We start from the raw sequence: 72,089 nt of genomic DNA, 5'->3' as shown, positions 1-72,089 counted from the left end.
AAGCAACTGACATATGTGGAGAGCTAGTGTTACAATTGATATGTTTGTCCTGCACACCGCCCCCCATCCAGTGGGCAGCGGTGGATATGTTACAATCACTTAGTTACTACCTACAGTTAGCAAATTGGGGATATTTGGCTAAAATTTCTGGTAGCAGATCATTTTGAATGAAATATTTACATATCGTTGGTACATTGGTTATAGAATTGTCTCTGAATTCACTATCACATAGTGACGGAGGGTGTGCGAATAATTTTGTTGACACAGTTAACATTTGGTCAGATCTACATCAGCAGATAATGAGGATTCCCAGAAATACTTGTAACCGAGTCTAAGCCGAGCAGTAGTAACATCTAGAAGTCTACTGATTTTTTTGGATGAACCATAGATGTGTGGCTTCTCTTGCATGATAGTACTGAACGAAAGTTAATCGCCCCAAACACTTTCGCGTTTTGGGCAAGTTACCCCTCCACACTCTCCAGTTTTTTTTAGACATTCCCTGGTAGTGTGCGGAAATACTGAAAAGTGTATACTCTTTTCAACTTTGTCACCTTAATTCTCGTCCTATATCTTTCATTTTGGTATCAATGCGTTCACAATAGAATTCCCAACAGAACTATGTGCATATAATGTCAAAGACAGCAGCGCGCTCCACCCGCCGACAAGATGAATGTAGGCCAAGGGTACCAGAAAAAGAAAGCTGAGCCACCCTCAGGCAACTCTCATTACATTAGAGAGCGTGGAAATACTGAAAAGTGTATACCCTTTTCAACTTTGTTACCTCAATTCTCATCCTAGGTTTTTCAATTTGGTATCAATGTGTTCGCAATAAAATTCTCTATAGGACTAAAGGCATATAAACTCCAAAAGTCCGGCTTACCATCCGCAACAAACAGAGTAAGCGAGAGTGTGTTACCCGGGAGCGCACAAGAGCGGTAAAATGTATACACTCTTTCATTTTGGTCACCCCAATTGTCATCCTAGGTCTTTCATTTTGGTATCAATGTGTTAGCAATAGAATTATCTACAGGTTTAAATGCATATAAACTCCAAAAGCAAGGTGTACCATCCGCACAAAACAGAGAAAGTGAGAGAAAGTAACCCGGGAGCACTCTAGTGCAATGTAATGTGAACACTCTTTTCACTTTGGTTACCTCAATTCTCGTCATATGTCTTTCTTTTTGGTATCAATGTGTTCGCAATTGTGTCTGCTGGCATTTTACCCTTTGCTTGGAGCTGAAGGGTTTTAGGCTCACCACGATGCAATCTGATAGTACCACAGGTGTATATACCTATCTTCAAGCAGCAATTCACTCATTCAAACCGACTTATAATAGTTATCCATATATAAATGGTAATCTTTGTTCTACCTGTCCTATTCTACCTGTTAACCTGTCATATGAAGAAAGATTGTCAAAGCTTATATTACATTCTCTAGAAAAGCGAAGAATTAGGAGTGACATATAGTAGAGGTGCACAATGGGACGAATGGAAATAACAAAGGGGACATTAATGGGGTATTAAAAGTAGCAACACAAGACAGAACTCGAAACAAAGTGTAAAAATTGGAAAAATTTAGATTTAGGAAAGAACTGCATGGGTAAATACACTGGGTTTGTACCTTAAGGTTCATGTATGCAATATTACAGAGTTCCAGTTAACTCCCATGCATGCAATCAATTTATGTTATGTTTATGTTTTTTATGTTAAAATGTTTTTGTTGATTTGTTTGTATATTTTCATAAGTAAAGCATGCTTACCGTCTTATTCCAAGTTTTATGATAACTTTGCAAGGTTTAAAACATAAAGTTCAACATATATTCTGGTTTTCATACAGGAATTATATGTTAATATAACATCATAATAATGTAATGATGTCGTGTAAATAACGTTATACTGACGTCATATAAATGTTATATTTATGTTATAAGAACGTAAATTGGATAGGTTTACATAAAGTAAACAAAAAAAACTAAATGTTGACTGAAAACTATTTATTCTTAAATATAAAGCATGAAAACATTATAATACCATAGCATTCACTATTATTTTTAAATTTTTACATAAATCTTAAAAAACTGTGTCTCAAGAATATATGTTTTTAGTTATATCCTTTGGTTTTAAGAACGTCAGATATACGTATTTATGTCAAAAGTTACAGTACTACCTTTGTGGCACCATTTAAAAACGTCCACAAACGTTCTGTGTTTGCTGGGAGGGTCAATGCCAGTGCCAGGCTATATAAACATATTCATCAGAGACTGATAAGTGTGTAAGAGTGCATTACGTATCAGAGTGACTTTGGAAATCACCGGGCAGGTACCATAGGTGGCACGCTTGTTGCCAGGTACACACCCCAGCGTTGCCAAGTGTATCTGCAGCTTATTCACACCTCTCTACCTGATATATATACTACGATACGGTTAGTGTTATATATAATTTTTCAGTGGTTAGTTTTATTACACTGTATGGAGAAGGTGTTTGTGCACACTAAGGAGCTACACATGTGACAAAATGATACATTTGGCAAGAATCTTAGCTCGGACTGAGTGACCTTGAAAACAAGGGCGCTTATGTGGAGCAGAGAGGCCTAACTCCTCGTGTCCCGCCTCTTAGCAGTGCTTCTGCATGCATAAACAGTGTGTGAATCTTTCCTACTGATCCTGCGATATGATTGGAGTACCTTTGCTGTGTGGTTGATGTGTAACTCTGTGGTTCGTGCTGTGTGCAGCTGTGAACCTGCCCAGGCGACACTCGAGGCATGGCGACTGCTGCCTCTAAGGCAGGTGCTGCCTCAGTGGCCTCACACCAGAGTGCTAGTACATCAAGTGGTCTACACGAGGAAGATACAAGCATGGTATCTTTCACAGTGGACTCAAATGCTGGACAGGAGGAGCCTGATAGTGACGAAACTCCTTGGACAACTGTATCGTCCCGGAGGAAGACACAAGAAGTCAAAAATATCATAAATCGTAACCATGAGAAGAAAAGAACCAACCTGCAGTTTCCCCCGGGCACGGGAACTACAACAAAATATGCATGGTTGGCTGAGGCAGCCAAAAAACACCCTGGTGGTGGGTATTGGTTGGCGAATAGACATGCAAACAATGTTCGTATGAACATTACTGATGAGAGGGTGCAATATTTCTGTACTCAAGAGCTTGCTGGTATAACAATGAGGAAACCACCACCGCCTGCTCATACCCACAGGACACCTGTCATCATTTTTGGTCTGGACCTCTACCAGGATCACACACTGGTAGAGCAGCATGGATATATTTTCGATGCGAAAAAAACAAAGGGCAGAGAGACTATTCTCGCCAACTGGACCAGCAAAGAGACTCCGCCGGAAAGATTTACTGTTCCAAGTGCTTATCGGCAACTAACAATGAAGATTTACAACCCTCCCAGGCGCAGGTGTTACAAGTGCCAACGGTGGAATCATGTTGCAAGGAACTGTTGGAATGACGAGCGGTGTGGCCACTGTGCCGAAAAGCATGCAACGTCTGTGTGTGATGCTAAAAAGGGTGGTGCACTAAAACTGAGGTGTGCAAACTGTCACATGGAGGGAGTTCCCGCCTGGCATGAGGACTGTGCCTCACTTCCGCCGAGACGGGCTGCCCGGGGTACAACAGCTGGGGGCGCCAGTAACCACCCTGGCTCATCTGCTGTGCCCCCCACCGGTCACTCCGTCACACTCCCCTCCCTTACCCAACCACTCCAACGCCACGGCTAGTAGCTCGAGTGACACAGTTGTAGGCCCTACCAATTCATGTTGGTCGGGGGGCCTGGATCAGGCACAGAAAATTAGTGAGCTCATGCATACAGTAGAAAAACAAAACAAAATTGTGGAAAACCTGACCAAGCAGATAACCGAACAAAATAAGGAAATCATGCACCAAAAGACGATGATAACCACTCTTCAGGACACTGTGAGAGTATTAACTGAGTGCAGGCCACACCAACCTGGGGTACCACCATGTGCTCCCATGCGGCCAGCACCACAGGGGAGACCCCAGCAGGGGGTGGCCCAGCCCTCACACCAGCTGGGCTCTCTCACCACGGCTCCCCACACCCCAGCCTCATCAACACAGTGCGCTATGAACAGAGGTAAACTATTCCACGTAGAAACGCATAGTGCTGTCGATGAGTATTATGGCGCAACTGATCCTGATAATGAACGTAGTGACACTGAGGGTGAGAACTTTAATGATGATGACGATGAAGATGTTGATACCGCGTCTAATAAACTCTGTTTGAAGGATAATAGTAGTGGAAATGATGAAAGTGATTGTGATAAAGAACAAAGTGAAACCAGTGACGCTTGTACCCACCAAACACACACCGAAACTACAACGTTGGTACAACGTTGGAACAAGTTTTAACACCTCCTAACCAGTTATAACAACCAATATAGCAAGTTGTAACAACGTTCTAATACGTCATAAACATGTTAAGCCAAGATGTAACAACTTTATTACAAGTTGTAACAAGCGGAAAATAGAGAGTTTCGATTTGTGTTTCCAGGGTAGTGATAATGACGATGCTCAACTGGACGTGGATGTCCGCCTCGGGCCGCGCACGCCACATCCCAGATGGTTCCGCCGTGACACATTTAAAGAAATGGTGACAGGTGATGTGCTGACTGAAGAGGAAAAAGAAGCTGTAATAAAGCACTACAGCCGGTATGTAGACATACTTGCTTTTATGAAACTGCAGACTGATAAAGTAGAAAAGAACAATGGCGGCCTCTGAATCTCATAAAAACAAGTACAGTGTCATCAAGATACTCAGTTGGAATATTGCTTCTCTTAGAAAACGGTATTCAGACCTCCATCATAAGGTTATGACTGAAGACATAGATATTGTCTGCCTCCAGGAAACCCTAACTCCCGCAGGTAAAACCCCGCAGAATTTGCCTAGTTATCAGTGTTATAATCCCAGATCAAAAAATACGTGTCTTATGTATATTAAAAAATCCCTGCCACATGAGCCACTTCCCGCCCATCAACAATTAGAGGGGTTTCAATATCATGGTATCCGGGTACACGTTGGTAACTCTACACTTAATGTTTTGAATGCCTATGCACCTACTGGCCTCCTCCAGTATACTGACCTACCTTGTTTTGCACATACTAATTCTACAATATTAATTAGGGATTTAAATGCTAAACACAAACAATTAGGGGATCAACTCACAAACACCAACGGGAGAAGATTGTTGGCACTTCTCGATGCATATGATGATGTTCAAATTATCAGTAAGAATCAACCAACGCAAATATATGGAGGAGTCCTAGATAGGTGCATTGGCTTTAACCTGTCATACACAACTCATGAGACTGATATTATGGATGACTTAATGTCTGACCATTTAGCCATAACAGCTAACATACACGTGGCTAATGTTGACCTACCTGGCACTAAGCTGAGTAGACGCAGGCTATCAGTAAGGAAAGAGCAAGAAAAATTCTTTATAGACAGCATAGAACATTGGTATAACAATTATGAGCCTGAGAATGTACAACAGTTTTATGATGACCTCGTAAATAATACCTATGAAGCCATCAAAAATAGTGAGTCACGCCAAACAAAAAGAAGTACTGGTAAACAGGTCAGACACAACCAGTACTATGATGATGCTAAACTGAAAGAGCTTAAATCAATTGCTAGACAGACAGGTAAAGCATATAAGAGCCTTAGAACTCCTCAAATGTTAAAACTGTTTCAGGCCGCGCTTGCAGCGGCAAGGGAGAGAATGACTGAACTGAGACAAAATGAATGGGAGGGTTTTGTTAGTGGACTTAACCTGCATACTCCCCTGGGCAAAGCCTGGAAAGGCATAAACAAAATTATTGGTAAAAATAGTAGACAAGTTTTACACCCAAACCCGCTACAGAAAGCCAATCAGTTAATTGCAAAATGGGCTCAGGTTTCCAGCCTTGGAATGCTGCCAGCTAGCACTAGGGAGAAATTGCAGGAGAGATCCACAGACAGAAATTCTCTCATAAATTTCATGTTGAGCAAGCAACATGATGAATGTGATGTTCCATATACAGATTATGAATTGGATGCTGCCCTCTCCAGGGGCAGTAGCACTGCTCCTGGTGAGGACGGTATCACCTATGATATTCTAAGACTCCTACATCGTGTACCCGGTAACCCATTATTAGAATTGTTTAATGCCAGTTATGTCACTGGGCAGTTGCCTGTATCATGGACCACCAGTCTTACTGTACCTGTACCAAAGCCTGGCCAACCTGATGCTTTCCGTCCCATCTCACTGACCAGTTGCATGTGCAAAACCTTTGAGAGAATGGTGCTTAATAGATTATTGTATAGAGTTAAAGAGCACATGTCACCTGATATCAATGGTTTCACACATGGTAAAAGTGTACACAACTGTATCACAACCTTTCTTACTGTTCATGGAGATAAAAGGCACAAGTACACAACATTTCTTGATTTAAAAAATGCCTTTGATATTGCTAATAGGGAAGTGATTATATATGAATTAGCGAGAATGGATATAGGGGGACATTTATTACAATGGATACGAGGCTATCTTACCAACCGGAAGTCCTCTGCACTGTTCCAAGGCTACAAGAGTGAAACTAAAGTAATGCAACTAGGCACCCCACAAGGAGGAGTACTTAGTCCTACCTTGTTTAATGTTCTAATTAATGCTTTACTAAAATCAATCCCAACTAGTTCTGCAAACATCACTATCAGCTATGCAGATGACATCCTTGTGCATACTAAAACCCACCGCGAAATGCAAACAGTCTTAAATTGTATACATACAGCTGGTGAGAGCCTTGGTCTCGTAATCAACGCTGCTAAAACTAAGGTATTTAACTGACAAATTAGCAACCGCAAAAGTGGACCACGAAAACTTAAGATAGACAACATACCAATAGACTATGTCTCTACTTTCAAATACCTTGGTGTCTCTGTCCCTTGTACCTCAACTGCAGTCAATAAGTTACATCAACAATGTAGAGACAGACTCAAGGCTCTCAGAACTGTAGTGGGGTACAGCCCGAAATATGGTGTTAATATTAAAATAGCAAGAATGATGTATTTAGCGTATATAAGGTCTCTGATAGACTATCATGCACCAGCTTTGGTCCTGCAGAATGGCAAAAGTATTGATAGACTGGAAAAAATGCAAAATAAAGCACTCAGAATTATACTTGGCTGTCCTATAACTACCAAAGTTCTCAACATGGGGAAAGAATTAAATATACTTAGCATTAGAGATAGAATATTTGAAATTAATCTTATGATGGGACTAAAGCTTCTGCGTGATAACAAAAACAACATTGTGTTAGTTGCACTGTTAGAACACATACGAAATGGAACTAGCGAGTCTAAATGGATTCAAAGAACTGCCACTCATATTAAAATGATGGGACTGCACGATGTATATACAGATGAAAGAGTACAGCACTTCCTTCCACCCTGGCAGATAGTACCTTTTGACATCCTGACCCCTGCATACCCCACCACGAAACTAATCACAAGCAACCCTCATGCTCAGCTTGCTGCTAAATTAAGCACCATAGAACACATTCACAATATACAAACTGAAAACAACATTGCACAGACCATATACACTGACGGATCACTCAATACAGCTACAGGGAGGGCAGGAAGTGCTGTTGTTGCTCATCAGCCGATGGCAGCACAATTCAAAGAAATATCCGAATTAGTAACTGGGCGTCCACAATGCAAGCCGAGTTGGTAGCGATACTGGTAGCACTCGAAATTATTGACAACACTGAAGGAGACAGCTTAATTATTTCTGACTCCCTTTCCTCACTACGAGCAATAAACAGTTTGCAATCAAGTAATAACGTGCTTGTCTTGGAAGCTAGACGTAGATATATAAGAATACTTAGCAAGAGGGTAAATATAAAAATGTTGTGGATTCCTTCTCACATTGGCATGCAGGAACATGACAAAGTTGACGCCCTTGCTAAGGCTGCAGTAAATAAAGACAGTATTGAACGGAATCTTGAGTTATCAAATAGGTCCCTTAAAAGTGTCATTAGACGAGAACTCCTGGATGGATTTGAAGAAAGTAGAACAGTGCAAACTGGAACTAGTAGGTCCATTGTTCATCACAATGAAATGTGTGAAGTAAAACATGTGTATGGGGCAAGTAACAAAGTCAGTAGACTAACAGATGTTGTCACAGCTCGTATAAGACTTGGCTACAAGTATCTCTGGCAGTTCGGCTTGTATAGGGATCTAGATGAAGTAAAGTGTAAAGTGTGTGGACATAGACAGGGACACACACTCGAACACTATATTTTGGATTGTAGTAAAATTGAGCCTTTTAGAGATAAATCTAAGCTCACTCTGTATGATATGGCAACCTATCTTATTACCATGGATAAATTACCTGAAATCCTTGCACTGTACCCACATTTTGCTTCCAGTAGATGAACGACATATGAGATTCAGAAACAAGTAGTGTATTGTGAGGACTAATAATAATCAGAAGCTCCCCTATGACTCTGTAATATCCCCATTGGCCAAACTATTATGTATTAGCGATAAGACCTACCATTAATGTATGATGACTTACTGTAAATATGTAGCTCTTGTAATAGCACTTTCTCTGTAACTAGCTGACATTGTATCTATAAGGTGTGAAGGATTGAAGAAATTGTTTATGTAATAATCTAAGATGAGGTCTGATAAAAACCTTTTGTGCCCTCTGTAATGCTTTTGCGCTACCGCTCACAGGATGAGTATGGGGTGCACAATAAACTAACCGCCTTCGGCGGCAACAATCAACAATCAATTAAGCGAGTTCTTTCCCGCTGTAGTCGCCTTTTTTCCCCTCTTGCTCACCACCTCTTGGAATAAAGCCCCATTTTCTTCTTGGCTCTCACCTGCCTGGAGAGAGACTTGTGTACCAGCAGCAGGTGAATCAGGAACAATCTGGGCTGCTGTATGCACATCTGGCAGCAGCGGCGACTCACCTAGGACAAGGGCAGTTGCCATGATTCCTTTAGCTTGTTATTTATGCAGATTATTAATATCACAGTGGTGACAAGAAGGCATGTCAGTCGATGAAACTGCTCGCTGGGTAGTGATCTACAGATTATCATGCAGCATCACTTAAATTGAACAGCCAATAGCACGTTGTTCACTCGTTAGCATAGGAGGGGTGGGAGGAGATTTGGCACCTGTAGGGTCACGGGCGGGCACCAACCTCTTTAGTTGCTTCAGAATCCAGTACACCAGCACAGTTGCTTATGGTTCACCTACACTGCAACATTTTAAATTAAGGCCAACACACCACCCTCAAACGTCAACAACACTGCACACACAATTAACGAATGTAGAAGGTGGTCAGGTTAACGTATGTACACTGAACTGAGGCTGCATTGTTTCAAAGTCACCAGCGTCGCAGGACGAAAACAAGGCAATCACGGCGCTGAGGGTAGTAAGGCACATGGGCTATTTTCGTGCCAGGCGAAACTACACGGGTAACACCTGTCACTTAGGTCGCTGGCTCCTCCTAGTTAACAAACTAATAAACGGTAGCCGACGGATTCTCACTTCTTATTTATAGAAGTGTATTGCTGTGCAATGGACTCGAGCTTTATATACAGACTTGATATGAACATAAGCAGGCAAAGCGTTGCAGAACATGAAATGTGGGGCAGTAATATTGGAAGGTTTGACGTAAACGGCCGTTTTCTATAACATGCAATTTATTCACAAATAACTAAAACTACTACACAGTGAATTTACGTTACTTTACTGTCACTCCAGTGGCACATTCAAGAACAGCTAATCAACAGCCTGATGGACCCACGGTATCCTTATCCGTTACGTCGCTGACTGACTAATGACACTAACTGAACAAAGTGGTGCCCACTGGTGACGCAAGCTTGCAATCAATATTGTCACGGCTTCACGGTGATCAACTACTATAATCACAAAGACTTGACTGGCGCTCGCTGCCCTCAACGAGGTACCAAGTAACAAGGCGGTTAATCCATGAATGATAACCCCTTATAAAAATCTTACGTTAACACTTGTCTCTCAGGACAATCAACAACAAAAGTTACTCTAATTGAATTTAAACAATTACGTTAACACACACGCGTCTCAACGACACTTAAATGGCAGCACTAACTCGTAAGTCAATTAATTACATCAACTTGAAAGTCAAGCATTCGATGAGTAATTCCCAATTAATTACTGCATAAAACATCCTATTAATACAGACGAGTATTGATAAAGCCTTCTGTCTCTCAACTGACAGTTCACTTCCGGTCTTACGACAAGATTACCTTAACGAGGGTAGACTACTGTACCACACACAAGGTTACAACACACTCCGTGTAAACAACAACATCAACACCTGGTGAATTCACTAAGTGACGGTTACTAATTCTCTTTAATTAGCTACGAGTGCTTAATCATTCTGTCCGCAGACAGATCTGATCAGTCCAACGAATTACAGCGCAATTGACTCCGATCATAACAGACCGTCAACCCCTTACGTTAATCAATCAATCAATTAACGACAGCTCGTTAAATCGTTAACACTACGTTAGTCTTCACTTGACAATTCCTCCACTGCGTGAACTTCACTGTGACTGTTGCCTTTACACGTCTCTACGTTAATCACAACAATGTTCAACGAAACAAGTGACCTCGTTAAGTAAATCGTGACCCCCGGTGCCGTTAACTGACTTTAATTCTCCCGGAATCCTTCACAGTACACAACGCCTTCCACCAAGGACAAACTTGTCTACGGTTTACACACAGTACAACACAGTACATCACAGTACAACACAGTACATCCTTGCCACTCACGGCAAAACTTGTAAATGACTTCCCCCAGTAAATTATCTACCAATAATTCACACTTTACCACAACACAACAGTAAATAAGCGCTGGCCAATATAATAATGAAAATTATTTATAACCAAGGGAAACCTCCCTGTTACCACTTTCACTGCTGAAAAAGGGAATCAAATTATAGCGAATTACATGGCATACATGGCATTACTTGGCATACTTGGCCCTCTCCTCTTTCTCATCTACATTAATGACCTTCCAAATGCCTCCCAACACCTCAAACCAATTCTATTTGTGACGACACAACCTTCATTTACTCCAGTCCTGACCCCCTTGCTCTAAATGCCACAGTAAATACTGAGCTAAAGAAAGTCCATCTTTGGCTAACTGCCAACAAACTCACCCTTAACATTGACAAACGTTTTATATTCTGTTTGGCAATAAATCCTCTAATCAAATAAATCTCAAAATAAACAATACCCAAATTTGTAACAAATTTTGATGGCAAATTCCTTGGCGTTCTCATCGACCACAAGCTGAATTTCCAGGGACACATTCTAAATATATCAAAAAAAGTTTCAAAAACTGTTGGCATTCTTTCTAAGATCAGATATTATGTACCCCGCCCTGCCCTGGTGACTCTATTACTCCCTCATCTATCCATATCTCAACTATGGTATTTGTGCTTGGGGTTCTACTACCCAAAATCATTTACGTCCTCTAATTACTCAACACAAAGCTGCTATTAGAACAATATCCAACTCTAGCCCCAGACATCACTCGGTACCCCTACTCAAATCTCTGAATATGTTAGATATTAAGTCACTGCACATTCTCTCATGTGTATTATACATATATAAAACGCTGAACTGTACTGCCAATCCTGATCTCAAAAGATTCATTGAAGGTTGTAACAGAACCCATGAGCACCACACCAGAAATAAATACAGTTTTGATATTCCTAGAGTACGACTTAATCAAACTAGAAATGTTCTTCAAATCAAGGGACCCAGAATGTGGAATGACCTTCCCAACCATGTTAAAGACTGTACCTCTCTCAACCAGTTTAAGATAAAAACGAAGCACTACCTAATAAATTCCCTGTAACCTACCTTGCCCCTCTGTTGTCAACCCATGTATGTTTTTTTTTTTTTCAAACCAACGCTGTTTGAATGTAATTGTCTGTTATAATTTGTAATTGTACTTGTGCTGCTTTTTCAGCCATGTTCCCCCCTCTTTTACCTCTATTTTTATTTGTTCCCAACACATTTTATTCTTTATACCCATTAGTATTAAGCTTTAGTCATTATTGTTTTTCCTGCCCGAAACGCTTTGCGTAATAGTGGCTTTAGGCATTGTATGTACTAGCTCTATCTATTAATCCAACAAACTTTGTAAAATCTCTTGTATGTATGTACCTTACCTAAATAAACATTTATTTATTTATTTATTTATTATTTATTACATACACGGCACATAGAGAAAATAGAAGCAAATAACTGACTTTACTCCACCTCTGAATGTGTCACTAGGTGTCCTCACACACGTCAAAATCACAGTTGGGCCCAACCTCAACTTGGTGACGGCAAACAGGGTAAACTCACACGTCTCCAATTCCCATTCACCTCATCAGGTGGTCACAGGGACAGAGGACAGACGGAACACTGGGGGGCGAACCCAGCTTCAGAGTTTTATTACCCAAAACGGAAACAGTGTACTTACATCAATCTCGCGGGCTCGCCACACACACTCACTCATATACACGTCAACCTCACTCCTCCTGCTGCTGCTGGATGATGGCGTAGGCGTTCTCACTTCCTACACGTGGTCAGGTGGAGCACAGGGTCCTAGACCACGGGGTTAGCTCCACACACAGAGACCAGGTGGCGCGAACACGCCGGCTTAGGCAGACCAGGGTGCGCGCACAACAGCTGGGATGCGGTACCACGCCCTTCCACTTGACACGGTACCCCAGGATATGACGGAACATGGTGTTACACGGTACACGAGACGGAGTCCTTCACTGTTCCTTTCTAATTCCTCAGAAATAGAACTCTTAAGGTTTCTCTCTCATAACACTGAAATCTTCTCTAGCATGTCTCACTGCAGTACCTTCAAGCACAGATACGATAGACGGCGGATGTCACTTTCCTATCCCGATAATTAACAGCCTCACTCAGTCCAGTTGCTCTGAGATGGCATCCCACAATCACGCGGCTGGATGACAAGTTCACACTGTTCGGTACATGCACCTTTTCCGAACTACCGGATTCTTATGGACGGCACACGGAAAGATAGCAAGATGATAGGCGTGACTTTAGTAACGTTACAGGCGGTATTTCACGATGCTTGGCCTAGCCTGGAAAAGTACGTCCTCTCATAGCAACGTTCTAGGTAAGAATATTTTTTCCCGCCAAGACTGCCCCTGGGGTACCATGCGGCACCCCTCAGCGTCTTGACCAATCACGGTTCAGCATTCCTGAGGCCCAGGAGCCTTGGCCAATGGCGCAGTTGCCTCGCGACGCCAGCCCTCTCTCTCACGAGGTGGACACGTGATAGGGGGGTTGGTCTACAGCCGTTAACCCCCACACCTCCCTCTCTACACTTGACTTATACAAAAATTTCCCTGAAATCAACTCTCTCCTGTAATTTCCTTCACAGACCTGATACAGCGATCAGAATGACATCAATGGCTAGCAAATGTCACGGGCTGTCCATCGACACCCAACACGACTGTGGAAAAGCTATATTCCGAAAGTTGAATCACTGGTGCACTATGCAATTTCGTTACTTCATTTAGTGCACGAGAGAGCAGGGAAAAATATGTCTCCTGACAGTCACTATTCTGTTTCGTTTGGCCAAAGAGCAGGCAACATTCTTCATATTGAAGATTTAGCGCTGGCTTATCGGAGCTCTACTGCCTCCTATTTACGTCGATTTTTCTTATAAAATTAGTATATTTCGAAGTAAAACTATGTTTTTTTCAACTTCTTCAGCCAGCACCGAAATTGTAGTAAACAAATATGTTACATTTGTTGTTTACCTACGTAATTCTAAGAGATGCCCAAATCCTGCCCGAAACGCTTCGCGTAATAGTGGCTTTAGGCATTGTACGTACTAGCTCTATCTATAAATTCCTCAATATTTGTATCACACCTTGTATGTATGTACTTTACCTGAATAAACATTTGAATTTGAATTATGAACATTTGAGATACTATGTAGCTTTCCTTGTTGCTCGGAAGATGCGCTGACAATTATTGTATATATTTACTGAATTTGCCCAAGGGCCATTAACTAACGGCGGCTTGTTAACCGGCCCGCCAATTGTCTTAATGATGTTTTTTTGCTGGAATTTGGCATTTACGGCGTCAGCAGATAGGCGGTTCCAACGGTTTATAACCATCTTGGTGGAAAGAAAACATGTTTTCAGTCCTACTTGAGAGAAAATACTCTCCAACACTATATATGTGATTGCCCTGTTATTAATGACTTCATACCAAATGATATGAGGTACTTTGAGCTCTGTAATTACTTCATACACTCAGGAATATTGGAAGATATTCTTGTGCTGCACCCAGATTTTGCCAATGGAGGCTAAAAGATCAGACTTAAGTATTTTGTTCTCTCCTGATTCCATGTATGACTGGCCATCCAGTGAGGTGAGGATGTTGGATGAGCTTGTAGCTGGTTTTTTTATCTACACTGTGTGGTCCTTCATGCAGAATAGGGAAGCAGCACATTGCTGTGTATACCTAAACATGTTAAAAAATACATTGTTTGAGAGGAGTCTTGGATAAACTGGTAAGAGTAATTATAATATAATGTTTCCATAATTCAGTGCTTACCTCTTGTGAAAATCGTGAAGTGTTGTTTAGTCAGAGTTGATTTGTTTTTTTATTGAGGCTGGTATTTTCTACCTTGATTCCATGTATGTCTAACCATCCTGTGAGATGGGAGTATTAGATAAACTTAATGGCTTAAAAAAAGAGTGTAAGAATGTCTGCCTTTTTATGCAGACAAGTATAGACCCAGAACTAAACCTCTTATCCACTATCTATGACAATCATCACTTTAATTATATAAATTGCAGATATTTTACAGCACATGATGTAAACAATGTATTAACACATAATCACAATATCTCTGTAATTAACTTGAACGTTAGATCTCTAAGTAAACACTTCGATGATGTTAGTGCCTTGATTGAAACTATTGACAACAAATTCTCTTTTATTATACTTACTGAAACGTGGTTAAAAGAGGATACCACTCAACTCTTTAACATGCCTAACTACTCAGCAATTCACAACTGTCATCAAATTCAAAGAGGTGGTGGTACTGCTCTTTACTACCACCAAGAACTAACATGCTAAAAAGTAATTAGAACTAGAGACTACTGAGGGGAGTATATCTTCGCCAGTTTCAGAGTCAAGGGTGCTGAGTCTGTCCTGTCTGTGGGTGCAGTCTATAGAATTCCTAACACTGATGTGTCCGAATTCAACTCAAACCTTAGAAATCTAATACTAGAATACTAGATAACAGACTGAAAAAAACATCTAATTATCGCAGAGGACTTTAATATTGACCTCTGCGAGCCTGAAAACCCTACTGCTGCCAGCTTCCTCAACTTTATGAATTCCTGCTTCCTCACACCCTTAATCACTAGACCACTAATAGTACTGCCATGACTCTAGATCACATCTGGACCAACATAACCTCTCCGCTTACTTCAGGTATAATCATCGATAGCACTACAGACCATTACCCCACATTTCTCTTAACTAACATTAAAAAACCACATCTAGAGACAAGGGAGTTAAGCTTTAGGCTGCACAATGAAACTGCTATAGACAATTTTACAGCTGCTGCTGCTAATGTCAACTGGAAGTCCGAGCTAGGTAACATAGGGGACATCAACTAGCAGTGCAATCTTTTCTTGAAAAAATTCTCAGCCTTTATAACACCCACTGTTCTATGCTAACGAAACAAGTCACAACCAAAAGGCTAAACAATCCTTGGCTTACAAAGGGAATACTTAAATCCATTAATAAAAAACATTACCTTGAGAAGAAGTATAGGTTAGGAACCGTCTCCAAAGAATTTTCAAAGAATTACTCGTTATTGCTATCTAAAATAATTAGAAGAGTCAAACCAAATACTACGAAGATAAATTTACCCAAACAAAGGGCAACATTAAAAAAACATGGAGCACAATTTCACAAATATTGGGATCAAAGAAGATTTTAAACAATATACCAATACTCCTGTCCAATAACGATGGTCAGCTTGCAGCCTCTGATACTCTATTGAGTTCAATAGGTTCTTCTCTTCCATTGGGTCATCCCTTGCAAATGATATTCCATCTTCCAGAACTGATGTTCAGGACTATCTTACAGGTAACTATCCAGTCTCTGTACCTAAAGCTTACAAATTCCACTGATGTTAATGAGATAATCCTTTCCCTTAAAACCAAGTCTAGTGCCCTTGAGGAGATACCAACTTTAATTTACAAAAAAGCCTCCAGGTCTTTAGCCCCTGCTATTGCATTGCTCTTCAACAAGTCACTTGAACTCCAAACCTTTCCAGATATTCTAAAAAAAGTGAGAGTAACCCCTATCCACAAATGTGGTGATCTCACTGATGTAAAACAACTACAGACCTATATCAATCCTGCCTAACTTGTCAAAATTAATTTAAAAACTAGTCTACAAGCAGCTTTACTCTTACCTAGCGTAACACAATATACTTAGCTCTTGTCAATATGGCTTCAGACCCAAAAAAAGCACTAACGATGCACTTATTAGTATGATTAACTTGATTCATGCAGCTCCTGATAAAAATGAGTTCCCTGTTGGGTTATTTGTGGATCTGCGTAAGGCTTTTGACAGTCAACCACCAAAAAATTCTTAAATTACGTCATTATGGAGTCAGAGGTCACTCCCTGAAATACCTCAAGTCTTACCTTACTGACAGGCTCCAGTATGTTTCTGCGAATAATTCAATTTCTCCCACCCTACCCATCAACATTGGTGTTCCTCAGGGCAGCATTTTTGGCCCTTTCCTCTTTCTCATATACATTAACAACCTTCCAAATGCCTCCCAACACCTCAAACCAATTCTATTTTCTGACGACACAACCTTCATTTACTCCAGTCCTGACCCCCTTGCTCTAAATGCCACAGTGAATACTGAGCTAAATAAAGTCCATCTCTGGCTAACTGCCAACAACTTACCCCTCAACATTGACAAAACTTTCTATATTCTGTTTGGCAATAAATCCTTTAATCAAATAAATCTCAGGATAAACAATACCCAAATTTGTAACAAAATAGATGGCAAATTCCTTGGTGTTCTCATTGACCCCAAGCTGAATTTCCAGGGACACATTCTAAATATATAAAAAAAAGTTTCAAAAACTGTCGGCATTCTTTCTAAGATTAGATAGTATGTACCCCGCCCTGCCCTGGTGACGCTCTTTTACTCCCTCATCTATTCATATCTCAATTATGGTCTTGTGTTGGGGTTCTACTACCCAAAATCATTTACGTCCTCTAATGACTCAACACAAAGCTGCTATTAGGACAATATCCAACTCTGGCCCCAGACATCACTCCGTACCCTGACTCAAATCTCTGAATATAATAGATATTAAGTCACAGCACATCCTCTCATGTGTATTATATATATATATATATATATATATATATATATATATATATATATATATATATATATATATATATATATATATATATATATATATGTCGTACCTAGTAGCCAGAACGCACTTCTGAGCCTACTATGCAAGGCTCGATTTGCCTATATATATATATATATATATATTGTTGGGGTTTCCACCTCTCTATTATTCTCTACCCTTACTCTGGGGTAAGCAATAGTTATGCTCAAGGTAACTCACCGTAGCCCTGCGGGTCTTCCCTCGATCCTCACGGCGCCACTGCACGCCAGGAGAGTCTCCCAGTCAATCTTAACGGCCTCTTATTAAGAAAGAGTGAGAACACGACTCGTTCACATCGACTGTCGTGTGCCCTCCCCAACAATAGGGCTCTACGGTAAACCACAAGGTCGCCAACTGGTGTTTTTTTTAGGTGGCCAGTAACACCCTCAGTGGACTGGTGTATTCAGTGGTAGCCTTGGCAAGGTCACACTCAAAGATCAGGAATCAGGCAGGTACTTATTGTTATCACTCTATGCTGACAGGTATAGTATAGCCACAAGATCAATGGAGGGGATGATAAAAACACAAAGAGAGTTTTGTATTTTACTTAAAATGTATGAAAGATGTCACAAAGCCAAACAACAACAAATAAATCAGCAAATCCTGACGCGGCCGGAAGTTCCCACGAATAGTCCGCGATCATTAGGTGGCAACACCTCCCCCTCCTCATCAAGTGTCAAGAACAGCTGATCGCAATGGACTCTCCGCGCGAAATTTGCTTGTTTGCTAGATTCACGCGCGCGGTTTCTTTAAATTCTCCAATATTACTAGAAACTCGCACACTCGATATTGGCACAAATAAACCGAATTACTTAGTTACACTGTACTCAGGCTCAAACAGTCTTTTCTACAATCAATTCTACAATGATTCACTGTAATGGTCTTACACTGTTATTTATCCAACAATATATTATGAAATATTAACACGGGAGTTTTCAGTACTTTCTCTCGTGGGCGATAACGCAATAATTCACTGTACTCACAAATGATTATTCACTGAATGAACATAGACATATATATGGTATATAAATCAATCATCAATACATGGAAAATAAATAGTTTCTGGGCACATAGCCTAACCTCCAAATACTGGCATAATCTTATATATATTTTACCACTATATGTTCATATCAAAAATCTATAGAAAGATATACACAACACAGTAAATTTATCACTGGTTCCTGGTGCCTGTACACACCAATAATCAACATGAATATTACAAGTACTCTTGATAGTACTGTCTAGCACACTGGTGCTTTATCGTGACATGGGTGAGACTTGCTCACGACATATAAAATCCTCAGGCTAGAAAATATAGCCAAATAACATAGCTAACTAAAGGGGAATGGGGAGGGAACTAGAAACACCTACTTCACCCTATCCTCCGATGAGAGTCGAGATGTAGCTCCTGGTCCTCGTGTCGGGAACGCCCCCACACTACACGTCGTCGTGTCCTACCAGAGCCTCTCGTCGTCCCACCGTTTAGCGCGTCGTCTCCGTGCCTCCTCACTGCAGGTCCGTCCTCCTCCTTGACTTCTTGAAGGTTGGAGTCGGTCTCCTGGCCGTCGTCTTCTCCCAGCAACGGCTGTCGCCTACGTCTCAGCTACAGTCGTTCGGTTTCCCCAAATAGTCCTCTCTTCCTCAGCTACCCAGTGGCTCTGTCAGCCACTACGCTGTCACGAACTGGTGAATTGCCACAGACGTCAACATACGTCACTGCACGGCTTCACTGCTACTGGCACAGTACCTGACTGGAGCACTTGTTGCTCAAATAACCGTCAATTCCCTCTTCTGGTTCAACACATGAACTAGGGAAGACTTCTCAGAGTACTGGCGGACTTCCGGTGACGCGTAAATCCACGGAAGCTGGAATAACTGTCCGACTGACAGGACCACTCGTCGCACGTCCGACCTCTATGACGTGTCGTGTCTGACTGCTGGCGCCAGCCCGGCGCGCTGGCCAGACCCCCTTCCTTCGTGATGTCACTTTCGCCACGGGAGGTTTTCATTGGCTCCCGGTGCCACACTGCTGTCGGTGACCAATCCGGTGCCACTGACGTCACATGGTTTTGGCGGGAGATCAGAGAGGTAAGCGCCATCTTGGCTCCCTAAAGGGCCTAAACCACAGGCCAAAATATTACTATTTCACAAATTTCTCGGCTCTCCGAGAACACTTCACTCTCTCCCATATATCAAATTGTAGCCTGCAACGTAGAAAACGCTTGGGAAAAGTAGACATGACTCTTACTGCAGGCGTGGGAGAATTATAAGGGGGGGAACTCCGTCACATAATATATATATATATATCATACCTAGTAGCCAGAATGCACTTCTCAGCCTACTATGCAAGGCCCGATTTGCCTAATATGCCAAGTTTTCATGAATTAATGTTTTTTCGACTACCTAACCTAACTTTTTTGGGTACCTAACCTAACCTAATCTATAAAGATAGGTTAGGTTAGGTTAGGTAGGGTTGGTTAGGTTCGGTCATATATTTACGTTAATTTTAACTCCAATAAAAAAAAAATTACCTCATACATAATGAAATGGTTAGCTTTATCATTTCATAAGAAAAAAAGTAGGGAAATATATTAATTCAGGAAAACTTGGCTTATTAGGCAAATCGAGCCTTGCATAGTAGGCTGAGAAGTGCGTTCTGGCTACTAGGTACGACATATATATATACACACATATATATATATATATATATATATATATATATATATATATATATATATATATATATATATATATATATATATATATATATATATATTTATATATATTGTGACGGGAACGTGTTGGAGTGTAGATGTTCGGCAGTCCTCCAATGGCAGGTGTCAATGCCTGGTCACACATAAAACAAAAAGATAGACTGCTTGCCTGTTGTCTGTGGTAAGTGAGAGGGAGGAACACGTAAAACACAAAGTATGAATAATGAAACTTTAATGATATAATGAAACTTTTCACTTTAAACATAAATGAAAATAAAGACAAATCTCGGGGGAATTAAAACTACAATTAAATAACAAAGATAAATGCAAAGACAATGTGAGACACAATAGTATAATGGTGCTGAGAATATCGGCTATGGCTGAGACCTCCCTTCGTATACAAGCCAGTGAGCTTAGTATGCCAGAGAGAGATGTCAACTCTAAGAGCACAAAGAATATTCTGAAGTTGATAGCTGGTCAGGGCTCCGACGTCGATTCAGGTAGATGGCGGGGAGGTGCAGTGTGCAGGTGCGCGGTCGGCGAGTCACCAATCAGGAGCAGGCATGCTGGAATGTGTAGTTTGGCTGGTTGATGACAAGTTGGCATGGAGGGTGTGTGGAGTAGGGGGAATCTTGGGTACGTTTTGCCTCCTGGTCAAAACGTTTTGTGCTACCGGTGACTTATCTTGAATGTAGCATCTTATACTTGTTAACTGGGCGTAACTTGAGGTAGGGAAGAACAGGCTCAATCTCTCTAGAAAGAGATTATCGTCACAATATATATATATATATATATATATATATATATATATATATATATATATATATATATATATATATATATATATATATATATATATATATATATATATATATATATATATATATATGTTTCATTGAATATGACCGCATATTCTGTATTTATTATTTTCTGGTTTAGGGCTTCTATCCCTCTAACTATTTTCCTAGCATCAGGGCTTAATTGAAATAGGAGTTCTCCAAAACTCATTTTCGTACTTTTCAGTTGCATATTGTCCTGGGGACCATTCAGGCTTGTTCGCATTTGTGTTCCTCACGTGTGCCCCAAAGAATGAGGAGATTTGGTAAAATGCTATGCCCAAGATTACTATCCGAGTGCCGGCGGTGGGGTGGTTCAAATAGCCTCGGCTATCACCTCATTATGTCCGGTCGTGATGGTCAAGTGGATTAAGGCGTCTTGTACATACCAGTTGCGTTGCACCTGGGAGTATGGGTTCGAGTCACTTCTGGGGTGTGAGTTTTCAGTTGCATATTGTCCTGGGGACCATTCAGGCTTGTTCGCATTTGTGTTCCTCACGTGTGCCCCAAAGAATGAGGTGATTTGGTAAAATGCTATGCCCAAGATTACTATCCGAGTGCCGGCGGTGGGGTGGTTCAAATAGCCTCGGCTATCACCTCATTATGTCCGGTCGTGATGGTGAAGTGGATTAAGGCGTCTTGTACATACCAGTTGCGTTGCACCTGGGAGTATGGGTTCGAGTCACTTCTGGGGTGTGAGTTTTCAGTTGCATATTGTCCTGGGGACCATTCAGGCTTGTTCGCATTTGTGTTCCTCACGTGTGCCCCAAAGAATGAGGAGATTTGGTAAAATGCTATGCCCAAGATTACTATCCGAGTGCCGGTGGTGGGGTGGTTCAAATAGCCTCGGCTATCACCTCATTATGTCCGGTCGTGATGGTCAAGTGGATTAAGGCGTCTTGTACATACCAGTTGCGTTGCACCTGGGAGTATGGGTTCGAGTCACTTCTGGGGTGTGAGTTTTCAGTTGCATATTGTCCTGGGGACCATTCAGGCTTGTTCGCATTTGTGTTCCTCACGTGTGCCCCAAAGAATGAGGTGATTTGGTAAAATGCTATGCCCAAGATTACTATCCGAGTGCCGGCGGTGGGGTGGTTCAAATAGCCTCGGCTATCACCTCATTATGTCCGGTCGTGATGGTCAAGTGGATTAAGGCGTCTTGTACATACCAGTTGCGTTGCACCTGGGAGTATGGGTTCGAGTCACTTCTGGGGTGTGAGTTTTCAGTTATATATATATATATATATATATATATATATATATATATATATATATATATATATATATATATATATATATATATATATATATATATATATATATATATATATATAAAACGCTGAACTGTAACACCAATCCTGACCTCAAAAGCTTCATTGAAGGTTGTAACAGAACCCATGAGCACCACACCAGAAACAAATACCGTTTTGATATTCCAAGAGTAGGATTTAATCAAACTAGAAATGCTCTACAAATCAAGGGACCCAGAATGTGGAATGACCTTCCCAATCATGTTAAAGACTGTACTTCTCTCAACCAGTTTAAGATAAAAATTAAGCACTACCTAATAAATTCCCTGTAACCTACCTTACCCCTATATTGTCAACCTATGTCTGTTATTTTTAAACAATGCGTTTTGTCGACCTAATTGTATTTTTGCTGTTTTTCTGCCATGTTCCCCCCCCCCCCCTTTTTTTATTTTTATTTTTTTCAACACATTTATAACTTTAATCTCTATTAGTACTAAGTTTTACTCTTTAATGTTTTTCCTGCCCGAAACGCTTTGCGTAATAGTGGCTTTAGGCATTGTATATACTAGCTCTATCTATAAATCTATCATTTTTTGTATCACCTCTTGTATGTATGTACTTTACCTGAATAAACATTTGAAATTTGAATCTGAATTTTGAAAGAACGCCAATGTTATGAACTCTCTCGAGAAAATGAATCTTCTTGTATATAAATCAATAAAAAAATTTGTTTGATTAATTCTAATGCTTGTAAGTGAGAACAGTTGTGAACGCCAGCTAGCATACACATACTTTTACCTAAAAGACATGTACTGACAGGCATGTGGCTTCTGACTTCGTTTTTATTGCTTATTTAATTTATTTATTTATTTATGTATATATATATATATGTATATATATGTGTATATATATATATATATATATATTTATATATATATATATATATATATATATATATATATATATATATATATATATATATATATATATATATATATATATAGGTTGTACCTAGTAGCCAGAATGCAGTACTTGGCCTACTATGCAAAACCCGATTTGCCTAATAAGCCAAGTTTTCTTGAACTTATATATTTTTCTAATTTTTTTCTTATGAAATTATAAAGAAATCTATTTCATGATGTATGAGCTAATTTTGTTTAATTTGAGTTAAAACTAACATAGATATATGACCAAACCTAACCAACCCTACCTAACCTAACCTAACCTAAACTAACACAACTAATTCAATAATGTGTGTTATTAATATAATGTATTAATAATAATTCAAATAAACTAATTGGAAGCAGTTTATTGATAATAAAGGAAATCACTCGGCCTATTAGGCAAATTAGGCCTTGCATAGTAAGCCGAGAAGTGCGTTCTGGCTACTAGGTACGACATATATATATATATGTATATATATATATATATATATATATATATATATATATATATATATATATATATATATATATATATATATATATATATATATATATATATATATTAGTATATTTTGGTAGCAGTCTTTCCTGTAGACATATATTATTAAATATGACCGAAAAAGTAAGATTAATAATTCTAACACGAATTTTCTCAATCTTTCGTACATTACGCTTCACTGTTGGAGGTAAATCAAAAATCACTTCTCCAAAATTCTCCGTATCTCCTGGATACGTTTTGCCCAGAGAGCAAAACGTATCCAGCACACCGGCACACCTGCTCGCCACCGCCACCGTAAACCGGCAAACTGCTTGTCCATTGCCTGCCTGTCGCTGATTGGCTGGTGTCCCGTCGCACCTGCCCTCTGCCCTCCGCCACAAGTTGATGTCTGGGCTGCAGTGGCCCAGAATAGTCAGAATATTCCAGTGCTCCTTGCAGTTGACATCTCTCGTTGGTAGACTAAGCCTTGGCTTTCGTGTACTAAGGAAGGAGGCAGCTCGAAGCCAATATTCCGGCAACATCATTATTATTTTGCTATTACTCACTTGTCTTAACGTAACTTTTCATTTACCAGTGATTATTCTTATTATTTTGTTTGTTGACTTGCCTTGTATATTTTATGCTTAATTTTATTCATGTCTTGTTTTTCTAACGTAATTAAAATTTCATTGTTAAATTTACTTGTGTTTTGTGTGTCTTCCCATTACCTTACCACAGACGAAAGTTCCACCTTTTTCTCTTTTTTTTTTCTTTAATGTGACGAGGTCCTGCCCCTAGCTTTTGAAACAGCCGAACACCAACGCTTTACCGTCACATTAAGTGGGGGCCTGCCCTAGGAGCTTCACTCAGGTACTGGTGCCAAGTAGTAATTTATGGTAAGCTTATTTGGCTTTGGTAACGTAGCTTTTTACTATTTTTCATATTCAATTTTATATGGTGCTGTGTGTATTGTGCATTCCGAGAGTAGCATATGGTGAAGGTGAGACAACTTTGGATTACGTGGTGACTGTAGGCCTCAGTCATGCTCTTAATTGGTCATCTCTCCCTCCGTGTTATTACTCGTGTTTACCATCTTTTGTCCCTAGGATATTTCTCATATTTTCGACAGATCATCATATTGGTACCCTGGTACTGTGGTCTGGCCCCGGGTCAAGTGCACCTAATCTTCTGCAATCTGACAGTAGGAGGATAAAGAGGGCAATAGTTCCTCTAGCACGAACTTTAGTTGCTGAATTGGGACCTCAGCAGCAGTTCTCGTCACCAGTTGACACCTCGCACCCCTACACATCGGTCAGAGATGATGATACATACATTGGTAGGGAATTAGCTTTCTTTTTCAGAGCACAAAAGTTCGCTAATTCTGTAAGTATCATATTAATTTCAGTGGGAAAAACTTGCTTATGTATGCAAAAACCAAAAACCAAAAAACCAAAAAGTACCTAACTTCATCTATTTAGTTTTCTACACTGAGCTTTAAATTTGCTCTGTACCTAGTGGTACCCAATCTCCTAATTTTTATGTAATATCAAACAACCTTATCATTGTGTTCATTGCTGTCTTCTTTTATGTGCTAGCCATATGCTGTATTGTGACTACCAATTTTTGTCAACTACCATTCAAGCTGTCATTGCAATCAATCTTATATTGTTTCTGCTGTATTGTGCCTACCAATTTGTTGTCAACTACCATTTTAAGCTGTCATTGCAATCAATCATAGCTACCTATGTGCTTTAATATACTGTACCTATAATTTTCTCTCATCTTTTTTTTTTCATTCCATGTAATCTGTTATCATTTTTTTGTCTATAAATTTTGCAAGTATTTACCTCCTTAAAATTTTCTTAGATTAAGGACCTGCCCGAAACGCTGCGCGTGCTAGTGGCTTTACAAGACTGTAATTACCATAATTGTATCCTCACATTCCTTATGTACATTCTTGTATATGCATAAATAAATAAATAAATATGTCCTATAGAGACTCGGCAAGGTATGCCTACATTCTTGGACTACCAATTTTACTTTTGAGGCAATTAACTGTTTCATTTGTTTTAGAAACTCAGTTTCGCTTGTTTAGTAGGATTTTCTTGCCCTTATCCTCTTACATGAGTACCGGGTACAAGATTTCCTGTGATCTTGATTTAATTAATCATTTAACATCTTGTAATTAACTTTAATTGTTAAAGATTCCACAGGATAGGTACCAGTTGCCACGTTGTCCTGTTTCTGACATTCACTGTATCACAACGGTATATTCGTTGTGCATTTATTTGCTAATTTCACCATGTTTCGTCTCCAAGCTTTCCGTGCAGATCAAGCAGGTGCAATAGGGACTTTAAGTCATGCCAAGAGAGCTGAATTACAAACTCTTGCACATGAGTATCAACTAACAGTTCCCTATCAAGCCAACAAAAGTGAAATACACAACCTGTTACTGGACCATTTCTTAGAGCAAGGTAAGATAGATTCTGAAACTCATGAAACTTACTTTATTGCAGATAAAACTGATTTGGCGACGATGAAACTCAAAGTAGAGCTGGCCAAGATTGAACGCGAGCAGCAAAGGGAAGCCCTCGAGCAACAAGAACGAGCAGCTGCCATACGAAGGAAAGAACAAGAACGAGAAGCTACCTTGAGGAAGGAAGAACAAGAACGTGAAATCGCCCTCAAGGAACGTGAACTCGCCCTCCAGGAACGAGAACTTTCAATACTCCGTGAGCGGGAACGAGTACAGCTTGAAACAAAAAAACGCCAATTTGAAATTCAACACGAACACGACAGACAACAAGCAACCCTGACTATGGAATGTCGTAAACGAGAATTCGCGTTGGAAACTTCACACCTCGCTCAACGCCAGCAAGCTACTGCCAATCTTCCCGTCAGTTTTAATATATCACATGCAATAAACACCTGTATACTGGAACTGTCTCTGCCAACGGTTCAAATCCGGAGGGACGTTTCAAATTGAAGATCTTGAGGGACACAGCGGCTCTTCAATCGATTATTTTGAAGTCGGCTGTGCCCAACATCGCCTACACCGGAGAAACTGTCTTCATCACTGACCTCACTGCTACCACTCCTTATCCTCTCGCCAGAGTCCACCTGGATTGTCCCTTAGTGAACGGAGAAGTCCAAGTCGCCGTCAGGGAAAAGCCTTTTCCCATGCCTGGAGTGCAACTTCTCCTGGGCAACGACTTGGCAGAAGACCTGCAACCGACCAACCTGATCGTCATGGACAAACCCCAGGTGTGTACCTCTGTGACGGATAATCCTATGTTTGAGTATGTTCCAGCAAAGGTTCAAGAGAGTGATGAAATTTCTCCTCCGGTTCTAGTGACCACCCGTGCACAAGCCGCACGACCACAGCCAGCTGACTCTACTGCTACCGCTGTCCCTCAAGACCCTCAGAAACTACCCCCGAATCTGACCAAGTTGGAGTTCCGTAAGTTACAGAGGGAAGATCTTACTTTGACACCATTATTTTTCCAGGCTGAGACTCAACCCGACAGTATTCCTGGGTTCTTCCTAGAGAACGAATTGCTCTACCGCAGATATAGACCCAGTAGACTGAAGGAGGAGGACGATTGGGCCAACGTCGAACAACTTGTGATTCCTGCCAGCCTGCGGCCCACTATTCTACACCTGGCCCACGGAGCACTCTCCCACTACGGATTCAACAAGACCTACCATGGAATACGTCAAGACTACTACTGGCCAGGTATGGTAAATAGCGTCAAACATGTCAGATGGCAGGTAAACCGAACATCTCTATTCCCAGAGCGCCACTGATTCCCATACAGGTGCCTGCTGAACCTTTCCACAGACTTATTATAGACTGTGTTGGTCCTTTACCTCGGACCAGTTCAGGTAACGCCTATATCTTAACCATCCTGTGTCCTACCACCAGATTCCCCATAGCAGTTCCAGTTAAGAACATTACGGCTGCTACGGTTGTGAAGCACTTATTGAAGATCTTCACCCAGTATGGATTTCCCATGGAGGTTCAGAGCGACTGTGGCACCAACTTCACCAGTGATCTCTTCAAAAGGACACTGGAGGAGTTCAACATCAAACAGGTATTGTCCAGCCCCTATCATCCTGCTTCACAGGGTTCTCTGGAGCGTAGTCATCAGACTATTAAAGCACTCCTGAAAAAGTTTTGTAATGAAACCTCTAAGGATTGGGATAAGCAAATTGATTTGATAATGTGCATATATAGAAGTCTTCGCAATGAGTTCCTAGGAGTATCTCCTTATGAGATGCTCTACGGACGTAAGTGCCGTACTCCCCTCAAGGCTTTCAAAGACTCTCTACGTGATGCCACCTTCAGTGAGCATCAGAATGTGCCCCAGTTTCTTCAAAACCTTCAACACATTCTAGAGAGAGTCCACAGTTTTGCCCAAGATAATCTATTGAAAGCACAGGAGAGGATGAAGACTCATTACGACCAGACCAGCAAAGTAAGAAAATTTAAGCCGGGAGACTTCGTACTTGCTTACTTTCCTATCCCAGGTTCTCCTTTACAAAACAGGTTTTCAGGACCCTACCGCATCAAGGAGTGCAGAAACAACCATTACTACGTTCTAGAGACTCCAGATAGGCGGCGGAAGACCCAGCTGTGCCACGTCAACCTCCTGAAGCTATATAACGGTACTCCTCGCACTGTCATGCTTAACTACACTGCCTTTACAGAACCATACATCCACAGTGAGACCTTCCCTGCTTCTCCTCCCGAAAGCACTGATAAGGAGTCAGCGCTTTCAAATTCAGAAATCCTTACTGATCTTCCAAACCATTTTCAGGACCATAATAGTGCTCCTTTGCCATATTCTAATTCCACTCTCACCTCGTCAGATATCACCAAGCCCTTCATCCTCCATGTCGCCGCCAGTGGCACCGGCATCGGGGGTGACCTATTACAGCAACGATGCGAGGAGAATACACCTGTCAGCGACCACCGCTACACGGAACTACGGAACAATTGGCAAGGAGCTACTCTTCATCATCCTGAATCTCCAGCACTTTACTCCAAACCTGAAAAGTGCTCGGTCTACCATCAACACGGACCACACCACCCTACACCTCCTGCAGCAAGCCCACTTCTAAACTCAACGTCTTCTACGATGGGCTTGATAACTGTAGAAATTCAACCTGGAGACCCGCTATACCAGGGGTCTGACAACATCATAGCCGACTCCCTCTCCAGAGTTTATGAAGTAGAAGCAACTCCACCTATTACTCTACCACATGACGACGTACTTCTTCCAGAACCGCAGGCTTCAGGGGAGAGTTGTGACGATAATCTCTTTCAAGAGAGATTGAGCCTGCTCTTCCCTTCAAAGTACGTAACAACAACAGATAATATAGAAGATATATCCAGCAAGTATCTCCAAAACGTTTTGCCCAGAGAGCAAAACGTATCCAGCACACCGGCACACCTGCTCGCCACCGCCACCGTAAACCGGCAAACTGCTTGTCCATTGCCTGCCTGTCGCTGATTGGCTGGTGTCCCGTCGCACCTGCCCTCCGCCCTCCGCCACAAGTTGATGTCTGGGCTGCAGTGGCCCAGAATGGTCAGAATATTCCAGTGCTCCTTGCAGTTGACATCTCGCGTTGGTAGACTAAGCCTTGGCTTTCGTGTACTAAGGGAGGTGGCAGCTCGAAGCCAATATTCCGGCATCATCATTATTATTTTGCTATTACTCACTTGTCTTAACGTAACTTTTCATTTACCAGTGATTATTCGTATTATTTTGTTTGTTGACTTGCCTTGTATATTTTATGCTTAATTTTATTCATGTCTTGTTTTTCTAACGTAATTAAAATTTCATTGTTAAATTTACTTGTGTTTTGTGTGTCTTCCCATTACCTTACCACAGACGAAAGTTCCAGCTTTTTCTCTTTTTTTTTTCTTTAATGTGACGAGGCTAATGTGATCTCTCTTTCAAGAGAGATTGAGCCTGCTCTTCCCTCCAAAGTACGTCACATCAACAGATAATATAGAAGATATATCCAGCAAGTATCTCCAAAACGTTTTGCCCAGAGAGCAAAACGTATCCAGCCCACCAGCGCACCTGCTCGCCTCCGCCACCGTTAACCGGCAAATTGCTTGTCCATCGCCTGCCTGTCGCTGATTGGCTGGTATCCAGTCGCACCTGCCCCACCACCCTCCGCCACGAGTTGATGTCTGGGCTGCAGCGACCCAGAGAAGGCAGAATATCCCAGTGCTCCTTGCAGTTGACATGTCTCATTGGTAGACTAAGCCTTGGCTTACGTGTACTAAGGGAGGTGGCAGCTCGAAGCCAATATTCCGGCACAATCATCATTTACTTTGCTATTACTCACTTGTCTTAACGTAACTTTTCATTTGCCAGTGATTATTGTTATTATTTTGTTTGTTGACTTGTCTGTTATATTTTATACTCAATTTTATTCATGTCTTGTTTTCTAACGTAATTAAAATTTCATTGTTAAATTTACTTGTGTTTTGTGTGTCTTCCCATTACCTTACTACAGACGAAAGTTCCAGCTTTTCTCTTTTTTTTTTTATGTGACGAGGCCCTGCCCCTAGCTTTTGAAACAGCCGAACACCAACGCTTTACCGTCACAATATATATATATATATATATATATATATATATATATATATATATATATATATATATATATATATATATATGTCGTACCTAGTAGCCAGAACGCACTTCTCAGCCTACTATGCAAGGCCCGATTTGCCTAATAAGCCAAGTTTTCCTGAATTAATATATTTTCTCTAATTTTTTTCTTATGAAATGATAAAGCTACCCATTTCATTATGTATGAGGTCAATTTTTTCTTATTGGAGTTAAAATTAACGTAGATATATGACCGAACCTAACCAACCCTACCTAACCTAACCTAACCTATCTTTATAGGTTAGGTTAGGTTAGGTAGCCGAAAAAGTTAGGTTAGGTTAGGTTATGTAGGTTAGGTAGTCGAAAAAACATTAATTCATGAAAACTTGGCTTAGTAGGCAAATCGGGCCTTGCATAGTCGGCTGAGAAGTGCGTTCTGGCTACTAGGTACGACATATATATATATATATATATATAAATATATATATATATATATATATATGTCGTACCTAGTAGCCAGAACTCACTTTTTGGCCTACTATTCAAGGCCCGATTTGCCTAATAAGCCAAGTTTTCCTGAATTAATATATTTTTTCTAATTTTTTTCTTATGAAATGATAAAGCTACCCATTTCATTATGTATGAGGTCAATTTTTTTTTATTGGAGTTAAAATTAACGTACATATATGACCGAACCTAACCAACCCTACCTAACCTAACCTAACCTATCTTTATAGGTTAGGTTTGGTTAGGTAGCCGAAAAAGTTAGGTTAGGTTAAGTTAGGTAGGTTAGGTAGTCGAAAAACAATTAATTCATGAAAACTTGGCTTATTAGGCAAATCGGGCCTTACATAGTAGGCTGAGAAGTGCGTTCTGGCTACTAGGTACGACATATATATATATATATATAAATATATGACAATGTCAGACCACGGAGGAAAAATGAAACAGGAAATTTCCTTAAGTACTTTCGTATATTAAATACATCTTCAGAAGGTCATTTTACAGATCGAGTGATGGGTATAAATAGGCAGGAAGGAGTGGTGAAGTAAGGTGAGGTACAATACTTGGACAACGCAGACGGCCCATTGGCCCATCAGATGCACCCAATTGGCACATCCGATATAGCACAATGGCCCATCTGATACAGCAGACATACAAGCATAATATATAGGTAATTATAACATAAAGAAGTAAATATATACAATAAATTAGTGAGACAAATGTTTTTCAATGTTCTACTTAAATCGCCCTTTAGCTGATATATTAGAAATGGATCTAAGTTATATAGACCACTGCTAATATTCAAATTACTTTCTTTGGTGATCTGTATCAAAGCAGATTCAATTATGTTTCTGTTATAGGTGTAAGTAAGTCAATTTTTTCTTCAATGTATCTAAGAGCTCTTCGAGTTGTGAGTCCAGAATTCTTAGATGAAGAATTTAAGAATATTGATTCGATTGGTCTTAAGCTTTGTTACCCACTGAATTTTTTGGAAGTTTGTCGTAACAAAGCTCGTCGTACATATTATAATAATGTATGCAGTGAAAGGATTCGCCCAAAGAATGTGTTATGTTTACCATATTTCTCTGGGTTTGAGAATATTGTCAAGGCCTTGAAACTTTTTAATATAGATGTAATGTTTAGCTACGAAAACACTGTTGGTAAGCTATTAGTAAGGAACAGCCCTCGTAGTGATAATTGCGTCATTTATAAAATACCTTGTAAGGAATGTAATAAGTTCTATGTCGGGCAAACATCTAAAGATTTAAAATGTAGAATATCGCAACATAAATACTCTGTAAAACATGGCCAATTGTCTAATGCTTTGTTTGTGCATTTGTCAGAAAAAGCTCACCAAATTGATTGGGAGAGTGCTTCTTCAATAACAAATTGTAAAAGCACCTATAACAGAAACATAATTGAATCTGCTTTGATACAGATCACCAAAGAAAGTAATTTGAATATTAGCAGTGGTCTATATAACTTAGATCCATTTCTAATATATCAGCTAAAGGGCGATTTAAGTAGAATCATTGAAAAACATTTGTCTCACTAATTTATTGTATATATTTACTTCTTTATGTTATAATTACCTATATATTATGCTTTTATGTCTGCTGTATCAGATGGGCCATTGTGCTATATCGGATGTGCCAATTGGGTGCATCTGATGGGCCAATGGGCCGTCTGCGTTGTCCAAGTATTGTACCTCACCTTACTTCACCACTCCTTCCTGCCTATTTATACCCATCACTCGATCTGTAAAATGACCTTCTGAAGATGTATTTAATATACGAAAGTACTTAAGGAAATTTCCTGTTTCATTTTTCCTCCGTGGTCTGACATTGTCACATTCTTAATCACGTGTTTATTTTCGTGATATACACATATAAATATATATATATATATAAATATATATATATATATATATATATATATATATATATATATATATATATATATATATATATATATATATATATATATATATATATATATATGTCGTACCTAATAGCCAGAACGCACTTCTCAGCCTACTATGCAAGGCCCGATTTGCCTAATAAGCCAAGTTTTCATGAATTAATTGTTTTTCGTCTACCTAACCTACCTAACCTAACCTAACCTAACGTTTTCGGCTACCTAACCAAACCTAACCTATAAAGATAGGTTAGGTTAGGTTAGGTAGGGTTGGTTAGGTTCGGTCATATATCTACATTAATTTTACCTCCAATAAAAAGAAATTGACCTCATACATAATGAAATGGGTAGCTTTATCATTTCATAAGAAAAAAAATAGAGAAAATATATTAATTCAGTAAAACTTGGCTTATTAGGCAAATCGGGCCTAGCATAGTAGGCTGAAAAGTGCGTTCTGGCTACTAGGTATGACATATATAAATATATATATATATAAATATATATATATATATATATATATATATATATATATAAATATATATATATATATATATATATATATATATATATATATATATATATATATATATATATATATATATATATACATATATATATATATATATATATATATATATATATATATATATATATATATATATATATATATATATATGTCGTACCTAGTAGCCAGAACGCACTTCTCAGCCTACTATGCAAGGCCCGATTTGCCTTATAAGCCAAGTTTTCCTGAATTAATATATTTTCTCTAATTTTTTTCTTATGAAATGATAAAGCTACCCATTTCATTATGTATGGGGTCATTTTTTTTCAATTCGAGTTAAAATTAACGTAGATATATGACCAAACCTAACCAACCCTACCTAACCTAACCTAACCCATCTTTATAGGTTAGGTTAGGTTAGGTAGCCGAAAAAGTTAGGTTAGGTTAGGTTAGGTAGGTTAGGTAGTCGAAAAACAATTAATTCATGAAAACTTGGCTTATTAGGCAAATCGGGCCTTGCATAGTAGGCTGAAAAGTGCGTTCTGGCTACTAGGTACGACATATATATATTTATATATATACACACATATATATATATATATATATATATATATATATATATATATATATATATATATATATATATATATATATATATATATATATATGTCGTACCTAGTAGCCAGAACGCAGTTATCGGCCTACTATGCAAGGCCCGATTTGCCTAATAAGCCAAGTTTTGATGAATTAATGGTTTTTCGACTACCTAACCTACCTAACCTAACCTAACTTTTTCGGCTACCACACCGAACCTAACCTATAAAGATAGGTTAGGTTAGGTTAGGTAGGGTTGGTTAGGTTCGGTCATATATCTACGTTAATTTTAACTCCAATAAAAATAAATTGACCTCATTCATAATGAAATGGGTAGCTTTATCATTTCATAAGAAAAAAATTAGAGAAAATATATTAATTCAGGAAAACTTGGCTTATTAGGCAAATCGGGCCTTGCATAGTAGGCTGAGAAGTGCGTTCTGGCTACGTAGGTACGACATATATATATATATATATATATATATATATATATACATACATACAAGAAGGTACATTGGGATTGTGAGGATACATAGCATAGTAATTACATTCTTGTAAAGCCATTAGTATGCAGAGCGTTTCGGGCAGGACCTTAATCTAAGAAAATTTCAAGTAGGTAAATACTAGCAAAATTTATAAAAATGATAACAGGTATATAACAAGAAAAAAAATAAAGATGAGAGAAATTTGTAGGTATATTAAAGCACATAGTGTCACGAGGGGGGGGGGGCTCGGGCTCTGCTAGCAAGAGGCTGCTAGTGGCTCAGAAGGCAGAATACTCAGCCCCTCCGACTCTCAGGATTCACCGGAGTCTCCTGGTCCCACAGGAGAGGACAAACAATAGCCACCACCGCAGGTCTTTGCTCCCACCACTGTGGGGGTGCCACTGATTCACCCTGGGAGCCCTTCAGTCAACCACGGAGAAACTGCTGTTAGCAATTCCGGCTTAGACCCGTGGAGAAGTGAAGGAAGACCCAGGCTTACCCATTAACAATAACTTTCCCTCAGTCTTGCCTGCCAGACAAAAATGTTGCAAGAATTCCTTTCCCCGCCTGCCTTCCCTATCTTCTTTTAACAAGGTCGCCAGCTGGGTTGAGATACCTGCACCCCAGCAATGCAGTTAAGTGGGTGTATTCTATACTGCTTGTTTCCAAAGCATTGCTACTCCTACAGGGTTGACACTGGTCTGTCAGCCCAAGGTACACTTCCATAACAATCTGTGTGGCCTTACCTCTCTCCAGCCACTACATTGCTTGTTGCCAAAGTGTTGCCACTATTCCGGCTCTGATACTGGTCGGATGGCGGCCGTGTCGAAGACGGCGTTGAGAACCCCCAGAGAGAGGAAGGGTTAAAAGGCGCAGTAGTCACAACAAGAGATTGAGCCTTGCCAGGGGACGAGGTAATCACCACTGGGGGCTTGTGGCTCGACCCAACTACAGAGCAGGGAGGGGGATCCGTAGGGAGTAGTCAGGAGGGTCAAAGGAGGAGCAATGTCGTGGCCCAATGCAGCGGGGGCTACAGAGCCCGGTCTTCCAATACAGTCCGACTCGGGGGCTTGGTCGCCCACCCCACGAGCCTGAGGGGGGGTACAAGAGGAACATTCATCAACATGGATATGAAAAAAACACTTTCATTCTCGAATGAGCCCCCACACCCACCATGGAGCCACAATTAGAGGTAGGACACCCAACAAGAAGGTATCGCCGATCAAGCCAGGGCCCCTTAGGGGTGCATCGTGAGCATACGCCGTACAAACGCCTCCTTAAGAACCGTCAGTCCCTCGAGATCGGGCTCAGTGACGAAAGGGGGATTGACAATAAAAGGTTCCCCTCGCTCGAGACATTGGGTACTACAGTTCTATGGGTGCAAGGGTATGCCTCCTCAAACACCCGAGCATCAAAACAAAAGAAAGCCAAGAGAATGATCAAAACAGGCACAAGGTCAGCAGGAAATGACAACAAGAAAGGAGAAGAGGGAGGTGGGGGGGGGGGGGGGGAGAAAAACGAAACAAAAGGAAAAGGCGTCCAGCAAAATTAGTGAGGACAGCAGCAGGAGCACAAGGCTACAAAAGGACAGGGGGACTGCCCAAAGAAGCATCACACTCCGATAGCCGCCCACCAAGCCCCCTCACGGCTGCAACGAGCTGGACCGCGGGGGAGGGGGGAGATTGGAGCAGTGAGAGGGAGGGTGGTGGTAGTGAGGGAAGAGTAATGGTGAAGGAAGAGTAGCAGTGAGGGAGGTGTTTGGTTAATATGGTTCACTTGTTTTGTGATCTACTTGTCCACTTGTGTTATCAAACTTTTTATATGAAGGAATTACTAATTGTAACCTGTGACATATGCCCTAACACAGGAACTAACTAGGAATGCAATTATGCAATGAACTTTATTTCATTTTAGTTATATAAAATACATCTTACCTGAATGTTACTCAAAATATTACCGACACTTCACCAACTTTGGAAATATCGGAGCCCTGGAAATAACGATCTGGGTACAGCCCCATATAGGCTGTTAAATTGAGTGGATACTGTACTCCAGAAATTATGAAACTTGACAGCAATAATAAGTTTTTAAACACAAATATACTTTTATTGTTTATTATCAAGACATGTTGAGGTACACAACTGTTATCAATCAAACCTTTATCTGTACAAATCATGGAATACATTCCTAAGGAAAAGGACATCACTTATGATACAGAAATCACAATAGCGTGATACATCTAATGAACAAATCCACAAAGGCCGTAATGAGGGGTTTTAACTTGTGTCCGGGCTAAGGCGTGTGCTGAAGTCAGGCTAAGGCGCGTCTGGGATCATCCAGGACGTAAATCAGGAACCCCACGATGGGTCGCACCACTGTATCTAGATCACTTCGCCACCACAGCCACACAAGCAACGCCATATTCAAGTGGTGTACCTGTCAAGTAAAAACAGAAAATAGATTCTCTATAATATTCTCTCTACTCTGAGTAAATACCCAACCTGTCCTCCAGTAAAGAACGTCACTTTTCGCTCTTATGCATCACACAAGGCCAAAAAATGTACTAGAAAATTAAAGCGGCTCGAAAAAAGTGACGTACTGTCCCATTTTATGTTTTGGAGCCTCAGGTAGGGTATGAGAGACTACTTTAAACTGACTGTTTTCTTGACGTTGTGAAACCTTTGGAGGATGGCCTGAAACCCCCGCCCATCCCCTGAAACTGGATAATGACGATCTCTGTTATTTATCACGCTAGGCAAACTTACACTACAGAAAAGTGTGCCCAAAGTATGGGCTTTGGGCCCTTTGGGCATATGCTCTTAACAAATGAATAAAATTACACCCAAAAGATTTATTTGGTCTCGGGTCTAATAAACAAATAATGTACATGAACTTCACAACTCACCAGCTTGTACCATTCAAGGTAGACAACAACAACAGTTATGAAAAATAAACACTCATCTTGACTATGTCCAAATGAGCTCATATTCTAGTGTAAAAGTCAAATGATACGAAAGGTGTACCTCTACAACCCGTTCTCGCAAATTCGTATAGTCAATATTGACTTATTAAATAAGTGCATAGGTGACATACTAAACATAATAGATACCCTTAAAAAGCTTAATAGAAAACACCGACCTTACCTAACCTTCTTAGTATGTTAAGATAAGCATCTTATAGCTTCATAATTACAATTGTTACTTAACCTATCATAGGTATAGGTTAAGTAATAATTGTAATTACGAAGCAATAAGATGCTTATCTTAACATACTAACAAGGTTATGTAAGGTCGGTGTTTTCTATGAAGCTTTTTATGGGTATCTATTATGTTTAGTATATCACCTATGCATGTATTTAATAAGTCAATATTGACTATACGAATTTGCGAGAACGGGTTGACCTCTAGCACACCCTGAACAGACTGTTTTTAATTAAAAATAATTTAAAACACAGCAAAACTTTTGGCTACACTGACACCACAACCATTACTCACCTGACTAATCAGACACATTACAATCTCAGATTCTACACACTCAGACTATAAGCTCATTGAAGTGCAAACTAACATTAATAACAGCAGCAAGTCCAAGAGAACCAACAAGTGAGAAGGGTTATTCAATCAATTTTTTTTTTTTTTTTTTTTTTTTTTTAGAGATATATACAAGAGTTGTTACATTCTTGTACAGCCACTAGTACGCGTAGCGTTTCGGGCAAGTCCTTAATCCTATGGTCCCTGGAATACGATCCCCTGCCGCGAAGAATCGTTTTTTCATCCACGTACACATTTTACTGTTGCGTTAAACAGAAGCTACAGTTAAGGAATTGCGCCCAGTAAATCCTCCCCGGCCAGGATACGAACCCATGACATAGCGCTCGCGGAACGCCAGGCGAGTGTCTTACCACTACACCACGGAGACTGCTCATTCAATTCAATTTCAACAATAAGAGGATCGACTGGGAAGTAATAAATATAGACCTTGGAAACATTCATTGGGAGATCATCCTACGCGACAAAACGCCCACACAGGGACTATATATAGTCTGAGTGATTTTAGGAGGATAGGAAAATATAAGAAAGACAAGAACCCTCCCTTAACCCTTCAATTGCACATGGCATCATATGATGCTTTGACCGACTTGTAGTAAATTGCGCATCGCATCATGTGATCCTTTGGAGTACTACGCAAGATTTAATGGCCCGTGGATACACAGGGTTCACCATACCTTCATCAGGGCTCTTGTAAACAGATGCCATTTTTTTTAAAAATCATGGGCCAAATTCCCGGGTGTTAGGGGCCTCAATATTGAGTGAGCTACCAAGCCTGACGCACGCAGCATGAGCTCATAGCACTGCTGTTCAGGGTGTGACCACAGCATCGCCTAAAAATGCCATAATATACTTATTCATGCTATTATGTAGCGATGATATTATTACAGAAGACCCCTGATTGTGATAAAACTGACCAGGGTTCTGATAATAGCAGGATTGTGGTGATATTTAGCGCTGTGCGCCATGGAGGGAGTAGTAATGCTGTGGGAGGGAGGGTGGTGGCGATGTCTTCTGACTGTGTGTGGCCACCTTTTATTGACTGCACTCACCATACCAGCTTAGTGGTTCGCTATGGTGAACACAAATGTAGATACTTATATATAACGGATGTATAGAGGGTATAAACAGCAGGAGTAGGAGGTTGGGAGCCGCCATTTTGGTGAGGGTGGTGGCGTCGTCTGCACTATTTATCAAGTTGTTTGCTGGTTACCACGATGGTCTTTGGGCACCATACCAGTTTACTTGTACAAGTATGGTGAATAAAACAGGTAGATATTTATATATAATGTGTATATATAGCGTAATAACACCACAAACAGTATTGCTGGAGGAGAAATATTAGTACGTCTGGCCTTGAGGGCGGCAGCCAGCTGACTGTGTGAGGTCCTACGTCTTTGTGCCTTTACTCAATATACAAGCTTAAATGTACAGTTATGGTGAACAAAACATGTAAATACTTATATATAACGTCTGTATATAATAGCAAAAACAGTATGGTGGGTGGAGAATGGTGGCAAGTCAGGTGAGGTGAGGGAGGGAGGGAGTGGCAGCCAGTGGCGGGCTGCCACTGGCTTCCACTGCCACTCAGCATACCAACGAAGTGGTTCGTTATGGTGAACATGAATGTAGATACTTATATATAGCATCTGTATATAGTGAATAAAAGCAAAAACAGTATTGTGGAAGGAGAATGTGGGCGAGTCAGATAACTGGAGGGAGGGCGGGAGTGGCTGGCTGGTACACGGTGGTCACTCCTCATTACTTTTTGACTCATAATAGCAACTTAGTGGTTCGTTATGGTGAACAAAACATGCAGATACTTATATATAACCTGTGTATATAGTGTAATAACCGACAAAGTATTTGTTCACTGTTTGATGAACATAATTGAATCAACAATATGCACACCATATTTTTGAGTACAGCGATGATTCACTCATTTTATTATATAAATATATCACACTACACACTATTGAATAATATTACAGCAAAAAAAACTACGAAAAATCAATCAGAGACATTGAAATAATTAGGTAATTATCTCTTTGTGGCAACTCCGGCCTGACAGCTGGCAATCAACAGACCGCTGGGACGCATGCTGAGTCAGCGCCTGTTTTTTTGCCAGACTTCCCCGCCCTATAGCGGGCAATATATGCCACTCACGATTTTGTTATTATTTTTCCCATGATCAGTGAACACAAATTAACAGGTTTGGAAGAATTTTTTTTTTTTTTTTATGCGCCTGTGGGTGTCAAATGGTATATAGCCATGTGCCATTTAAGGGTTAAGGGTGAAATTTAATGGAGTGAAGTATATGCCAGAAGTGCTTCGGAATACCTGAAAATTGCAATGTGACGAGGATGGCAAACTTTGGTCAATAAGACAAGACTTCTCAAAAGAGGACAGAGAAAAGCTGAAAGTGAACTTTATTGAAGCGAAATGTCTGAATGGGGATAGAAATGAAGAAGAAAGGAATTCTTTTTTCTACAAAGTTTCAGGGTCTGTAAAGCTTGTGAAATGGTACATAAAGACAAAACAACAAAATCATTAAAGGAAGGGGGTGTAAAGAACAAAGGGAAAGGAAACATATTCCTGAAAATAGTGTATACCAATATAGATGGAGTGAGATAAAAAATATTGGAGTTCAAGGCTATAATTCAGCTCAAAGTCACAGGTATTATCACATTAACAGAGACAAAACTTGAAGAAAATATTTTAAATGAGGTTGTATTCCCAAGGGACTACTCAGTTTGGAGACGTGACAGGAAAACTAGGAAGGGGGAAGGAGTGGCTGTGCTGGTGAACGAACACCTGGAGGTAAGAGAGTTAGTATTTGAAAATCCTCAAGATATTGACATAATGACATTGCAGCTCTGGAATCAAGATAAGCTGATAATTTTAAATGTCTACAGCCCACCAGCAAGCAACACATGGACAAAGGAAGAACTAGATGACAAAAAAGAGGGCCTCATAATGGTCATGAGAGAGATTATGGTAAGAGCTGACAAAGATAAATCCTGATTGTTGGTACTGGGGGACTTCAACTTTAAGGCAATAGACTGGGAGGCCTACGAGGCAAGAACAGAGGACATTTGGACAAGCAGATTTGTATACCTCATCTTGGAAACATTCATGTATCAACACGCCAAGCAGGCCACAAGAATGAGGGAAGGGGATGTTCTGTCAGTACTGGATCTAGTATTCACCAGGAAAGAAGAAGAGATATTTGACATCCAGTACCTTCTTTCCTTGGGAAAGAGTGATCACGTCCTCTTCGACATTAAATACACTATGCGATAAAATCTAGTAGAATATGGGTAGAGTGAAACACTTATTAAACTCGATTTCAAGAGAGGACGCTATGGGGAACTTAGAATTTTTTTCTTGGGTATAATTGAACAGACTTGTTGCTAGGCAAGGAAGTAAATGAGATGTATGCCAAATTTTGCACAATATATGATGAAGGCACACAAACATTCATACCAAAACAGACATGCAGACTAGGAAACAGGGTTGGTTCAACAGAAATTGCGAGAGAGCCAGAGATCAAAAGACACACGCATGGAATCATTATAGGAAGAGGCCAAACCCCCAAACATACCAGCGATACAAAGATGCAAGAAACAACTACACGTCAGTAAGGAGAGAGGCAGAGAGGAACTTTGAGAACGGTATAGCAAACAAATGTAAATCAGATCCAGGCCTTTTCTATAAATTCCTTAAAAGCAAGCTGCAGGTAAAGGATAATATATTCAGAGGTTGAAAATGGGGGACAGATACATGAAAAATGAAAAGGAAATGTATGAAATATTAAACAAAAAGTTCCAAAGTGTGTTATACAAAATGAGATCTTCAGAGAACTAGACACAATAAGAATTCCAGAGAACAACATAGAGCATATAGAGGTGTCTACAGATGAAGAACATAGTTCCAATCTACAAAAGTGGCAGCAGGGAAGACCCCCCCCCCTCCCCCTCAATTATAGACCTGAATCATTGACAAGTTTAACAGTGAAAATATTGGAAAAATAACAAAATCTAAATGAGTAGAACACTTGGAGAGAAATAATATAATATCAGACAGACAGTATGGTTTTCGATCTGGAAGATCCTGTGTATCGAATTTATTCAGTTTCTATGATCGAGCAACAGAGATTTTACAGGAAAGAGATGGTTGGGTTGACATCTATCTGGACCTATAAATGGCTTTTGACAGAGTTCCACATAAGAGGTTGTTCTGGAAACTGGAAAATATTGGAGGGGTGATAGGTAAACTTCTAACATGGATGAAAGATTTTCTGGCTGATAGAAAACTGAGGGCAGTGATCAGAGGGAATGTATCGGACTGGAGAAATGTCACAAGTGGAGTACAACAGGGTTCAGTTCTTGCACCAGTGATGTTCATTGTCTACATAAATTATCTATCAGTTGGTATACAGAATTATATGAACATGTTTGCTGATGATGCTAAGATAATAGGAAGGATAAAAAACTTAGATGATTTTCATGCCCTTCAAAATACCTGGACAAAATAAGTATATGTAGCACCACTTGGCAAATGGAATTTAATGTGAACAAATGCCGTGTTATGGAATGTGGAATAGGAGAACATAGACCCCACACAACCTATAAATTATGTGAGAAATCTTTAAAGAATTCTGATAAAGAAAGAAATCTAGGGGTGGTTTTAAATAGAAAACTATCACCTTAGAACCACATAAAAGAACGTTGTGCGAGGAGCCTATGCCACACTTTTTTAACTTCAGAATTGCTTTTAAATACATGGATGGCAAAATTCTAAAGAAATTGTTCACAACTTTTGTTAGGCGAAAGCTAGAGTATGCAGCGGTTGTGTGATGCCCATACCTTAAGAAGCACATTAATAAACTGGAAAAGGTGCAAAGACATGCTACTAAGTGGCTCCCAGAACTAAAGGGCAAGAGCTACGAGGAGAGGTTAGAGGCATTAAATATGCCAAAACTTGAAGACAGAAGAAAAAGAGGTGATATGATCACTACATACAAAATAGTAACAGGAATTGATAAAATCGATAGGGAAGATTTCCTGAGAGCTGGAACTTCAAGGACAAGAGGTCATAGATTTAAACTAACTAAACAAAGATGCCGAAGAAATATAAGAAAACTCACTTTCGCAAACAGAGTGGTAGACGGTTGGAACAAGTTAAGTGAGAAGGTGGTAGAGGCCAAAACCGTCAGTATCTTCAAAGCATTATATGATAAAGAGTGCTGGGAATACAGGACACCATAAGCGTAGCTCTCATCCTGTAACTACACTTACATAATTACACTTCGGTAATTACAGTAAATAGCTCAACTGACAGCTGAAGTATACTAGATCTGCTTGAAGCACATGCCTGTGAGGAGGGTCAGAAAGAGGACCACTCTAAAAGAAGAACGCAGACGACTGCACAAAGGAAAAATTAACGGAAATGCTTAAACAGACACGACTGTCTTTAAAAAGAAAAATAAATCTAAACGGGGAGATCAAAGAAATAATTCTATGAATAGAGCAGACGTTGAAGTGATCATATGAGTGAGGAAATGGAATTGAAACAGAAAGCTATACAAGAGATAAAAAAAAATCCTAAATATTTTTTCACATATGCAAAATCAAAATAAAAAATCTCCACCAGTATCGGACCTTTACTTATAACTGAAGGAACATACACATAGGACAACAAAGAAATTAGTGAAATTCTAAGAAGCCAGTATGAGACTGTTTAGCACCTGAATTAACAACATGAAAGTTGAAGATCTAGACAGCATCTTTATGAATGACATACAAGCTGCAGATAATATAACTGGTATTAACATAAACTTGGAAGATTTTGAAAGAGAAATTGACAACATGCCCGTGCACTCAGCCCCTGGTTCAGACTCGTGGAATTCAATATTCATAAAGAAATATAAAGTACCAGTAGCATGAGTACTCAGTATAATATGGAAAAAGAGCCTGGATACAGGGGAGATACCAGCAGCACCTAAATCAGCATATATAGCTCATCTGCACAAGGAAGGTAGTAAAGCTTTGCCAAAAAATTATAGACCAGTTGCACTAACTTAACACATAATGAAAGTTGAAAGTTTTTGAGAAGAAAAGCCAAATGCAGATTTTTTTTTTTTTTGAGATATATACAAGAGTTACATTCTTGTACAGCCACTAGCACGCGTAGCGTTTCAGGCAAGTCCTTAATCCTATGGTCCCTAGAATACGATCCCCTGCCGCGAAGAATCGTTTTTTCATCCAAGTACACATTTTACTGTTGCGTTAAACAGAGGCTACAGTTAAGGAATTGCGCCTAGTAAATCCTCCCCGGCCAGGATACGAACCCATGACATAGCGCTCGCGGAACGCCAGGCGAGATGTTGTGTACACAGACTTTGCAAAGGTATTTTACAAATGTGACCATGGAGCATAAAATGGGAGTGATAACCCATAAAATGAAATCAATGGGAATAACGGGTAAAGTGGGGCGTTGGAATTTGAACTTTGTCAAACAGAATGCAGAGTGTGATAGTCGATCAAATAAGATCAAGCCCAAGTGCAGTGAAAAGTTCTGTACCCCCCAGGGCACAGTCCTTGCACCGCTGCTATTTCTCATTCCAATCTCGGATATAGACAAAAATACTAGTAACAGCTTCGTGTCACCTTGTATCCTATTATGTCGTGTCATCAAAAACGACATCTAGTATCAGGCCCTTGCGACAGAGATAGCACTTTCTCAGATGACAACAAAGAAATGAGCGAAATACTGAAGAATCAGTATGACTCTGTTTGAAATGAGCCACTACACACACTAAAGATTGATAACCCAAATAAATTTTTCATGGATGTGATGCCAACATCAAATCATATATCTTATGTCACCCTATCCCCACTGGATTTTGAAGAAGCCATAGACAGTATGCCTATGCACTTTGCACCAGGCCCTGATTCTTGGAACTCCATATTCATCAAGAACTGTAAAAAAAACACTGTTGCAGGCCCTTCACATTCTTTGGAGGCAAAGCTTAGATACTGGCATTATCCCTGACCTACTAAATTCAGCAGATATAGCACCATTCTATAAAGGAGGAAATAAGGCAGAGGAAAAAAATTACAGAGCGATAGCACTGACATCACTCAACATAAAAAATCTTTGAGTGCTAAGAAATAAGATCACAAAACACATGGAATCACAGCATCTCCATAAGCCTGAACAACATGGTTTCAAAACAGAGCGCTCTTGCCTATCACAGTTGCTGGACCACTATGACATGGCCTTAGATGGTATGGATGACAAGCAAAATGCTGATGTAATTTACAAAGATTTCGCAAAAGCCTTCGACAAATGTGACAATGGTGCTATTGCACACAAAATGGGTGCAAAAGGAATTACCAGAAAAATAGGCAGATGGATCTACAATTTCCTGACTAACAGAACCCAATGAGTAATAGTCAACAAAATAAAATCCGGACCATTAACACTGTCTCCCTCTCCCAGGTCAGTCTCCCAGGGTACTGTGCTTGCTTCAGTACATTTTCTCTTCATATCAGACATAGACTAGGACACAATCTATAACACTGTATCATCCTTTGCACATGACACTAAGATTTTTTATGAGAGTAAACAACATAGAGAACACAGCAAACCTCCAATCACACGTAAATCAGGTCTTTCAATGAACTACAGAAAAAAATATGGAATTTAATGATGATAAGTTCCAGCACTTGTGCTACAGAAAATATTCAATTATATAAGCAGAAACCACATACAAAATGCAGCCAAATCATAACATAGAACGAAAAAGCAATGTAAAGGATTTGGCTGTACTCATGTTGGAAGACCTTACCTTTAAAGTACTGTACACAATAAAGTAGCCATCCCAACTGCAAGAAAAATGACAGGTTGAATAACAAGAACTTTTCAAACTAGAAATGCTATACCAATGATGATACTCTTCAAGATGCTAGTGCTCTCTACAGTAGAATACTGCTGCACAATGACAGCCCCTTTCAAAGCTGGAGAAATTGCTGACCTGGAGAGTGTGCAGAGAGATCTTTACTGCTAGAATCCACTCAGTAAAACATCTAAACTATTGGGACCGACTAAAATGCCTAAATCTGTATTCTCATCAGCGCAGGTGGGAGAGATACACAATAATTTACACATGGAAAATAATAGAGGGGCTGGTCCCAAACCTGCACACAGAAATAACACCACATGAGACTAGGAGGCATGGCAGGATGTGCAGAATATCCCTCGTTGAAAAACAGAGGTGCAATAGGTACCCTGGGAGAGAACTATCAACATCAGAGGCCCGAGACTGTTCAACACGCTTCCACTACACAAAAGAGGTATAACTGGCTGACCCCTCACAGTGTTCAAGAGAGAACTTGATAATCATATCCAAAGGATACCTTTTCAACCAGGCTGTGACTCATACGTCAGGCTGCGAGCAGCAGCGTCCAACATCCTGGTTGACCAGCAAGCAACGTGGAGGCCAGGGTGATGATCGGGCTGCGGGGATGCTAAGTCCTGAAACCAACACAAGGTACGGTACACAAGATAGTCCTTTGCAGACGATAAAAAAATCAGAATGAAAATTTCTACCATAAAAGACACTGAAAAACTGCAGGCAAATATTAATAAAGTCTTCGATTGGGCAACTGAAAATTACATGATGTTTAACGGGGATAAGTTCCAGTTACAGTACTTAGGTATGGTGGAAACGAGTAACTTCAACAAAACACAGGGTACAAGACACAACCGGACCTACTCAAAAAAAGGAAAGCAATACGTAAAAGATTTGGGAATTATGAGGTCTGACGACCTAACATTTAGTGAACATAACTGAACAAATATAGTGGCTGCCAGGAAAATGATAGGATGGATTATGAGAACGTTCAACTCCAGAGACCCCACAGCAATGCTAATACTATTTCAATCACTGGTGCTGTCCTATCTTGAGTATTGCTCAAAACTCACTTCCACTTTCAGAGCGGGAGAGATCTCTGAATTAAAGGGAATATATTGAACATATACAGCACGCATAGACACGATAAACATCTAAATTATTGGGACCGTATCTAAGCTTTCAAAATGTACTCTTTGGAAAGGAGATGCGAGAGGTGTCAAATAATATATACATGGAAGATACTTGAAGGCCAGGTCACAAATTTGCACAGAACAACAACAACAACAAATTGGAGCGAAAGAAATGGATGGAAATGCAGAATAGAACCAATGAGGATTAGAGGTGCCATATCACAATCAGAGACCACTGAAGTGCTGGACCAAAAGGGCTGTGCTAGATATGTGGGTCTGTGGGCCACTCCAAGCAACAGAACTTTAAAATCCAGAGATCCCATCACAATGGTTATACTATTCAAATCACTTGTGCTGTCCTGTCTTGATTACTGCTCAGTACTCACTTCCCCCTTCAAAGCAGGAGAGATTGCTGAAATAAAGGGAAAACAGAAAACATATATATGGCATACATAGACACGATAAAGCACCTAAATTATTGGGATCGTCTCAAAGCTCTCCAAATGTACTCACTAGAAAGGAGACGAGAGAGATAAAAAAAAATTGTACATGTGGAAAATACTGGAGGGCCTCTGTGAAAGGGAGATGAAACTTTTACAAATGACAACTAAGAAATGAGCGAAATACTGAGGAAACAGTACAACTCTTTGTTTTCAGCGATACACTAAATAAACTAAAGATTGATAACCCGAATGAGTTTTTCATGTCTATGAAACCAACATTAAATCATGTATCAGATGTCACCCTATCCCCACTGGATTTTGAAGAAGCCATGGACAGTATGCCTATGCTCTCTACACCAGGTCCCGATTCTTGGAACTCCATATTCATCAAGGACTGTAAAAAAAACTATCGCAGGCCCTTCACATTCTTTGGGGACAAAGCCTAGATACTGGCATTATCCCTGACAATACTAAAAACAGCAGAGATAGAACCACTCCATAAAGGAGGAAATAATGCAGAGGCAAAAAATTACGGACTGATAGCACTAACATCACACACTCTAAACTAAAACTCTATTCTAGAACTAAAAAAACTCACCTCGAATCTCTAGCTGTAGAATTCATTCAATCTATGGCTCCCTGTCTAAACTTCAAACCTCTCAGAAGTAACCCATGGCTTCAGAAACTGCACAACCTTGTGCAAATGCAATCTGAAGCTATTTCGGCCCTCCAAGCCACAGTCACCCGACAACAACAAACCATAGACCGCCTCCTTGAATCGTCGACGAACAACAACCAAGAAATTCTCAACTTACAAACTGTTGCAAATGATGCAATGGATCAAATACATATGATTCAGGCCGAGGAAACCCTCTCAGCTCAAAGTGACCTCCTTCAAAAGCTGGAAAAACAGATCAATCTCCTTCAGATTCACCAGGCGGCTTCCGAAGATGACCAAGAGCAACAACAACTTCATGACTCCCTGATAATTATTTATTTATTTATTTATTTATTTTATTTATTTATTTATATATACAAGAAGGTACATTGGGTTTGTGAGAATACATTGGGTAGTACAGTATTTACATTCTTGTAAAGCCACTAGTACGCGCAGCGTTTCGGGCAGGTCCTTAATCTAGCAGATAATTTTAAGTAGGTAATTTCAATCAGAATTGATAAATGATAAAGATACATTACAAGAGAAAAATGAGATGAGAGAGATAAGTAAGTATATTAAAGCACATTGTTATATTAAAGCTCTGATTGATTACATTGACAGCTTGATTAGTAATTTAAACAAGATTAATAGACACCATACAGCAGATTGACAGCACATATAAGACAGCAATGATCACAATGGTAAAGATGTTCAGAATGGGTACATAAAGATTGGGAGACTGGGTAGCAAAAGATACAGATAAACAAGATTTATAAACACCATACAACAGATTGGCAGCACATATAAGAAAACAGCAATGATCACAATGGTAAAGATGTTCAAATTGGGAACATAAAGGTTGGGAGATTGGGTAGCAATAGATACAGTGCAATTTTAAGGCAAAAAGTGAAAAACTATGAAGATGAAATTATGTACTTTTTAGTATTGATTTTGAATGATGTAAAAGTTGGACAGCTTTTCAATTCAGTAGGGAGTGAGTTCCATAAACTGGGTCCCTTTATTTGCATAGAGTGTTTACACAGATTAAGTTTAACTCTGGGGATATCGAAGAGATATTTATTTCTGGTGTGGTGATAATGGGTCCTATTACATCTGTCCAGGAAGAGTTTCAGACAAGGATTTGCATTTAAGAACAGGGTTTTGTAAATGTAGTTGACACAAGAGAATTTGTGGAGTGAGATTATGTTTAGCATGTTTAGGGAGTTAAACAAGGGGGCTGTGTGTTGTCTGAAAGCAGAATTTGATATTATTCTGATAGCAGATTTTTGCTGGGTGATGATGGACTTGAGGTGGTTTGCAGTGGTTGAACCCCATGCACAGATACCATAGTTGAGATAGGGATAGATTAGTGCATTAGCTCTACTGATCTACCTGATGAACAACAAGGTGAGAATTGTTGTAATATAGCCCACACCCTAATTAATTCAAAGATCAGAGTCAGTGTTGAAATCAAATCAGCTATCAGGATAGATTAAAACAGTCCCCGTAGCAGTAGGAGAATGCTCATCAAACTTGCAAATCCCTCTGCGAAGTTTGACCTCATACAATCAGCTGCTAAGCATAAAACCAACCTCTATATAAATGAGTGTCCTACAAAGCAGCGTGGATCCCTCCTCTTCAGGCTGTGTCAAATTCGCAAACAAAACCCTGGTCTTATCAAGCAGTGCTACACTAGGAATGGAACGATTATTGCGAAGAAGGAAAGTACAGGAAAAAAATATGAAATAAAATGTGACCAACAACTACTGGCCTTCTTTAGTGATTGTGGTATATCTGAAAACCTGAACCCGACCAATGCCAGTACTTAAAATAACTCTTTCAGTGCCTGAGCCTAACCTAACTTAATCTAACTTTGTCTAAGGTGCTGTCTCTGCCTTACCATTTACCTAATGTTCTCTCATTCATATAATTTCCTAAATAATCCATCAAGTCTCCATGCACTTATGCAAGCATCTACCTCAGTTTCATTGTAAAATTTTACTCTTAAATCTAATCTTACCCTATTCCATTTAAATTTTAAATTTAATTGTATTGATCTATGTCATTTATTGAAATCAATTATTGATCTCATTTTGTTCTTTTAATTAAGTTCATACTAATTATAGGTTATAACTAAGCTAAATAAAATTTATTATCTTTAGATTTTTTTACTTTACAATTATCATTTGTCAAATTTTTTTTTATATATTCATCTTGACAGTCTCTACTGACTTTTTGTTCTCTCCACCAAACTTGTGTATCCTCCATGGCTATCTAGTGACCTTTATTCTACCTCTAATTGTTTCAATTCTTTTATTTACTTGCATTTACTGTTGTGTTTTGCCATAATTATTCTCTAATTTTAGCAGACTTAATACTTTGTAAGCTCTTATTGTATTGTTATATTATTATATTGTTGTGTTTTGCTAAAATTACTTTCTATTTTACAGCAGATTTAGTTTTCATCTGTTCCTGTAATTGCTTATCTTATTGTATCGTGACATTATCTTATCTATATGCTTACTGATATTGATCCTGATCGAAATCTTCTGTCCCATATCCACACAAATCAGCACATTGATCATCATTACTGCAGGTATTACACAGCAAATCTTGCAAAAAACAAACTCCTAAATAGCACCTGCTTATCAGTTTACAACCAAAATGTTAGGTCACTTGGTAAACATTTTGATGATATAAATGCACTACTTACAGCACTAGGTACTAAATTATCTTTCATCATTTTAACAGAAACTTGGCTAAGTAATGACTATACCCAACTCTACAATTTAGCTGGTTATAAAGCCTTTCATAACTGCAGGCCTAATAAAAAAGGTGGCGGTACAGCAATATATTACAAAGATACCTTCATTTGCAATAGTGTCATTAGTGATAGAGACGACTATTGTGAATATACCTTTGCCAAGTTCTCCAGTAAATCCCTTAAATCCTCCCTGATAATCGGTGCCATCTATAGATTTCCTAATACCAACATAGCTTTATTCTCTGACAATGTAAGGAATCTTATCATAAATAACAATCTCAACAAAAATCACATTATTCTGGGAGGTGATTTCAATATTGACCTGGGTCTTCAAAACAACCCTCAAGTTGACTATTTCCGTAACAGCATGCACTCCTGTATGCTAATCCCCACAATCACCAAGCCCACCCGAGTCACTCAAACATCTGCCACTACCCTGGATCACCTATGGACTAATATAACAGCTCCCCTTACATCTGGGGTAATTTATGACAGAACAACTGACCACTATCCTACTTTCCTCATAGCAAACATTGACACATCACCACCAGAAACCAAAAAACTTTCATTCTGGCTACATAGTGAATCAGCTTTAGGCAATCTCTCTAATGCACTTCACAATATTAATTGGGAATCTGAATTTAATAATTCACAGGATATAAACTCATCAACTAACCTCTTTCTCTCCAAAACTCTAAGCCTCTACAACACTCACTGTCCCCTCCTTACCAAACAAGTAACTGATAAAAGAAAAAATAACCCGTGGCTCACAAGTGGCATAATTAAATCAATCAACAAAAAACATGAATACGAAAAGAAATTTAGGAGTGGCCTAGTTTCAATGGAAGTAGTTAAAAGGTACTCATCAGTGCTTACCAGTATCATAAGAAAAGCAAAACTTTCATATTATGAGACTAGATTCAAAGAAGCAAAAGGCAACATGAAAAGCACATGGAATACCATCTCTAACAACATGGGAACTAAACAACACTCCCACAACCAGGTAACACTCTCTAAGGATGGCCTTACACTGTCATCTGACTTAGAAATGGCGAATGAATTTAATAGCTTCTTTTCATCGATTGGTGCTAACCTTGCAAGTAAAATCCCACAGACTCAGACACATATCAACACATATCTCTCAGGCAGCTATCCAAACTCTCTTCTCCTCTCACCAGTCAGCCCGTCAGATGTTGTGTCCATCATACACTCACTAAAAACCAAAGCTGGGAACATCAGTGAAATCCCATCCATTGTATACAAGAGTGCCTCCCATGCCCTTGCGCCACCTATAGCTCTGCTGTTCAACAAATCCCTTGAGTGCCATACCTTCCCTGATATCCTTAAAAAAGCAAGAGTAACGCCAGTTCATAAAGGAGGTAATCCGTCAGACATAAACAACTATAGACCAATATCGAACCTACCCATACTATCAAAAATATTTTAAAAAATTATCTACAAACAGCTCTACTCCTATCTCGTAAAATTTGACATTCTTAGCCCCTGTCAGTTTGGCTTCCGCTCTCAAAAGAGTACCAACGATGCAATTATTAGTCTCCTTGATATAATTTACTCAGCCCTTGACAAAAATGAGTTTCCAATTGGACTCTTCATTGACCTGAGAAAGGCCTTTGATACTGTTAATCACGATTACCTCTTATGTAAACTCCATCATTATGGAATCCGAGGCCATGCACTAGACTATATCCAATCCTATCTTAGTGATAGACACCAATGTGTAGCCATCAATAATATAATCTCTCCCATTCTACCAATAACCATTGGAGTGCCACAGGGCAGCATCTTGGGACCTCTTCTATTTCTTATATACATTAATGATCTGCCTAATGTCTCTAACATTCTGAAACCTATTTTGTTTGCTGATGATACTACCCTCATCTACTCCAACCCCAACCCACATACACTAAGTAAGTAATTATCAAAAGAAGGCACCAAACCGGGAAGGCTATGTAGCACCATCAAATACGCAAAATAATCAGAGGGCGCTAAATATCACCAAGGATGCCAATACGAGAACAAAAACGCATAAGGCGAACGATATCAAACGTATCCGAGTCACCAAGAATTCTATCGAGGGACAGGTGACCGCGAGGGGCGGTCGGAAAGCAAGACACACGCTCGTCCTGGAAGTCAGGACATTCAAGAAGGACATGCACGACCGTAAGAGGGACAATGCAACTAGGACAATAAGGAGCAGGGCGGCGCTCCATCAAGTGACCATGGGTTAAGCGAGTATGGCCAATACGCAACCTCGCCAGAGCTGTTTCCCACCGCCGGTTACGGTGGAAGGAGGACGGCCATGAGGAAACACAACATTTAAGAGTACGTAGCTTGTTACCAGTAACAGACAACCAAGAAGCCTGCCAACGGGTAAGGACTGAGGAATGGATAACCGGGTAAAAGTCGGAATACGGAATGCCTTTACGAGAGATGAGACAAGAGCGGACAGCTTCCTTGGCGGCAGCATCCGCACGCTCATTTAAAGACACACCAATATGGCTGGGAACCCAACAAAACTCAACCGACTTAAATTTACTGTGAACAAGAAACAGCCAATGCTGGATCTCGACAACTACTGGATGAACCGCATTAAAGGACCCGAGAGCCATGAGGGCACTACGAGAGTCAACAACAACTACAAAGGAAGACTGACAACGAGAAAGCAGGAGACAAGAGCATAGAGAATAGCATAAAGTTCCGCTGTAAAGATGCTAGTCTCCGGAGGCAAGCGACACACATAAGTGCGATCAGGAAAAACAACAGAGTAGCCAACACCGTCCGCTGACTTAGACCCATCGGTGAAGACAGAAACGGAGCGGGAGTGAGAAGAAAAGTGCTCGAGGAAAAGGCGTTTTAGAACCGTAGGAGGGGTAAAAGCTTTAGTGATACGGGTCAAGGATGTACAAAACCGCGGAAGAGGGACCCTCCACGGGGGCAAAGAAGGAACACGAGGAGAAACATCAGAAATACGAACGGATAGAGAATCCTGTAGGCGAGATAACCAGACAGAAAGAGGGAGGTGGTGAAGAGGAACAGGAACCGCAGGAGGGGTAAAAGTTAAAGCACGACAGAGGCGAGAGGAAGGATGTTGCAAGGACCGCGCAAGATAGCGAAGACAGTAGCGATCACGGCGGTCCTGGAGAGACAGGAAGCCAGTGTCAACATACAAGCTAAGGATGGGAGTCGAACGAAAGGCACCAGAACTGAGGCGCAACCCAGTATGGTGCAAAGCATCAAGACGGCGAAGAGTAGAAGGAGAAGCAGACGAGTAAGCAGGGCAACCATAATCGAGCTTAGACAGGACGAGAGAGGAATGTAAAGCAAGGAGAGTGCGCCTATCTGCCCCCAAGAAGTATGGGACAAGACCCGAAGGAGGGTAAGGGCCTTAGAGCACTCAACACGGAGGTAAGAGATATGGGGAGACCAAGACAAACGAGTGTCAAGGAATAACCCCAAAAGCTTCGCGGAATCTTTGTATTCAAGGGGATGACCATAAAGTGACAAAGAGGGACGAAGAACAACCCGTTTCCGCGTAAAAGTCATGTCACAAGTCTTAGAAGTAGAGAACTTGAAGCCATGATCTGTGGCCCAAGACGACACGGCATCAATTGCAAGTTGAAGCCGGCGTTGAAGGAGAGGCGAATCATCACCCTGAGAACAAAGGGTAAGATCATCGACATAGAGAGCGGAGAAGACACCAGAAGGAAGAGAGGAAAGAAGACCATTGAGGGCAACCAGAAAAAGGGTAGTGCTCAGATCACTACCCTGGGGCACACCTTCATATTGCTGAAAAGAGGGAGAGAGAGCGGTACCAAGGCGCACCCGAAAGGAACGACGAGAGAGGAAGCTGCGGAGAAAGAGAGGCAGATGACCACGAAGGCCAAAAGAATGAAGTGAAAGCTGAATGAATGAAAGCTGCTATTAGGACAATAACCAACTCTGGCCCCAGACATCACTCGGTACCCTTACTCAAATCTCTGAATATGTTAGATATTAAGTCACTGCACATTCTCTCTTGTGTATTATACATATATAAAACGCTGAACTGTAATGCCAATCCTGACCTCAAAAGCTTCATTGAAGGTTGTAACAGAACCCATGAGCACCACACCAGGAATAAATACAGTTTTGATATTCCTAGAGTACGACTTAATCAAACTAGAAATGCTCTACAAATCAAGGGACCCAGAATGTGGAATGACCTTCCCAACCATGTTAAAGACTGTACCTCTCTCAACCAGTTTAAGATAAAAACTAAACAATACCTAATAAATTCCCTGTAACCCACCTCACTCCTTTATTGTCAACCCATGTCTGTTATTTTATTTTATTATTATTATATTTTTTTTTAATCAACACTGCTTGTCAACCTATTGTATTTGTGCTGCTTTTTCAGTCATGTTCCCCCTTTTTTTATCTTTATTTGTATTTGTTTTCAACACTTTTTATTCTTTATGCTCAATTAGTATTAAGTTCTAGATATTAATGTTTTTCTTGCCCGAAACGCATTGCGTAATAGTGGCTTTAGGCATTGTATGTACTAGCTCTATCTATATATCAATCCATTAATGTAACATCACTTGTATGTATGTACCTTACCTGAATAAACATATTTATTTTATTATTTATTTATAAGTTGAGATAGGATATGATAACGACAAGTGGTGTCGTAAGCCTTTTCCAGGTCAAAAAGGACGGCAACAACGGAGGTCTTCGCAGCAAAAGCAGTACGAATATAGACCTCCAAGTTCACCAGGACATCTGTCGTGCTGCGGCACTTGCGGAAACCAAATTGAGAAGGGGAGAGGAGGTGATGGTGTTCCAGGAACCACATCAGACGAAAGTTAACCACACGTTCAAAGAGTTTGCAGACACAACTTGTGAGAGCAATAGGGCGAAAGTCCTTAAGGGAAGTACCCAGAGACCCAGGTTTGCGAACAGGGAGGACAACGGCATCGAGCCAGTCCTCAGGGACTGACGACGACTCCCAGATCCGATTATACAGACTCAGTAAATACTGAGATGTGCTCGGAGGGAAATGGCGATGCATCTCATAATGAATACCATCGGAGCCCGCCGCCGTAGAACCGCAGAGGGCCAGGGCAGAACGAAGTTCAGAGAGAGAGAAGGGATCATTATAGGGAAGCTGAAGATGAGTGCAGAACTCTAAAGGACGAGACTCAAGGACAGGTTTACGAAGAAGGAAAGATTGGGGAAGATGAAGACCAGAGCTAACAGAAGAAAAGTGGGAACCCAGTTCGGAAGCGACCTGCAACGGGTCCGCCACAAGAGTATCATGGAGGTGAAGGACCGGTGAAACATCGGGAATGAACTTACCCGCTATCTTGCGGATACGCTTCCAGATCTGGGCCAGAGGGGTTTCGGACGTAATTGTTGAGACATAAGATGCCCAACATTCACGTTTAGCCGTACGGATGGCCCTACGGGCCACCGCACTCGCTTTCCGAAAGATAAGAAAAGAATAGGTCGTCTGCCTACGGCGATGCCTCTTCCAGGCTGCACGCTTACAGCGGACAGCCCGAGCACAGTCCGCATTCCACCAGGGAACGCACTTCTATGGACCCCGAGAGGAAGAGCGAGGAATAGAGCGGAGGGCAGCGTTGAAGACAGTATCATGAAAAAGGAGGAGAGCGCGAGAGAGAGGCAGAAGGGAGAGGTCAGAGAGAGCAGCACTGAGGGTAAATAGGGTCCAGTCTGCCTTAGCAAACTGCCACCTAGAGAAAGAGAGGGAAGGGCGAAAAGAGAAAAAGGAAACAAGGATGGGGAAATGATCACTTCCATGGAGGTCATCAAGAACCTGCCACGTGAAATCTAAGTAAAGAGAAGAAGAGCAGAGAGAAAGATCAAGACAAGAAAGGGTGCGAGTCCGAGAGTCCAAATGAGTGGGCTCACCAGAATTCAGAAGAGACAGGGAAGAAGAGAGGAGAAACGGCTCAAGGAGGCGACCCTGGGTATTCGTCAGAACGTTACCCCAAAGAGAATGACGACAATTGAAGTCACCCAGCAGGAGCACAGGCTCCGGCAAGGAGTCTAGGAGGTGTTTCAAATCAGGAAGAGAGCGGGACACTCGGGGGGAGATAAATGGAACAAACTGTGTACCATTTCCCCACAAAGATACGAGCAGCAGAACAATGGAGAGGTGAAGGAAAAAGTAAAGTAACAAAGGGAACATCAGCACGAATCAAGAGAGCAGAAGAATTAGAAGCCCCAGCAATGGCTGGGGGGGGGGGAGAGAAAGGAATAGCCACGAAAACGACCAGGACGATCACCAAGCATTGACTCCTGGAGACAGACACAAAGGGGCGAAAACCGCGAAATCAGAAGTTGGAGTTCGAGGAAATTGGCGTAATAACCTCGAACGTTCCATTGAAGAATGGACAACGACGAGAAGAGAAAGGACAAAAACAGAGAACAAGGAAGAAACAAAGGCGAAAGAGCAACAGAGCACGTTAAAGAATATCAGGGTCAGCAAAGTCAGGGTTAGGGGGCATGGGTAAACTGAGCAAAGACGGAGGGAAGGAAACGGGAGAACAGATCAGAGGTGGGCGGGCGGGGTCCGGAGGAGGAGGAGGAGGAGGAGGAAGAGGAGGAGACAACGGAGAGGAGCAGTCAAGGACAGCAGCAGGAAGAGGGGGAGTAGAAAGAGGGGAGCGCACCCCAGCAAGAGCAGCAACCGAAAGGGAAGCAGGGGCCAAAGAAACCTCCAAAGCAGGAACAGGGGGCGCAATCACTGAAACGGGAGGGGAAGGAGCAACAGAGCCAGAAGTAGGAGCTGAGGAAGAAAGCAAAGCATTCTTACCCGCCGGGGAAGAGGAAGGAGAGGAGCCAGGCTTACGCTTCTGACTTAAAGAGACCGGTGTCCCAGCAACTACGTACCGGGCAACGGATTCCAGTGTCTCAACAGGAGAAGCCGATAGAGAGCACACACGACGGCCGTTAGGAGAGTGATGGACATCCGCCCGCACCAACAGGCGGTGGGGAGAGCCGATAGATGGAGGAAGAGGATGGGAAGGAGGATCGGAGGGGGACGAGGAAGAAGACACAGGAGACATGACAGACCGGGTTGAAAGAAGGGGAACCCCAGACAGAGGACCAGGAGGGGGACCCCTTGGGAGAGAACTCACAGGAACAGAGGAGGGGGCAGTGGGCGTATCAGGGTCCAAGGCCCGGAAACGGTTGAGAGTCTGAGGAAGGGGGGAAGGACGAGGAGAGGAAGAGCGCAACACGCGAGCATAAGAGATGTTAGTATAAGGCGGGAGCCGGCGAACCTGGCGCCTCGCCTCAGGAAAAGATAAACGCTCCCGGTGCTTCAGGTTAAGGACGGCCGCCTCAAGCTTGTAATGGACACAGGCACGGGAGAAGGTAGGATGGGCCTCACTGCAGTTGAGGCAGCGAGCTTGGGGAGAAGTGCACTCCGACTTAGAGTGACCTTCACTCCCACACAAAGGACAGAGAGAGACAGTCCCAGAGCAGCGGAGGGCACCATGCCCAAACCTCCAGCACTTGTTACAAAGTCGAGGAGAAGGAATATACTCCTGGACAAAGCACCTAGCACCAGCAAGAATGACAGAGGATGGAAGGGTCCTACCATCAAAGGTGATCTTCACAACGCGAAGGGGTTGACGGCGACGACCACGAGGGGGACGAGTAAACGAGTCAACCTGGAGGACAGAATGGCCTTGGGCATCAAGGATATGCCGAATATCATCGTGGCAATCCTGCAGATTCCGAACACCGGTTGCAACATGGGGTGGGAGGAGAATAGTGCCAACACTGGCATTCATCTGAACGTTCTTGGAGACCCGAACAGCCAAGCGGGAAGCCGCATCCTGAGAAGGAGCAGCAACGACTTGTGTACCGAGACGAGTGGGGTTGAAAGTAACAGACGCATCCACGGAATCTACAAGATGCCGATGGAGGGAGAAATCGTCAGGAGGCGCAGAATCAAGAGGGAGGAGATCAAAGTATTTGGCCCATGAAGCAGGACCAAACAAGGCCTGATACGCATCAGCACGGGAAGGAATCGAGCGAGTGCGGTTGGGACGCGAACGGCGTTGAGAACCCCTAGAGAGAGAGGGGTCAAAAGGCGCAGTAGTCACAACGAAAGACTTAGCCACACCAGGGGACGAAGTGGTCACCACCGGGGGCTGGAGGCTCGACCCAACCACAGAGGAGGGAGGGGAGCTGGGGGAAGAAGTCAGGACGGTCAAAGGAGGAGCAAGGTCGAGGCCCAACGCAGTGGGAGCTACAGAGCCTGGTCTTCCAATACAGGCCGACTCGGGGGCTTGGTCGCCCACCCCATGAGCCTGAGAGGGTACAACGGAAACATTCAACGACATAGAGACGAAAAGTGACAAATTCATCCACGAATGTGCCCCCATACCTACCATGGAGCCACAATCAGAGGCAGGACACCCAACAGGAAGCTATCGACTATCATGCCGGGGCCCCCTAGGGGTGCGTCGTGAGTATACGCCCCACAAACGCCACCTTAAGAACCGTCAGTCCGTCGAGATCGGGTTCAGCGACGAAAGGGGGATTGACAATAAAAGGTTCCCCTCGCTCGAGACGTTGGGTACTACAGTTCTACGGGTGCAAGAGTATGCCTCCTCAAGCACCCGGGCGTCAAAATAGAAGAAGTCCAAAAAAATAATCCAAAACAAGCAAAAGGTCGGCAGGAAACGACAAGTAGATAGGAGAAGAGGGGAGAGAAAGACGAAACATAAGGAAAAGGAAAAGTGATCCGGCACAATTGGAGAAGACAGCAGCAGGAGTGCAAGGCCAGAAAAGGACAGAGGACTGCCCAACGGAGCATCTCACTCATGCAGCTGTCCACCAAGCCCCCTCACGACGCCAACGGGCCGGATGGGGAGGGGGCCACATACACTAAATGATGTTGTTAATAATGAACTAAAAAATGTCCACTTATGGATGTCAACCAACAAACTAACACTTAACATAGAAAAGACCTACTACATCCTATTTGGAAGCAAATCTACAAATGCAATTCAGCTTCAGATTGACAATGTAAACATTAGCAATAAAAATGATGGAAAGTTTCTTGGCATATTCCTAGACAAGAGACTCAACTTCAGTACCCACATACAACACATAACTAAGAAAGTCTCTAAAACAGTTGGTATACTCTCCAAAATCAGATATTATGTTCCTAACTCTGCTCTCATCTCTCTATATTATGCACTAATCTATCCCTATCTCAACTATGGTATCTGTGCATGGGGTTCAACCACTGCAAACCACCTCAAGTCCATCATCACCCAGCAAAAATCTGCTATCAGAATAATATCAAATTCTGCTTTCAGACAACACACAGCCCCCTTGTTTAACTCGCTAAACATGCTAAACATAATCTCACTCCACAAATTCTCTTGTGTCAACTACATTTACAAAACCCTGTTCTTAAATGCAAATCCTTGTCTGAAACTCTTCCTGGACAGATGTAATAGGACCCATTATCACCACACCAGAAATAAATATCTCTTTGATATCCCCAGAGTTAAACTTAATCTGTGTAAACACACTATGCAAATAAAGGGACCCAGTTTATGGAACTCACTCCCTACTGAATTGAAAAGCTGTCCAACTTTTACATCATTCAAAATCAATACTAAAAAGTACATAATTTCATCTTCATAGTTTTTCACTTTTTGCCTTAAAATTGCACTGTATCAATTGCTACCCAATCTCCCAACCTTTATGTTTCCCAATTTGAACATCTTTACCATTGTGATCATTGCTGTTTTCTTATATGTGCTGCCAATCTGTTGTATGGTGTTTATAAATCTTGTTTATCTGTATCTTTTGCTACCCAGTCTCCCAATCTTTATGTACCCAATCTGAACATCTTTACCATTGTGATCATTGCTGTCTTATATGTGCTGTCAATCTGCTGTATGGTGTCTATTAATCTTGTTTAAATTACTAATCAAGCTGTCAATGTAATCAATCAGAGCTTTAATATAACAATGTGCTTTAATATACTTTCTTATCTCTCTCGTCTCATTTTTCTCTTGTAATGTATCTATATCTATATCATTTATCAATTCTGATTGAAATTACCTACTTAAAATTATCTGCTAGATTAAGGACCTGCCCGAAACGCTGCGTGTACTAGTGGCTTTACAAGAATGTAAATACAGCTAGTACTGTACTATCCAATGTATTCTCACAAACCCAATGTACCTTCTTGTATATATATAAATAAATAAATAAATAAAAATAAATAAATAAATAAACACATCATAAAAATCTCTGAGAGAGTGTTAAAAAAGTAAGATCACAAAATACACGGAATCACAGCATCTCCATAACCCCGGACAACATGGTTTCAGAACAGGGCGCTCTTGCCTTTCACAGTTGTTGAACCACTATGACATGGCACTGGATGCCATAGAAGACAAAACGCTGATGTAATTTACACAGATTTCGCAAAAACCTTCGACAAGTGTGACCATGGTGTTATTGCACATAAAATGCGTTCAAAAGTAATTACCGGAAAAATAGGCAGATGGATCTACAATTTCCTGACTAGTAGAAACCAATGTGTAATATTCAACAAAATGAAATCCAGTCCATCAACCATGAAGAGCTTAGTCCCCCCAGGGTACATGCTTGCTCCAGTACTTTTTCTCATTCTCATATCAGACATAGACAAGGACAATATATAGTACTGTATCATCCTTTTCAGGATGATACATCACTAGGATTTTTATTAGATTAGACAACATAGAGGACACGGCAAACCTCCAATCAGATGTAAATCAGGTTTTTCTTTGGGATACAGAAAATAATATGGTGTTTAACGAAGATAAGTTCCAGCTCATATGCTACGGGAAAAAAATATATAAAAATGGAAACCATGCACAAAATGCAGTCAAATCATAACATAGAATGAAAAGGCAATGTAAAGGATTTGGGTATACTCATGTCAGATGAACTTACATATAAAGAACACAATAAAGGACCGTCACAACTGCTAGAAAAATGACAGGTTGGATAACAAGAACATTTCACACTAGAGATGCTATACAAATGATGATAATTTTCAAGATGCTACTAATCTCTAGTATGAAATACTGCTGCACAATGACAGCCCCTTTCAAAGCTGGAGAAATTGCTGACCTGGAGAGTGTGCAGAGAACCTTTACTGCTAGAATCCACTCAGTAAAACATCTAAACATAAACTATTAAAAAATAAATAGACATAAAAAAATAAAAAAACATAAACATACAAAAAAACACAAACATAAAAAACAAACTATTGGGACCGACTAAAGAGCCTAAATCTGTATTATCTTGAGCGCAGGCAGGAGAATACATAATAATTTACACATGGAAAATAGTAGAGGGGCTGGTCCCAAATCTGCACACAGAAATAACATCACATGAGACCAGAAGGCATGGCAGGATGTGCAGAATTTCCCCATTGAAAAGCAGAGGTGCAACAGGTACTCTGAGAGAGAACTCTATCAACATCAGAGGCCCGAGACTGTTCAACATGCTTCCACTACACATAAGGGGCATAACTGGCCGACCCCTCACAGTGTTCAAGAGAGAACTCGATAAACATATCCAAAGGATACCTGATCAACCAAGCTGTGACTCATGCTTCAAGCTGCGAGCAGCCGCGTCCAACAGCCTGGTTGACCAGTCCAGCTACGAGGAGGCCTGGTCGACGACCGGGCCGCGGGGGCGCTATGTCCCGAAAACACCTCAAGGTAAGGTTACATTCACCAACCAAGCCCATCACAATGGCTATGGGCTGGAAAGGGAGGTAGAGATGAGAAAGACGAGAGGGCGAAGAATACTGCCCGGTGGAACACCAGTGTTAATGGGTAGAGTGGGAGAATTGGAATCATTCACAGAGACATACTTGCCTGTCAATGAGACAAGATTGTAGGTATTGGAGTGAGTGACCTCTTACTCCGTAATGTTGTAATTTAAGAAGGATAATGTGTTAACAGTATCAAAAAGTCTTATATAGGCCAACAAATAAATAAACAAGGTACCTATTTCTTTCAAGAGGTGCATATATTAAGTTAATCATACTAATCGGTGCATGAGTGGTCCTTTTTTGGGCCTGAAGCCATCATGGCAAGAACTAAGTATATTTTGTTTTGCTAAATAGGAGTAAGGCTGTTTGTAGATTAAGTCTTTAAAATATTTTAGACAAAAACTGGCAGAATTGATATATGTCTATAATTGTTGACTTCAGTGAGATTGCCACTTTTATGGACTAAGGTTACTATTGTTTTTTTTTTTTAGAATATCAGGAAAGGTTTGTAGTCCAAATGATTTGTTGTAGAGCAATGCAATGGCTGGAGCTAAAAATCTAGACGCTTTCTTGTAAATTAGGGATGGTATCTGAACATATGGTATCCGTGCATGGGGTTCATTCATCCACTGCAAATTACTTCAAGCCCATCATCATCAAACAAAACTCTGCTATCAGAAGTATAAAACTGTCTTCAAACAACAAACAGCATCTCTCTCTTTAAATCCCAGAACATGCTAAATATACACTCGCTCTACACATTCTCTTGTGCTATTTATATGTCCAAAACCTTGTTCCTAAATGCTAATCCTAATCTGAAACTTTTCATTGATTGATGTAATGGAATCCACGAGCACCACTACATAAATAAATATCCCTCTGATATAAATTGACAGTCATGCTAATATAATTGCCAGTCAGGCTTATTGTAATTCACAATCATCTTAATATAATTGCCAGTTTGGATAATATAGTTGTCAGAGAGGATTATGCCAGTCAGGCTAATATAATTGCCAATCAGGGTAATATAACTTTGAACCAGGCTTTTTCACCCACATGGTTATTGATTGATGGAACTGCCCACACGCCGAAGCCATAACTGCCAAAACTGTGCTGAATTTCAAAATATAGCTGGAAAAGATCAAGGCAAATGGGGGGACGGATGGGGGCCTGAAACAAGCTGCTGGCTTCCTGTTCTCATCAGCTATATTTACCCTCAGGTAAATTGGGTAAAATATTATTCCCAGACAATTACAGCATAACTGATAAAGTTATGCAAGAGTAATATAAATTTCTGATAAATTTAGAGTGATATAAATTTCTAGAGTAATATAAATTTAAATTTTATAGTAACTTGACTGACAGTTATAAATACCAGTCTGCCTTCAATAAACTCTTCGGTGAAATATTTATAAACAAGAGATGAACTCATAAATAGGCCAAAAAAATGGACATCAGTTTACAAATAAATTTGATCAGAAAAATCCTTGATTAACATACATTTCCCTACCAATCAAATGATCTCTTCTTAAGTACGTCTCAGACTGTCTTCTTCACCAACTCCAGTGCTAAATAATATTACAACAAAAATGTCCGTAATTTAGCTACAGAGTATAATAAATTTTAAATAAATTTCCACAGGAAGCAAAAACAAAGCACATTATTACTAACATAAATATGAAGAAAAACATTTAAAGCTTTGTTTTATCTTTGCTAAACTAAAGAGATATTTCTATACTTATAAGCAATTTTAAGTTTTCCTAGTGACAGCTTCTGTAGTTCTTGCTTGGTCATCTAACTTTCATAAAAGAACCATGTAATAAAATATCTTCAGATTTTTACCTTTCATGGAGAAGTGTTTTTTTACAAACGAAATATAATTACCTCTGAAGAACATCCAACTAACATTGTGATAGCATACTGTTAGGTTAAAGGTAAGTTAATATACCATTATGTGCCTCATTATCTTTCAACATTCTCTTAATTACCTTCCACATTCGAAGTGTTTAGCCTATTATCTGCATGTATCATCTTGTGCCTCTTCATGCGTCCAAGACGACTGAATCTCTTCCCACACTCAGGACATTCATGAGGTTTGTCACCTGAATGCACTAACATGTGAGACATCATACTTCCAAGACGACTGAATCTCTTCCCACATTCCAGACACTCATGCGGTTTGTCACCTGAATGCACTAACATGTGCCTTATTATAGTTTTACGTTCTCTAAATTTTTTGCCACACTCGGCACATTGAAAAGGTCTCTCTTCCGTATGCACCATCCTGTGAGTCTTCATACTTCCACGACGACTGAATCTCATCCCACACTCTGGACACTCATGCGGTTTGTCCCTTGAATGCACTAACATGTGAGACTTCACATTTCCACGCTGACTGAATCTCTTCCCACACTCTGGACACTCGTGAGGCTTGTCACCTGAATGCACTGCATGTATCATCTTGTGCCTCTTCATGTGTCCAAGAAGACTGAATCTCTTCCCACACTCAGGACATTCATGAGGTTTCTCACCTGAATGCACTAACATGTGAGTCTTCATATTTCCAAGCTGACTGAATTTCTTCCCACACTCTGGACACTCGTGAGGTTTGTCACCTGAATGCACTAACATGTGCTGTATTATAGTTCCACGTTCTCTAAATTTTTTGCCACACTCGGCACATTGAAAAGGTCTCTCATCCGCATGCACCATCCTGTGAGTCTTCATATGTTCACGCCGACTGAATCTCTTCCCACATTCTGGACACTCGTGAGGTTTATCTCCTGAATGCACTAACATGTGAGTCTTCACATGTTCACGCTCACTGAATCTCTTACCACACTCTGGACACTCGTGAGGTTTATCTCCTGAATGCACTAACATGTGACGCTTCACACGTGAAGGACAGGTGAATACCTTCGGACACTGTGGACACTGGTGAGTCTTCATCTTCTTTATGACAGGTGCAGTTTGATGAAGGTTTTCTCCCCCGGATGTTGGGAGAAGCGTCAAGGCTTGAGTGTTGTTTCTTAGAGTTAGACTTGATGTGAGCACTTGGCGGTCAATGGTGGTGCTTCTTTTTTATGATAAGTGCAGTTTGTGTCAAGGTTTTCCCTTAATGCTCGTGCTGGATATCCCCGGGTGGTGCTGCTAAAATGGCGGCGGTTGTTTACCCTCTTATCAACTAAGGGTTCCAATGTTTTGTATGGTTCCACATACCATTTTTCCTACTTCTTATTTTTGTTTGTAACTGGTCATTTACAATTACGACTTGTATTTATACCCATGTTTTTCCAACCAAAGAATGTACTTGGAATTGTTTCTTTAAACATAATGCTACACGATTATGTTTTTTGAAGGAAACAGTTCTCCCATAGTGGATGTGCTCCGAACATTAATGGAACTGACAAAGTGTCAGTTGAGTCAACCCAAGTAACAGTTAGATCAACCCAAGTATCGCGTTTCCAAAATGGTCGCCCATGTTGGAATAGTCGAACGCCGAAAATATATGGTTGAAAACATCTTGATAACTTAAATTATTTATTAGTCAGAAGAAAGACAGAAATGGGAGCATTATATAAAACTTTTACCAGACAAATATTTTTTAAGTAAAACCGTAGATATTTGTAGTTTTGCGTAATAGTGGCTTTAGGCATTGTATGTACTAGCTCTATCTATAAATCCATCAACTTTTGCATCTTACCCAGTCTGTATGTACTTTACCTGAATAATTATTTGTATTTGTTTTGTATTTTTGTAGTTGTATAAAAGTGTCAGTTTAGACACTTCGTACTTTGACAACATCGCACACTTATATTTTTACCACTTCGGCACCAGCTTTGGACGTTTCAAATATGTGTACGTGTTCACTATTAAAACGACAATATAATGCAATTAACAATTAAAATCTTCTACTTAACAGGCATATAGCAATAGGCAATATAGCTTTGGCAAACCAAAGCTGGGACCATCAGTGAAATCCCATCCATTGTCTACAAGAGCGCCTCCCATGGCCTTGCGCCACCTACAGCTCTGCTGTTCAACAAATCCCTTAAGTGTCATACCTTCCCTGATATCCTTAAGTAACGCCAGTTCATAAAGGAGGTAATCCAGCAGACATAAACAATTATAGACCAATATCAAACCTACCCATACTATCAAAAATATTTGAAAAAATTATCTACAATCAGCTCTATTCCTACCTCGTAAAATTCGACATTCTTAGCCCCTGTCAGTTTGGCTTCCGCTCCCAAAAGAGTACCAACGATGCAATTATTAGGCTCCTTGATATAATTTACTCAGCCCTTGACAAAAATGTCATACATGTCTGAGGAACGGAGGTTTCAGTTAGGTACCCCACCAGGGGGAGTATTAAGTCCCACCTTATTCAATGTATTAATGAACAGATTAGCATCAGAGATGTATCCTCCAGGGGTCATGACAATCATATATGCTGATGACATTCTTATACAAGGCACTTCTGGGAACAAAATTCAAACTGCTCTTAACATACTTGGTACAACCTGTCACAAGTTAGGCTTAGTTATAAATGCAGATAAAACCACCTTATTCAATGTATTAATGAACAGATTAGCATCAGAGATGTATCCTCCAGGGGTCATGACAATCATATATGCTGATGACATTCTTATACAAGGCACTTCTGGGAACAAAATTCAAACTGCTCTTAACATACTTGGTACAACCTGTCACAAGTTAGGCTTAGTTATAAATGCAGATAAAACCAAATACGAGTATAGGAAACGAAGAAATATAACACTTACTTTAAATGGTGTGAAACTGAGCCGTGTTCAGAAGTACAAGTATCTGGGCATGTATGTTGGATACACATGTGAGAGTAAAAATGCTGAAATAAATCATATCAGCACCTTATGTAAAGCCCGTCTGCATCCTCTGAAAGCACTGGCTTTTTCTGGTAAAGGTGTTGGGGTACCTATCTTGCGGATATTATTCATAAGTACTGTTCGGTCCCTGATAGACTACGCAGCACCCGTTTTGTCTTACACAGGCCAAGGCAGAATTAAAAAAAATAGAGCTGATACAGAACGAGGCTGTATATGAGGATTATTCTTGGATGTCAAAGAAATGCAATGATTGAAATAATGAGAATGGAATTAAATTTACAGAGTGTGTGTGATAGAGTCCGTGACATTAACACTAGAGTATCTATTCGTTTCATGCGGAGAAAAGGAGGGGATAAGCTGTTTGAGAGCGTTCAGACCTGCTTGAGTGACGTACACACTTCCAGGAAACTGAGAGACACGCTACACGAGGGGATTAGCTCATGACCTCAGGGAATACAATGTACTTGACTGCTGTAAACCCTCTCGACAGTGTAATATGTCTGTTCCCTGGAAAGTACAGAAAATAGACGTCGAAATTGTACCCCTCAAGGTGAAAAAGATTCATCATGAACCGGGACAATTACGGTGTTTGTATGGAAGCGTGATATCTCGGTTACCAAGAGGCAACAGTTTACATGTATATTGCGACGGGTCGGTGGCGGAGGATGGCAGGGCAGGGTGTGGTGTCCTAATAAGGGAATATACGGAGTTTGGGACTGTGGACAGGATAATTGAACTCCGGCTTAGTAATTATATATTAATTAATTATATAATCAGTCTCCGTGGTGTAGTGGTAAGACACTCGCCTGGCGTTCCGCGAGCGCTATGTCATGGGTTCGTATCCTGGCCGGGGAGGATTTACTGGGCGCAATTCCTTAACTGTAGCCTCTGTTTAACGCAACAGTAAAATGTGTACTTGGATGAAAAAACGATTCTTCGCGGCAGGGGATCGTATTCCAGGGACTTGCCCGAAACGCTACGCGTACTAGTGGCTGTACAAGAATGTAACAACTCTTGTATATATCTCAAAAAAAAAAAAAAAAATATCATCCACACAAGCTGAACTGTAGGCCATTCTAGCGTGTTTGGAGGAAGTACGTCATGACGACAAAAATATTTTTGTATTTGTCGTTAGCCGAGGAGCACTGGAGTCCTTAAACAGTCGAAACCCAGTCTTCATGTCTATAGTTGAGGACTGTAAGAGAAGAATAACTGAGATACAGCTGAAAGGTTATAGTGTGAAATTCATGTGGATTCCATCTCATGTTGGAATAGTGCTCAACGAGGTGGCGGATGACTTGGCCAAACGTGCCACATCAAAACCACAAGTTGACATTGAATGTGAATTCACAATGAGACAAATAAGAAGCAAAATCAGAAATATTCAGGCACAGGCAGGAGTGGAGAGGAGAGAGATAATGTATGAGAGAAGTCAAACCATGCATCACTACATGTATGTGAGTCAAAACACCCATTTCACTTATGGTAAAAGGAGAAATGCTTGGAGTGACTCTGTGTACATGCGGCTCAGGCTTGGGTACAAATATTACTGGGAATATGGGATAGATGTTCATGATAATGACACGAGGTGTAAACTATGTGGTATGTTAAGGTCTCACACCCTGGCCCATTATGTTCTTGATTGTCCGTTGATTAATGTATATAGAAACACTGAGATAAGGACTGTTCTTGAACAAATAGCCTGGATGTGTCACAATGGAAAGGTTGATGATATTCTTGAGAGATATAAGAATTTTGCACCAAGACTGTAATATTTTGTTGAATTATCTGCATGTCTCTTGCAAATTGTCTGTACAGTATACCTAGGTCATAAAAGTATTTGTGTGTACGTCTGATAACATACTACTTGTGAAGGAGGAAATGTATATGTTTATCTCTCAGAATGTTTGGTAATATGTTTATTTGTGATGTGTGTCTATGTATGTATTAACACATTGTACTGAATGAGGTGAGAATAGCTTGAGCAACCTCATCCCTTTGTGTGTATTTTACCTCAATAAACTTATTTCAATTTCAATTTCAATTTGACAAAAATGAGTTTCCGATTGGACTCTTCATTGACCTGAGAAAGGCCTTTGATACTGTTAATCACAATTACCTCTTACGTAAACTCCATCATTATGGAATCCGAGGCCATTCACTGGACTATATTTTTTTTTATTTTATTTATGCATATACAAGAATGTACATAAGGAATGTGAGGATACAAATATGGTAATTACAGTCTTGTAAAGCCACTAGCACGCGCAGCGTTTCGGGCAGGTCCTTAATCTAAGAAAATTTTAAGGAGGTAAATACTTGCAAAATTATAGACAAAAAATGATAACAGATTACATGAAATGAAAAAAGATGAGAGAAAATTGTAGGTACAGTATATTAAAGCACATAGGTAGCTAAGATTGATTGCAATGACAGCTTGAATGGTAGTTGACAAAAAAATTGGTAGGTATAATACAGCAGAAACAATATAAGATTGGTTGCAATGACAGCTTGAATGGTAGTTGACAAAAATTGGTAGTCACAATACAGCATATGGCTAGCACATAAAAGAAGACAGCAATGAACACAATGATAAGGTTGTTTGAAATTACATAAAAATTAGGAGATTGGGTAACACTAGGTACAGAGCAAATTTAAAGCTCAGTGTAGGAAACTAAGAAGATGAAGTTAGGTACTTTTTGGCTTTGCTTTTAAATAAGGCAAAAGTTTTACAGTTTTTCAATTCACTAGGGAGTGAGTTCCATAAACTAGGTCCCTTAATTTGCATAGAGTGTTTACACAGATTAAGTTTGACCCTGGGGATATCAAAGAGATATTTATTTCTGGTGTGGTGATAATGGGTCCTATTACATCTGTCCAGGGAGAGTTTCAGAGCATGGTTTGCATTTAAGAACAGGGTTTTGTAAATGTAGTTGACACAAGAGAATGTGTGGAGGGAGTTAATATTTAGCAAGTTTAGGGATTTAAACAAGGGAGCTGAGTGTTGTCTGAAAGCTGAGTTAGTTATCATTCTGATAGCAGATTTTTGCTGTGTGATGATGGGCTTAAGGTGGTTTGCAGTGGTAGACCCCCATGCACAGATACCATAATTAAGATAGGGGTAAATTAGTGCATAATATAGTGAGAGGAGAGCAGAGTTAGGAACATAATATCTGATTTTGGAGAGTATACCAACTGTCTTAGAGACTTTCTTAGTTATGTGTTGAATGTGGGTGCTGAAGTTGAGTCTCTTGTCTAGGAATAGGCCAAGAAACTTGCCATCATTTTTATTACTGATGTTAATGTTGTCTATCTGTAGCTGAATTGCATTTGATGATTTGCTTCCAAATAAGATGTAGTAAGTCTTTTCGATGTTTAATGTTAGTTTGTTCGTTGACATCCATAAGTGGACTTTTTTTAATTCATTATTCACAACATTATTTAGTGTATGTGGGTTGAGGTTTGAATAGATAAGAGTAGTATCGTCAGCAAACAGTATAGGTTTGAGAATATTAGAGACATTAGGCAGATCGTTTATATATATAAGAAATAGAAGAGGTCCTAAGATGCTGCCCTGTGGCACTCCAACGGTAATTGGTAGAGTGGACGAAGTTGTATCATTGATGGTTACATATTGGTGTCTGTCACTAAGATAGGATCGGATGTAGTCAAGGGCAAGGCCTCGGATTCCATAATGCTGGAGTTTAAGTAAGAGGTAGTTGTGATTAACAGTATCAAAGGCTTTTCTTAGGTCAATGAAGAGTCCAATCGGAAACTCATTTTTGTCAAGGGCTGAGTAGATAACGTCAAGGAGACTAATGATTGCATCGTTGGTGCTCTTTTGGGACCGGAAGCCAAACTGGCAGGGGCTGAGTATGTCGAATTTTACGAGGTAGGAATAGAGCTGTTTGTAAATAATTTTTTCAAATATTTTTGATAGAATGGGTAGATTTGATATTGGTCTATAATTGTTTATGTCCGCCGGATTGCCTCCTTTATGGACTGGCGTTACTCTTGCTTTTTTGAGGATATCAGGGAAGGTGTGACACTCTATAGATTTGTTGAACAGTAGTGCTATGGGTGGGGCAAGGGCATGGGAGGCTCTCTTGTACACAATGGACGGAATTTCACTGGTGTTCCCTGCCTTGGTTTTTAGAGAGTGTATGATGGACACAACATCTGCCGGGCTGATTGGTGAAAGGAGAAGAGAGTTTGGATAGCTGCCTGAGAGATATGTGTTAATATGTGTCTGAGTCTGTGGGATTTTACTGGCAAGATTAGCACCAACCGATGAAAAGAAACTATTAAATTCATTTGCCATTTCTAAATCAGTTGACGGTATATCCCCATCCTTGTAGAGTTTTATTTGGTTATGTGAGTGTTGCTTAGTTCCTATCCAATCCAATCCTATCTTAGTGATAGACACCAATGTGTAGCCATCAATAATATAACCTCTCCCACTCTACCAATAACCGTTGGAGTGCCACAG

At 40.5% G+C, this 72,089-nt stretch overlaps 1 protein-coding gene across 1 annotated transcript; it reads right to left on the bottom strand.

Moving 5' to 3' along the window:
- Positions 1 to 36,636: 36,636 nt before the first annotated feature.
- LOC138370693 (zinc finger protein 543-like) lies at positions 36,637 to 65,971 on the bottom strand. Its single transcript, XM_069335303.1, has 2 exons — positions 64,724 to 65,971; positions 36,637 to 36,871 (listed from the first exon to the last, which is right to left on the bottom strand). The coding sequence occupies exons 1-2, from the start codon at positions 65,682 to 65,684 to the stop codon at positions 36,822 to 36,824; spliced, it is 1,011 nt and encodes a 336-aa protein (XP_069191404.1). The 5' UTR covers positions 65,685 to 65,971; the 3' UTR covers positions 36,637 to 36,821.
- Between the last annotated feature and the right edge of the window lie 6,118 nt (positions 65,972 to 72,089).

This window comes from Procambarus clarkii, chromosome 33 (assembly GCF_040958095.1).
Source record: "Procambarus clarkii isolate CNS0578487 chromosome 33, FALCON_Pclarkii_2.0, whole genome shotgun sequence".
NCBI classification, from domain to species: domain Eukaryota; kingdom Metazoa; phylum Arthropoda; class Malacostraca; order Decapoda; family Cambaridae; genus Procambarus; species Procambarus clarkii.
The sequence above is the reverse complement of the archived record's forward strand: the minus strand, read 5'-3'. Positions and strand labels throughout refer to the sequence as shown.

Coding starts and splice junctions, on each gene's coding strand:
- LOC138370693 (XM_069335303.1), bottom strand. CDS start 65,684: ATGAAGACTCACCAGTGTCCACAGTGTCCGAAGGTATTCACCTGTCCT. Junction 36,872..64,723: donor AAACACTTCGAATGTGGAAG/GTAATTAAGAGA, acceptor TTTACTTGACAG/GTACACCACTTGAATATGGC.